General features: G+C 42.1%; 1 protein-coding gene across 1 annotated transcript; it reads left to right on the forward strand.

Moving 5' to 3' along the window:
* Positions 1 to 453: 453 nt before the first annotated feature.
* Positions 454 to 42,010, forward strand: NPR3 (natriuretic peptide receptor 3). Its single transcript, XM_086480161.1, has 8 exons — positions 454 to 1,168; positions 5,846 to 5,968; positions 13,081 to 13,247; positions 30,793 to 30,928; positions 34,771 to 34,865; positions 37,219 to 37,354; positions 38,914 to 39,001; positions 41,899 to 42,010. Exons 1-8 carry the CDS (start codon positions 454 to 456, stop codon positions 42,008 to 42,010), a joined length of 1,572 nt encoding a protein of 523 aa, XP_086336287.1.
* Positions 42,011 to 72,089: the final 30,079 nt, after the last annotated feature.

Here is a 72,089-nt window from a genome sequence, read left to right on the forward strand (position 1 = left end):
CGCTCGCAGCTCGCCCGCCCGCCCCGGCCGGCGGCAGAGGTGTGCGGGCGGGGGGAGCCGCCGGAGCCGGAGGGGGCGGGCGGGGCGGGCGGGAGCGACCGGGCCGGCTCCTCCCTGCGCACAAACCCGGCCGCGCCGCGCAGGGCGTGCGGAGAGCTGCCGCCGCTCCCGCGCTACTTAAGCGGGGAGGGCGCAGCCCGGCAGCCCCGCGGGGGGATCCGGCGGGGGGGGGGGCGGGGGCTAATAATAATAATAATCATCATCTATCTATAAGAAAACAAGAAAAGCAGAGCCGAGATGCTCCGTCCGTAACCCGCAGGCGGGGGGCAGGTTGTGAATTCGCCAAACACCTGAGAAATAAAGCACGACCGAACAATTTCGAGGCGGGCGGGGAAGGGGGGTGGGGGCGAAAAGTTTTGCCGGAGCTCGGGCGTCTCGGGGGGGGCGGGCGCGATGCCGCCCTGGCTGCTCGGCAGCCTCTGCTGCGTGCTGGCGGCGCGGGCGGCGCTGGGCGGCAGCCCCGCGGGCGCGGAGGCGGCGGAGCAGGAGGAGGAGGAGAAGCTGATCCGTGTGCTGGTGCTGCTGCCGCAGGACGACGCCTACCTCTTCTCGCTGGGGCGGGTGCGGCCGGCCATCGAGTACGCGGTGCGGAGCCTGCGGGAGAGCGGCGCCGGCCTGCCGCCCGGCTACGCCTTCCAGCTCACCTACGAGGACTCGGCGTGCGGCAACCGCGCCCTCTTCAGCCTGGTGGACATGGTGGCCCTGCAGCGCCGCCGCCCCGACCTGCTGCTGGGGCCCGTCTGCGAGTACGCGGCGGCGCCGGTGGCGCGGCTGGCGGCCCACTGGGACGTCCCCATGCTGTCGGCGGGGGCGCTGGCCGCCGGCTTCGGCGCCAAGGGCGGCGAGTACTCGCACCTCACCCGCGTCGCCCCCGCCTATGCCAAGATGGGCGAGATGCTGCTGGCCCTCTTCCGCCACCACCAGTGGAGCCGGGCCACGCTGCTCTACAGCGACAGCAACCCCGAGCGCAGCTGCTACTTCGCCATGGAGGGCGTCCATGTGGTCTTCCAGGAGGAGGCCTTCCACATGGCCGTGCACAGCTTCGACGAGAGCAGCCGACACCTCGACCTCGACGACGTCGTCCGCACCCTCCAGACCGGCGAGAGGGGTGAGTGGCGGCGGGGCGCACGGCTGGGCTCCTCGGCGGCGTTCGGTGGCGGCTGGGGTCAGGGACGGGGCGCTGGGAGCACCGGGGAGGGAAAGGAAGGTCCTGCGGGAGAGGGGAGGCACGTCCCCTCCCCACTCATGGGGAGATTGGCTGCCGTGCTGTGCCAGTATCCCCGGGCCAGGTGACCCCCGACGGATGGGGACCAGCTGCCCCATAGCGGGAGCTGTGCCCGCAGAATTTCGTTAGAGGTTTGCCTGCGGCAGGCAGGGAGGGAGGCTTGCCCTCGGGGACCGCGCTAGGAGGGTTTTGTGGCATAGTGAGAAATGGGCTTTCTGGCAGCAGTCCGGGTTACCCAAAATCACCGCATCTGCAGAGCAGCCAGTCTGTTACTTATTCTCTGGGATTTTTGCAATGACTCTCTGAAAGTTCAAAGACTAAGCAAAGATGTTTCCCTCTCGTGCTTCTGTGTCTTGCCGCGGGGATCCTTTTCCCGGCTCCTGCCGTTGGAAGCTCCGTCGAGTACCTCGTAAATAACAAATGCATTTAGAGGAAGTGGTCGTTTAAGGGAGTGTGTGGATGCAAAACCCATGAGTGTGTGCAGTAGTATCGCCACCAACTGTTAGCAAAACACCGTGGAGATAAATGGCTTGTAAAACATCTTGGAAGTCACCTCCGGGATGGGTGAACTGGCTTTGCATCATGAAGTAGTAAAATGCTCCAAGTGCTTTGGGATGTGCAAATTTGTAGTTAGATGTGTCTTAAATTGAGATCTCACCGAGTAATGCATGGATACATGGGCTTATCTAAAAGACGTTTTTTGTTAGATGCGTTTACCAGCCATAGGCTTCCCCAGTAAGTTATTGGAAAAAAAGAAAAGGTGTATTCTAGGAGCAGACCACAGGTTCAAGGTAAAGAAAGTCCTTAGCTTTTTTCCAAAAGAGGCATAAATGTACAGGATGCTTTGCACAATTTTTACATCTCCATTTGTAGAATGTTAAAATAGCATTAAAACTGGACCGATAAAGATCATGCCATGTGTGACTGGCACAACTGGTGTTATGGTGCCGTGAGCTGTGGATGGAGCAGCCTTTCATGGCTGATGTCGTTATGCTTCTGTGAAATCCTTAATGTGCACAGGATCATGTGTGAGATAACTGAGGTGTACTAGCATATGGCTCTTTAATTCTCTGTTCACCAAAGCAGGTGCTTAAAATAGAGCTTTCCTAGTAAGTACCATTTGGGGAAATATACTGAATGGAGAGAAAGAAATGTGTGCTAGAGGAAACCACTATGTGGGGAAAGATGCTTTTCTTTTTTTAGTCAGCTTTCCTGATGCTAAGAGCATAACAGCGTGCTTACGGCAGGAAGAGTGTTTGCCCTTAGCCTTAAGGAGCTGTGGGAATATGACGGATGGCTAAAGACAGCCCTGCTCTTCAGACCATGCTGACAGTCAGGGAAGAGAGGCTTGCTTTCAGCCTAGGCTTAAATGGTTTGCTGAGACTTCTGGTCTTGCATCATTCTGTCTTCTTTCCGCCTGCCTTGTGCCATGTGGGGTCCCTCCTGCCACCGCACCTCTTCATTTGTTCTCTGCCTCATGCTGCCATGGCGAAAGACAGCAAGTGGGGCCATTCAGCTTCTGCTTGTGCCTTTCTGACTTCAAAGACTGGCCGCAGGACTCACCTGGCACGTTCCTCTGGGCCTGAGGCGTGGTCCTGCTGCTCACAGCATCTTTCAGGTTGTCACAATGATTTAAAAATTGTCATGTGAAGGATGCACCATGTGCTTCAGCTGACCAGATGAGGTCTTCATTTCTCCTGGGGACTTCTTGGAGGTCCCCGCAATGGGGCAGCAGGGCTTGTGGGTGACAGGGCACTGTCCAAAGCACTTTCTAGAAACTTTTTTCATTGGCTCGTTTTCTCAGGAGTTTTTAAGGGCTCCTGTGTTGCACCTACCCTGGCACTGTCCTGGCCTTTGACCCTGTACCTTCTCTGTTTCCAGAGATTGTGGCAGGTGGTGGTCCCACCTGAGTGGTTGGGCTTCCTTGAGTCGACAGAGTGGGAGTGGTCTTTCAAGCAGACAGAGGAAACCTGCTTGAAACTCTCCCAGGGCTGAGAAAAAAAGCTGCGCCACCAGCAGGCCCGTGGGGATGCGGGGCAGAGTCTGGCCCCACAGGTTAGGTTACTGCTGGCTGGGGGTTTGCACAGAGCTCACAGGGGTCCGGGACGCAGAGGCACTAGTCAGCCGTGGCCTGGGCACCCGTCTACTTCAAAAGGCTCAAGTCGTGGAGTCACAACAAAATCGTGATGAAAAATACGATGATAAAAGTTAACCGCTTGTCTTCAGTGGATTTCAGCAGTAGTTCAAGCTCACTTGTAGGCTCAGTTAGCCTCACTGCAGACTTGACACTGTAGGTTCAGGTTTACTATTATGCTCACAAACCCAGGACTATGCTTAAATGTGTTCTGCGTGAACACGTAGTCCAAGGGATGTGTGCAGAAAAGGGAACACTTACTCCTTAAACTGAACTTAAACTCTGAATAATTGCAGGATGAGTCAATGATCCTAGTCAATAAATTCAGGATATTAGTGTTAGAATTACTGTGGTCTGCATGTATTATACTGGAGGGAGAACATTTTGTATGTGTTTGCACGTACACTTTTGTATGTACATAATAGTAAGGTACAGATGCAGGTTAAATACGCGTAATTTACATTTTTGGAAGACTGAGATAGACATGCCCATAGCTTATTTGCTTCAAATTCTTGAAATATGTAATCTTTGCTCTCCTGCTGGGTTAAAAACCACATCCAAATAGTTGATATTACTTCCCTTACATTCCTTTAGAGGCTTACAAAATATGAGTTAATGTATTTTAAAGTAGGGTTTTTCCCCCACACTCTTTGTTTTATTCCTTTTCCTCAATGTCTTTTACTAGTGGTGTGGGAATCTCTTTGATTCCAGCTACAGATTATGATTTTATGATAGATGTGAATTATAAAGGCGAATTCAAGAGAGAATTGGGAGGGCAGCAAAGAAACGTTTCAAAAGGAAATCTCTCACCTATACTGAAATTAGGAACAGACAAATTCATTCCTGATGTGCATCTGGAAAAGATCTGATCCAAATTTTATTGTAAGAAAATTTTTTTTCTTCTTTTCCTTCATGCTAATATACTTCACAATGGTCATGAAATATGTCCTGCTCTGTTGCTCTGGAAATTATTATATTACTCTGCTATAATCAGTAGGACAGAGCTATGCATGGTATAACTCTCCTGAAGCATGGGGATGTACTGAACGTGACTCGCCCCAGCAGCGCATCTGGAGCTTTATGCCTGTGATGGCATCCAACCAGAAAGTGATGGGAGAAGATTCATTGTGTGCGAAAAGATTTGGCCTGTTTGGCCTTCTCATTTCTTGTAATAGCAAGCACTTCTACCCAGAAAAGCTGAATGTGGTTTTGATTCAGTTTTATTGTTGGGGTGAAAATATTTGCGTACATTATTGTAGCTTTTGAGCCCTGCCATGCGTGACAGCGTTCTTGGAAACATGCGTGCAGTTGGTTTCGAATCATCGTCACAACAGGATCTCTTACAAGTTTGCTGTACAATACAGCCCCAAGGCATGCACTGGTACAATACTTAGCTGCTCCCTCTGATGTCAGTAGCTTCATACATACCCATAGTCTTGTGAACCTACATAAAAGTTTATAGTATGATGTGCTCAGTGTGGGAGGTGTCTCCCCATTGCTGAAGACCTCAACTGGCTTTCTGCTTTCCCTTTGCAGAGGTAAGGGGTGGCAAGGGAAGTAGTCCCTCCTGCCCAGCAGTTTGGGGAAGCGACCTCTCAACCACAGCTGTCACAGTGTGGATTGTGGTGCCCACATGGAACATGCTTCTGGGCTGGCAGGTCCCACTGTAGCAGCAGAGCCCCTGCTTAGCTCTTGGTCTGCAATAAATGAGGCCTTGTGGTGTTTAATCTTGTAACCACCATTAATCTTCATGCTCAAAAAGTGTCACTTGCTTTCCTCATTTCTCAATATTAAGTGTCCCATTAAAGGTCATTGCCTCAGCTTATTGAATAGTCTCTGGAGGGAGACTCGTGTTCTGGAGAGATTCATACCACTTTCCCTAGACAGCCGCAGACATGCTGCTCTCCATTAACAGTAGCGAGGCAACAAATTCTAGACCAGATACCTAAATGTTAGATAGCTGAGGTGTAGGCAAGATCAGTTTACACCAGACTGTTCAATGGAATGGAAATTAAAATGGTAATGTCATTGCATCACCTTAATTCTTACATCTTCAGGTTGTCTTATGTCCACTTCAAAGTAACAACAGAGGCTTATGGTTGCAGTTGACTCTATGAATATATACAGCTGAAGAAATTTGAAGCCAGAACTTACCACATGTTGCAGGGGTAAAAAACCAGATCACATACAGGCTCTGTTTAATTATTTTTAGAGGAGACGGGAGGAGGAAGCCTCTCTTTGTTTGGTACCTGTCTTCCGTCAGCTGTTTGGGAAATCAGCTTTGTTTGCCATCTGCGTTGTCATGTTTGTTGCAACACTGGGAGGACAGCTGAGGTCACTGCCTCTGGCAGCGTTCATGCTTAACAGGCTGTTCTCTGAAGTTCTTGAACTGCTTCTTATCTGTGTTTTTCATTTTCTTCCACCAGTTGTAATCATGTGTGCCAGTGGCGACACAATCAGAAACATCATGTTAGCTGCTCATCGTCAAGGAATGACCAATGGGGACTATGCTTTCTTCAATATTGAACTCTTCAACAGCTCATCATATGGTAATGTTTTTCCTGCCCAAGTATGTTGCAAAGCCTTCTTTAAGCCTGGTAATATTTTTAGATTTGTTAGCCTCGAAATATGCAGCACCAAGTCCCAGAATACACCACTGTGTCTCCAAGTTGTTGCAGTTATCTTCCACTTGGGCTGTGGTATTGCAGGAAATAAAATGGACCTTGTGGCTATAGTTGCCAGTGGGTGGATCACAAGATGCCAAATACACTGTAGGCAATACTTATTTAGTTACTTGTGGGGGAAGCAGCACCAGACAGAAGCATTGGTTATAGCAGCCAGATGTGGGTACTCTATGTTGCAGTGTGTGTGCTCAGCTTTACGTGGCTTGCACTGTCCCCAGCCTTGTGACTGCCAGATCTCAGGGCAGGAGTATTCCTGGCTGCCCGGTGGCCTGGAGGCTGGAAGGAGGCACTAGCAATGGCCAGGAATATGGGCAGCTGCAGGGCCTGGGTCTCCTGAAGTCATCTCTGTGCTGGGGGATCCACACGTGTAATTTTTTTCAGCTTTTGATCAGAAACTGCATCTGCAAAAATATTCAGCAGTGTTGTTGTGTTGAAGGGAAATCACTTCATGGGACATGAATAGTCCAAATTTACTAGAGTAGGGTGAATAAAAGTGGCTGATTCCACCCCTAAATAAAAAGGATTAGATTTGTCAAATTAAAACATTGCTTTAAAATATAAATTAAATACATTTGCTTTTTGAAATACACTTACGTTTGATATTATGGCAGTGCATGGCAGGGACTGAACCTGCGCTCAGCTGCTACAGCCATCTCAGTTAAATGAAAGTAATACTGAAGCAACACGTTTGCTGAGTTTTAAACCACATCAGGTGGCTGAAGCTTGGACAAATTCATGTCTGGGAACTAGGTTTTGCTGCAGTGTCAATGTGGCTTTTGAAAGGAGCAGCCTCTTTTGCAGGTGCAGAGAAAATTGTTTCCCCCCTGTAGGCTGCCTGAACTAATCCGCTACAATAACAAACTCATTTCAAATTGAAAACCAAGTGGGAATTGAGAAAGAAGGAAAACTTGGGTATTTTTTTCTTTGTTCCAAGCCTCAAAAAGCTAACCGACAGGAATAACTGAACTCACAAAAGAGTGATGTATTTTGTTTAATGAATGTTAATTGTAAGTTAAATTCTTTTGCATAAATTTTTTGTTACCCATCTACCACTTCTGAGATTATTTCACAGTTAACAGTGCTGTTTGTTGAAAAGCTCTATGATGAATGTACGTAGCTGTTTAAATTCAGAGATGTAGGTACGTACAGAAGTGCATGTGTCATCTAGGTTAGCTAAAGAAGTGCCAAGTTTTGTCAGGTGGTAAGGAAATCACGTAAATAACTAAAAGATGAAGTTGCAGAACAACATCAAAGCCAATAGTTTGAATCAAGGTTTTCTTTTTGTTGAGCTGAATTTGGAGTGACTTCATCCTTTTTGTCATAAGCAAAACCATTTGACGTTGCAGCCTTAATCAGGACCACAGCAAAAAGCTGAAGGTGTAGCCATACAGTCCTAGAATCATTAGGTTGGAATAGACCTCTGAGATCATCAAGTCCAACCGTTGACCTAACACCACCATGCCCACTAAACCGTGTCCCAAAGTGCCACAGCTACACGTTTTTTGAATACCTCCAGGGATGGTGACTCCACTACTTCCCTGGGCAGCCTTTTCCAGTGTTTGACCGCTTTTTCAGTAAAGAAATTTTTCCTGATGTCCAATCTAAACCTCCCCTGGTGCAACTTGAGGCCATTTCCTCTTGTCCTGTTGCTAGTTTCTTGGGCCCCGCCTCACTACAACCTCCTTTCAGGCAGTTGTAGAGAGCAATAAGGTCTCCCCTCAGGCTCCTTTTCTCCAGGCTAAACAACCCCAGTTCCCTCAGCTGCTCCTCATAAGACCTGTTCTCCAGACCCTTCACCAGCTTCATTGCCCTTCTCTGGACACGCTCCAGCACCTCAATGTCTTTTCTTGCAGTGAGGGGCCCAAAACTGCACACAGCATTCGAGGTGCGGCCTCACTAGTGCTGAGTACAGGGGCACGATCACCTCCCTACTCCTGCTGGCCACACCACTTCTGACACAGGCCAGGATGCTGTTGGCCTCCTTGGCCACCTGGGCACACTGCTGGCTCATGTCAGCCGGCTGTCGACCAGCACCCCCAGGTCCTTTTCCGCCGGGCAGCTTTCCAGCCACTCATCCCCAAGCCGGTAGCGCTGCCTGGGGCTGTTGTGACCCAAGGGCAGGACCCGGCCCTTGGCCTTGTTGAACCTCATAGCATTGGCCTCAGCCCATCGATCCCACCTGCCCAGGTCCCTCTGCAGAGCCTTCCTGCCCTTGAGCAGATCAACACTCCCACCCAATTTAGTGTCATCTGCAAACTTACTGAGGGAGCACTCGATCCCCTCATCGAGATCATCGATAAAGATGTTAAACAAGACTGACCCCAATACTGAGCCCTGGGGGACACCACTTGTGACCAGTCACCTGCTGGGTTCAACTCCATTCACCACCACTCTCTGTGCTTGGCCGTCCAGCCAGCTTTTAACCCAGCTTAGAGTGCACCTGTCTAGGCCATGAGCCACCAGCTTTCTTAGGAGAATGTTGTGGGAGACGGTGTCAAAGGCTTTACTGAAGTCCAGGTAGGTGACATCCTCAGCCTTGCCCTCGTCGACTAGGTGGGTCACCTGGTTATAGAAGGAGATCAGGTTGGTTAAGCTGGACCTGCCCTTCATGAACCCATGCTGGCTGGGCCTGAGTCCCTGGTTGTCCTGCACATGCCATGTGAGCACTCTCAAGATGAACTGCTCCATAACATTCCCTGGCACCAAGGTCAGACTGACGGGCCTGTAGTTCCCCCCATCCTCCTTCCAGCCCTTCTTGTAGATGGGTGTCACATTGGCAAGTCTCCAGTCATCTGGGACCTCCCCTGTTGACCAGGACTTCTGATAAATGACGAAGAGTGGATTGGTCAGTTCCTCTGCCAACTCCCTCAGTATTCATGGGTGGATCCCATCCGGCCCCATAGACTTGTGGATGTCCAGGTGACAGAGCAGGTCATTAACTGATTCCTCCTGAATTACAGGGGGTTTATTCTGCTCTCTGTCCCCATCTTCCAGCTCAAGGGGCTAATTACCTTGCGGATTGCTTGTCTGCCTATTAAAGACTGAGGCAAAGAAGGCATTAAGTACCTCAGCCTTTTCCTCATCCTTGGTGACAATGCTCCCCTCAGTATCCATATCAGCAGTCACAAAACCCTGAAGTCTGGTCTTTCTGTAGACCCTGGGAGGTTTGGAGGCTTGACTTTACTGGAAACCACTGATCAAGTAACCCCTCTGGCTGCCAGTGGTGGCTCGTTACTGCTGTGCTACTGCGGTGTTTTATCTTACAGAGTAGAAGTGCATCAGAAGTGATTCATCTGGCCATGGGTACAAGTCTGTGTGTGAGCTGGGCTCCCCTTTGGAATCACAGGAGAGAAGTAGGCAGTCCTGGACAGCAATTCACCTCATCTTTAGGTGTCCACAGTGGCTCAGATGAATCGTTCACTACAACTGATGGTTTCCTTGCCTTGGCTGAAACGAGCACAGGGTGACAACCTGGGAAGTGCTGAAGCTGGCTGGGACAAATGATACCCAAAATTCTACTTGAACAGGGGATGCTCATGTAAGAGTAGCAGCTGCAGGAGGTGGGCTGCTGCATTTTGGAATGGTTTTACTCTCCAGGATGGTACTTGCTAGGAGGTAGCGGCAGTTGCAGGAGGCAGCATTGCAATCCCCAGGCTCAGCACCCTACCCCAGGAGGGACCCTGACATCACAGCTGATGTGGGGTGGGTGTCCCCCGTAGACAGGACTTTGTTCAGCTGTGTAGGGGGGCAGTGCTATGCCATCCTTGTGTGGGACCTTTTTGCGGCATGGTGGTGGGGGCAATACCCGTTTGCCCCATGGTCGTGTGGGAGCCTCAGCACCATCCTGCTCTGCATCACAGGTAGTCCAGTCTTGTAGCTTTTCCAAGGGATTAATGAAAACGGTCTGTCTTCTGATGTAGTGCAGTTAGAATGTGGCATTTCCTGACATTTCTAAGTAATTATTTTAAACCAATTTTTCTGTTTCTTTGTGGATGTGGTTCCCATGAAGATTGAAATGACTGTGCACTAGAAGTTTACTTTTGTGCAGATGGTCATCACATGTTGAAAGCAAACATAAAAGGGAAATGTAGAGAAATTCCCCCAAATTCCCTGTTGCCAGTGCTTGGAGATACTAGATTTTGTACCTTATAAAAGCTACAAAATCTAAGAGTGGGTGTGTTTGGCAAGTTGGCATTTTGCCTTTAAGTTCAAATGACCGTATTGCAGTTTGTTGTTGCCCTCTGTTCTGAATAGTTTTGATTTTTTCAGAAGAGCAGGCGTATTAAATGCCAAGGCTGCAATAATTGCACATAAGTACTGTGGCAAGACAACCTCCTGCAAAATAATCCATGAAGGAATTTGAATATGTAAATTATTCTAGGAATGCTGTTATGCAAGTGTACCTTCCTTGCTCCCAGTGCCGTATTTTAAAAAATAAATATGTATAGTGTCCAGGACAGAAACTTACTTACATTCTACCAGCGCTACCATTTCCTTTGGTCTATAATCTCACCCTTTTTAGCCATCCTCATTTGTAAATGGAAAGCTATAGCAAAGACCTCTGTGCTGTAATCTCTGCCATACTTCTTGAATACTGCACCTCTGAAATGCAGGTACCCAGCTGGGACAGAAGCTTTTCAGCTTCGAGGCTCTGGCAGGACTTGTAACCCCTTGTGGGGAAGCTGGCAAGACATGCTAGCTTACAATTGCCAGACACGCATTTCTTTCTTTTGGAAAGCAGTAACAAGGACAAAGTGCAGTCACTGAAGGGACGAGTGCTACCTCTGAGGGCAAAACCAGACAGTGGGACGTTAGTTGCTCTCCAGTGTTTCCGTCAGGTCTGATGAATAGCATCCTGGTGTAAGTAATTTTGATTGGTTAAACTTTGTCAAAGAAATCCCTGAACTAAGGTAAGTGTATCTAGAGCTTCTTTCTAAGACAAGGAAAAGAGTTAAAAAAAAAAAAAAAAGAAATCAAGAATTTGCAAGGTTCGTGGTATATACAAAGATTACAGTCCTAGCTGATGCTGAACTGTGGTAAATAAGGCTTTCCTGGGGTGGAAAAGAGAGGAAAAAAGGGCTCAGGTGGTCCTGTGCCTACCACCCTATGCTGGGAGTGAAGGAAGCTGCCCCGGGGCCAGAAGGAGCAGGAGGAAAGACTTGTCCTCTGGAGAAGTGCAGATCATTTGTTCCTTCCCCTGTGATCTCTGAGGAAGCAGAGCATTTCCTTTACCAAGCTAGTAAAGGATTTGGAGCATGTGAGGAACGGCTGAGGGATCTGGGGCTGTTTAGCCTGGAGAAGAGAAGGCTGAGGGGAGACCTTATTGCTCTCTATGACTACCTGAAAGAAAGATGTAACGAGGCGGGGGTCGGTCTGTTCTCCCTAGTAACAAGTGATAGAACAAGGGGAAATGGCCTTAAGCTGCACCAGGGGAGGGTCAGTCTGGCTAATAGGAAGAATCTCTTTACTGAAAGGGTTGTCAGGCATTGGAACAGGCTGCCTGGGGAGGTGGTGGAGTCACCATCCCTGGAGGTGTTTAAGAGACGGGTAGATGCTGTACTTAGGGACATGGTTTAGTGGTGTTGATAGGGCTATGACAAAGGTTGGACTCAATGATCTTGAAGGTCTCTTCCGACTGAAACTGTTATATGATTCTAATTCCCCAATTACATTTATTCTCAAAAAAAAAAAAAGGGGGGAGGGGGGGGAAGTCCCAGCAGCAGTGCTGGGATTCTGGGAGGACAAAACGCAGGCTCTGTGCTCACTTGCATCGCGAGGACCTTGGTGCTCTGTCCTTTAATTTGCTCTTGCAGGCATGTGGTGCAGCTGGTAGCGCTGTGCAAAGAGCACCATGGGTTTGATGCCTCCTCGACTGCATCTCCTTTAGCATCTCCACTCCCAAACCGCTTGCTTCTCTTCATCCAAATGACACCATGGTCCTTGATGCAAGCAGATGAGCCACATCTTCTCTCATCTCAGGGTCCTATGTGCCTCTAGGTCGCCCTTAGGAGTTTATCTTCCTCTTAGCTCGTTTAGCTGTAATGGAGTTCGTTGCTGTTGTTCGAAAAATGAAATGACTGTCTAGCTTTTAATTATTTGTAAGCATTGAAAGGCACACTGCTTAGGGCTGCCACTGTTCCCTCTAGGCCTCTTTTATTTATCATTTACATAGCATAGCACAAAACCTGCTCCAGAGCAATGTGAACCTTTCCACTGATAATTGTGAAGCTTTGAATCACGGTCTCAGGACCTGCTAAGGTCAGGCCCTGTTAGGCAGAAGGACTCCTCTGCTAATTAACAATCAGCCAGCTACCCTGTTTCTTAAAAATCTGATTACTTTACTGGTGGTCTGAGTTAAATTGTACGCGTGCTATGACACAAAACGTGTAAATACAGCATAGGCGCAGGATCCCATTTTATTTCTAAGTGTTTCTCTTCCACTAAGAGCAGGGCTGGTCTGGCAGCCACTGCACACATGGTTTTCTCCTTAACCGCGGTGGGAGAGCTGTGGGAGAAGTAGCTGCACCATCTGCCTCCCATTTGGGGTAATGATTGTACTATTGACTTTACTGGTGCCTTTCTGACTGCCCAAGAGTGTCGCCGGTGGAGTGATGTGTAACAAAAACTTTGTGGTTGAATCCTCCCTCACTTGTTTTAACTTAAATATCTCTGTGTTTAAGATCTGGCACACTTTTTTTTTTCTCTCCAAGGTGTCTTCTCGTGCTTAGGCTTTATCCCACCCTTTAAAAATAAGCAAGCACAGCATGGGAGTAAATTTGTCCTTCTGTTTGCACATTTACTTCCCACCATCCATTCCTCCCTGCCTGGTTTCCTGAACATCATGAATGGGTTCAGTTCTCCCTAGTACTCTGCCGTCTCCCCAAGGTGCAGGAGAGGGTACTTCTGGGTGAAAAAAGGAAGGCAGTCCTGTAATGGTACCCAATTTGGAGTTGGAAATATGCTTGTTTTCCCATTAGGAAATGGCTCGTGGAGAAGAGGAGACAAACATGACCTTGAAGCCAAGAAGGCATACTTGTACCTTCAAACTGTCACTCTGCTGAGGACTGTGAAGCCTGAATTTGAGAAATTTTCCCTGGAGGTGAAAAGTTCTGTTCAGAAGCAAGGTCTGCATGAGGATGACTATGTAAGTACTTGATCAAAAGCTTCAGGTCTTAGCATCTTCAAAAATATGCTTCTGATTAAAGCAAAAGTAGTAGTGAGACCTTATCAGGACAGAATCACCTGGGTTCAGATGTAAAATCCCACAGTTGCGTGTATTATCTCTTTTCTTTTTTTTTTTTCTTTTTTTCTTTTTTTTTTTTTTGTCAATAATGTAAATAGCGAGAATAGACTTGGTCTGGGTGCACTAGGTCTGTGCATCACCATCCGTGACCAATTGTCCTGTGCTTGTCCCCTTCGTCATCAGCAGGAAGGTTGGGGAAAGACGGATTGCCAGATCTCCCTCCTGCTTACATTTTTTTGACAGGCAAAGAGGTATATTTTTCTTTTTTGTTTTCTCCCAATAATTTTTTTTTGATAGAATCAGATCTCGGAAGGTTACACTCTTTGTATTGCATCTGATGAAGTTTTTCTTGATGTGAATGTGAAAAGTGGTCTTATTTCCCAACTAAGCATATTCAGATTGTTGCTGTTGTTTATTCTAAACTGTCTAAAATATCGGTAGTCGTTGCGAGTTGTTTTAAGCCTAGGGGAGTACCATTGTCCTCCAGAGATGGATGTGGGAAGGTATGTCTTTTTTTAATCTCTCCAAATGTAGGAGGAAGATGCTTCTGAAGATTGCTTTTGAGCTACTACTAAGCTAATTTGTTAGGTGTTTTCATAGAAAAGTCTGTGAAAGCAAGAATGTATAACATGCACCTATAGGGATTTCTGCATGCTGATACAAGTAATTCCCAGACGGTTAGCCTTCCCCGTGATGGAGAGTAAACTTTCCAAATATACTTATAAAGAAAAGAGGCTTGAAGAGAGTTTGGTCAGTCTTTAGATGTAGGAAATGAGAGCTAGGAATTTAAGCCTGAAACTCAGGAAAGCAACTCAAGCTCCTGCTTAAGCATCCCCTTGCTTTAAGCGTTGTGTCCCTGACAGGCAGAGGCATGATCTTTAGTTCGAAGCATAAACTGATGAATTTGAATGTTGTGTTAATAAATTACCATTCCTGCAGTTTGTTGCATAACTTCAGCTGTTTTTAGAAAACCTGTGCTTCTTAGAACTTTATTTTACTTAAATATTTTACTTAAACTGTGAAGTTTGAATCATATCAGTGGCTTGATTTTTCCTGTGAAACTTTCAGAGTCTAGGCAGACAGAAATAGTCTTTTGTTGGCATTCTTTGCCTTGGGTTAGTTGAGAAACCCCAATGGCCGAGTTCAAGATGCTGCTCTCTGAAGAATCTGCTGAATGAGTTTTGAAGAAGTCATGAGACTGTGATTTGTGCTGTTCCTCCCTTTTTTCTTTATGTGCCCTTTTGAAAGTGGCACTTAGCAAGCTATGCACCTTCAAAATCTGCCATGTGCTCTTGGTTGTGGTTGGTGAGAAATGTCATTTTGAATATTAAAGATCCAGTCATCAACAGTTTTATGGCTTTTCTAGTCTGGTCCAGTGTGACAGTTCCTCAGATGAGAAAAGCGTTAAACTGCAGAGAGCTCAGGATGCTGTCTGTGGGCAGTTTGGAGGCAGGCAAGGGGATGCTCTGCAGTTCTGTAGGATGGAGACCCAACTGCAAGCCCTTTTCAAGTTCAGCGTTGATAGACGCTGGGTAGATGCAAGCCCTGTTATGGTCAATGAGCAGAAGTGGATCCGTGAGAGAGCAAATTCTCCCGTGCCAGAGCAGGGCGAGATTTTGCTGGCTAATGTGTTTGTTGGGGAGACTCCTTGCGCAGCTGCATAACCACTGCCAGAAGTCCCCTTCTCTCTTTCCTCACTCCATGGTTGCTTGTGCAATCAGTCATTCATGCTGGCAGTGCTCCTGGCTGCTCTAGGGCAGTTGCACTGGTGCCTGGCTCCCTCGTGCCTTGTCCTTGACCTTCTTCTGCCTGGTTCTGTGGGCTGCCTGTCCCTGTATCCTGTTCCCACCTGTTATCCAAAGCTTTTAGTCTTGCACCAAGCACTCCTTTATCCAAAACCGTCAGCCTTTGCTAGGACAAGGCAGTGGCGTGGGTCTCTGCTGCTGCCTCTCCTACTCCTTTTCCTGCTCTTCCTTTCTGACCTGGCTTTCTGCACCCTTCCCAGTCTCTTCTTGTCAGGAAAGAGGGAGGACTTGTGATCTATGTACGCCTGCCACGGCTTCCTGCCATCTGAAACATCAATCCTTGACTCGCGGGAAGCTCGTGGTGGAGTCCATAGAGATCTGGGGCTCTCTGTGGAGGAGCTACAGATCATGGCTATCAGGGAAGGAGGTTTGGTTTCAGATGCAGAGTGTCCTGGTATTACAGGGATGCTTAAGTTACATAGATCTCAGCAGAGCCTCCCCTACCTGTTTTCTCACAGCCTCCTAACCCAATGGGAAAACAAGCCTTCTTTAAGAGGGGTAGCCTTCGGCTGAGCACAGAAAAAAAACCCACCAAAAACATTAGCTGTGTTATTTCATTAATAGTGTGTGAATTTTAACTATTTGGTTTGCTTTTCATCATTGATGTTGAATTTTACATTTTCCCCACTTTGGACAGTGGGAAAGAGATGCTTCATATTCTCTTAACTGATTGTCTTGCTGCTGTGTTCAGAGGAGAAACATTTCGAGGCAGCCTTTGGGATTAAGAAAAAGATCAGTTTTAAAAACTAATGGGGAAAAATAAAAAGTCAAACTGAGGGCCAGTTCCTTCCTCTCTGAGAGATATGTGGGTAGTGGGCATCTCATTAACAGTGCTTCTTTTTGCAGCATGGGAAGAAAGTGGCAGTTTTAGCCTGGACACATGCTATGCAAGGTTGTCTCCACCAAGGGAAGCCTGGGAGGGAGAGGTCCTTCAGCTGAATGGGTGGGAAGGGACAGAGATGGATTTTTATCTGCTGGATTCTGTTCCTGAAAACAAAAACTTTGGGGAATGATAGTCGGTAGTACAGTCTATCTCAAGTTCTATCCACGAGTGTTGAAATATAATCCTCATCCTTTTCTGCAAGCCGTGTCCCAAGAGGGTGAACTCAGGGAGGTCTGGATTTGAAGCATTCAGTGTTTCTGCTTCTCTGTGTGGATTTTTCCAGTGCCATGGGAAAATGGGGCCCTGGATACGTGGTCTAAATTATCTTGCAGTGACCCTAACTCCAACAAAAGTTGTTAGTGCTGCCATTTTGTCCTGGCCTCTTGCCAGCACTAGTCCTAAAGGCATTATTATCTACCAAAAAAAATATAATAAAAATGGAAAATAAGCAGATGACAGAAGGAAAGATAAGGGAGACAGAAAGGACAAAGTCCTAAAGCAGCAGCTATCCAATTGCCAGATGGAGAACACATATGGCCTCTGGAGGAGTAACAGGTCAAAGAGTGTTGGCCATATTCATCTCCAGCTGTGAAATCACACAGAAAAGAGAAAAATGTGTTCTGGGTATGTCTTTCCCAGGTCAGAAATTGCTGTTGTTTCTGCATGGGTGTTATGCTGTGGAAATGGGGAAGATGGAAGAACCTGTGCCTTGTGAGTGAGCAGGGAAGTGTGGAAAGGGCAATTTCTCTGACTCCTCCAGGAATCTCTCCTGTGAAGGAAAAAGCTTCCTTAAGCACCTTTTAACTAGACAGCATCAAAGATAAGTGGCAGAAAGGTTCTGAGAAAGCATCTAAGAAGTATTTGAATAGATAGTAGTTGCACAGGGTGGGGCTAAAAATTAAAAATTATAGTGTTCTCTGTCTGCAATGTCTCATTGCAACAGCTACCTGAGTCCGTTAGCAAGTATTATTAGTTTGCTTCGTCACCGCTCTCAGAGACTGAAAGCACTTACTGTCATGTTAACGTAACCCAAAGAACTGTGAGCTTAAGCATCAGCTCTGCCCAGCCCTCATCTCAACATTCAATAGTGTCATGATATTTTTTTCAAAAAACATCCTGTAGTTCTGTAGAAAGCCTCACCATTTTGTTTCGTGCCTACTTGGAGACTGACTTCTCTTATAAAATAGCCAAAAAGAGAATTTTTTCAAAAATCTGTTGAAATATGGGGTTCAGGCATAAGAACAGTAGAATCACTTTAATGCTATTACACAATTTATAGCAGTTTTCTCAATTCTGTAATGTTAATGCGTTATGAAATTGAAACTATCTCTGAATTGGTATGTGAATAACTGCCAATAGATACTCTAGTTAAAAATGTTTATGAATAAATAGCATTTCAGTTACAGTATATGCATAAGCATTTTTATTAAATAATGCTGTACACTTAATGAATTGGCGGAAGGCTGCAGTTTGGAAGCGCTTAATGCACCTTCTGTTCCTGACTCAGGCCTCGGACTCAATAAATGCTTTTTTTATGTCCAACCCAGTATTCTGAGCTGGGATGATTTTACAGCCTGGGTTATTTGCTCTTCTGAGGTTACAGACCACCCATGGCTTGTTTTTTCTTCTCATTTAAAAGCTGAAAATGTAACTAATTAAACAAATATTTCTGCTGTGTTGACTACATTGTTCACAAGGTGGACGCATAGTTTTTATGCTATCCACAGCCCTTTTCACACTGAAAATGAGCAGCAGGAGAAGAGAAGGAGGAAGGAATTGGAGCTTGGTTTGCCTGTAAAGTTATCTCAGTGAAAGAATGAGCTATGTAGATTAATTAGATCAGCGAGATGCTACTACCTATTAAAAAGGGCAAGTCCATTTTCTTTAATGTTTTTAGCTCTCTGAAATGAGAAATGGTCTGCATGAGAGCAACTGTTTGAGCTCCAACAGTTAACTACAACAGCTATGTGGGAGGTAGCTGTGCTCATAAAGTTTATCGTCTCATCCATAACATCCGTGCCAGACTCTTCCCCCTGTGTATTCCTTACGTCAGCCTTTTAATTAGGATTGTACACCAGCTAAGATAAGGGTTGGGAGAAGTGAGCAACTCAGTCATGTCACTGAGAGAGACGCTGAAAATGTAATGTATTCAGCAGTGTACGTCCCACTTGCCTTTTTTCAGGCACAGGCAGGCAAGATTAATGACAGGCAGGCTTTGTGTCTCTTCTGACTGCACCAGGATGGGAGAGAGTTTGGGGGAGATTTAAAAAAAAAAAAATTCCTGCCAGGGAATAATTTGTTCAAATGAATAGGTCTATTGAGCTGCTGAAGTGCTTTGCTAATTGTGTTCGAAAGAATAAAAGCAAACCACAAGCTGCTTTCAGCAGCCAGAAAAAATGGGTTCACATGCCAGCTTATTAACGAGATGAAGTCTATTAGTAAAACATATTTAGGATTTTTGCGACCAGCGCTTAACCCGTTGGAATTAATGAGAGTTTCTTCAGTGTCTGTAAGAGCGGTGTTGAACTCTGGACTGCTAAATTTGGTGAATACAGCAGATGCTTTTTTTTTTTTTTTTTTTTTGCTGAAGTTAATGCTTTCTCAGTGATGTGAAAGACTACTGTCTTCCACCTTGGGTTCTTAGGCAAAGCTACAGCATAATAGTATGTTATTTGCTGTTAACAGATGTCATAAAAGACAGTAAAAGAAATAAATTATTCTTCCAGCCTGTCTAACCATATTTTTGAAGCTGCCTTAAACCATGGAGGAGATAGTATAAAAGTGTAGGTATATCTGAAAATAGTAACATCTGAACTCCTTGGGAATGTAAAAGCTTAGAGTTGATCTTTGTATATATGTTGTATGTTTTCCATAGCCCCATGTTTTTACTTGGGTTTCACAGATATTCACATTCCACTTTACCAAACAGACACTCAGACATCTATGGGCAAGGCACTCTCTCTTTGAAGCACTTGCTAGAAGTACACCTTACTTTCTGCTAATAAAGTGTGAAAAATATGTCTTCCAGCAAAGTTCGTAACCTGTTTTCGTTTTTAATGCTTCTCCATGCCATTTGCATTGCTAATGATCCAAAAACTAGTTTGTCCCATGGAGGTCTTGTTTTTATGTAAATTCATAGGATTTTTGATGCTAGTATTAAATGGTCCTCAGGTTTGTCTCTGAGATGTTTGAACGAAGGCAAGGAAAGGCCATGCATCTCATTTTGAGCAAAGTGACACTTAAAAAACTGACTTTGTAGCAGCTAGTATCTTGTTACAAGCCTTGTTCCCTGAGTAGCTTATGAAAGTAACACTCAGTTGAAAGTTTGCTTTTTAACTAGGAAAACACCTCAGCTCAACAAGGCATGAAGCAGAAGGTTTGAGTGAGCCTGTCCCGGGTCACAGTGCCTTTGCAGCCAGCAGCAGGGTCCTGGCTGGGCAGGTGGTAGCTGTTTTCTTGTGGGAGCAGTGTGCTGGCTGGATGGCTGATGGGGTGCTCCAGCTTCAACACTGTGGGTGCTGCGAAGGATTCACCTGTGGTGGTAGCCACATGCTGTGGTAGCATAGACTGGGCTAAGAGTTCAGTTTTTGAAATCTGGCTGATCCAAACAGTCCAATCAGAGAGTTTTATTAGGAGAGTGGCAGGGGTTGGGGCGAAGGAGACACGTTTTCTTTTCTTCAGGGGCATAAAGAAAGGGCAGTTCTTCAAGATCTTCCTTGTTTGAGGGCTCCAGGGCAGAAGGGATGTTGCCTCCACAGGGGCAGATTCCACACTGAGGTGGTTCAGGGAAGCTTTCCTGTTCTCGTTTGAGCTATTGATATGGTGGAAGCGATCGTGAATGACAGCAGGGCAAGGTCTAACTTTATGACGTTCAGGTAACAAGTCTTACTGAAAGAACAGTGTAGGTGACACAATCAGTGACACCTGAAGTCTGTGATCCCTTGCTATGTCGGCATATTCATGCCTTATGGCTGAGTGCTGGGAGGCTGAGCAACCTGAATGTAGCTCTGAGAAAGACTTACTCTCCAGAGGGAGATATCTTTTAACAGGAGGGCACACCAGCCCCGTGGGTGAGTCAAGTCACTCAAGTGTATGAGCACTGGCAGAGCAAAGGCAGGCAGAAGGGCTCAGGTGTATTTCACCTGGGCTATGAGAGAAGATCAGTGTACCGTGCTGCCAGCTCTGATTTTTTTTTAAGTGGCTGTTTAGCAGTTCCTCTAATGCAGAGGGGTTAATGTAGTTGGCCTGTGAGGATGGGCTGTGTGAATAAAGGCGGCAGGGTTCTTGTGCACGCGCGAAGCCATAGGAACCCACACGAGGATACTCACAACTTTCCTTCTCTCTTTAGTAGATTTTTTTTTTCATTAGAAAGAGAAGCCTAAGACAAAAATCAAAAGGTTTAGTCCATTCTAAGAGGAACTAATATATCAAGGTACATTGAAAAGACAAGAACTGTCTATGTCTCAGAGCAAATGAATAAGAGGGGCATGAGAAAGGGGCGTGGGATGATGGGAGAAGGGTAGGTGAGGAGCTCTGGGTGCCCTTTGCTCAGCGGCTGGGAACAAGGCGACATTCAGTAAGCAGGAGGACATTTACATTTGATGGGACACACGTTTATGCAATGCATCCAGTTAGCCCACCAGACCGCAGACTGCTTAGAACGCACAAATCAAGCAGGATCTCAGAGACTGGCCAGTCAATAAGGAAGCAAGAAGCTAAAGGAGTGAGGTTTTAGCATTTTGGAGGGGCTATAAATCCTCAAATTTGAGGCGTTAACTACCATGCTGCTGCTGGAGGGTGGGAGGACATTTTCCAGGTGTGTAGCTGGAACTTCACTGCCTGCTGACAGGTACACATAAATATCTTCCAAGATAGCTGCTGTACCACTTGCTTTCCCGTGCTAGTGGGATCCTCGCAGGTATGCCAGTGAAGGGACCGTTAATAGTCCAGCTGAATGCCTTTCATCAGACACCCAGTATCTGAAAGACAATAACAAACCCAAGTCATTAATTTTTAAATTACTTGGAATGGAAGCATGATTAATAGCAGCCTGAGGGTTTGCATTAGTTCCATGCCATTAAGGTTTACAAGTTTGTATGCTGATTTACCCTGGTATTTAATAAAAGGATCATTTGTCATGGCAACATCAGCCTCAGGTGGGCTCTTCTAGCAAATTATTACTCTGAGCCCAGAGGTATTCCGGGTTCTGGCAGGTCATCCCTCTCCCCTGGCACCTGGATTTCAGCTCTGGGGTGCACCCCAGGATGCCTCACAGGCAGGGCAGGGGAAGGGTGGAGTTCAGATGCCCTGAAAGCAGGGATTTGATCCGAATTTCTCTCATGCTAGCACAGCAGTCATAGCCCCGAGGCTTTTAGATGAAAGGGGTAGGGGATTTGAAAGGACTGGCTCCCTGTGGGGGTTTTGTAAAGACTTAACTGCATCTCTGTGCAGCGGGGAGTTCATTACCTGCCTGTGTGAGAGTAATGGGGTCGCAGCCATCCCTTATTCTCCACCTCCTCTGCTGACAAGGGTGAGGTGGGGTGCTGGGGCTTATGAATCCTAGTTTTGTTTGCCTAATTTTTGCCTGGTAGTGAATAAGGAGCTTAGATGACTAATCCCAGCTCCAAGCATACTTTTGAGCTAAGCACCACTTTTGGCTGTGCCAAAATCATCCGTGTTTATTCAGCCCTTAAGACTGTATTTAAAGCAAACGTTCTGTTGGGTAGCCTTTGCTAACCTACTGCAAAGCAGAAATCAGATGGTCCTTTCACCAGGTGGCTTTTTACCCTATTGAAGATTTCACCAGGCCACCCTCATACTATCTATTCATCAGCTGATGTAGCGCAGGTAAATTCAGTTTGAATGTGTAAGTTTTCCCAACAGTGATACAGTGATTTTTCTCTGAGTTTTGCATGAGAACTGATGTGATCTTGAGAGTTTTTAGTACAGAAAATAAAATATTTCAGTGATTTTTGCGGTTTGGTAATAATGTTAGAAGAGAACCAAAACAATTGCACATTCTGCAAAGATAAACATTTAACAAAAAATGTCCTTCCTGTTTGTCCTGCATTTATTTAAACCAGTTAGCTTATTTTAGCAAGTGGAACTGATTTTTTCAGTTGAGTGACTCTGTCATCCTGAAAACTGAAATGTGTTCTTGCTTGAAAAACAAACTTGCTTGCTGACATTTAAAACTTAGTATCTAATGAAAGGAGTGGGGATTTTTTTTGGTTACTAGGTGTTTATCTGCAATTAAAATGTCCCAACGGTTGCATAATGCTAACTTAAAATGTAAGCATTTATTACAACTGTATAACACGTTATCATCAGACTATCCTTAGAAAAATCTGTTTTAAAAAAGCATGTTTTAATTTCTGCTTGTGTTCAGCTGAAAAGAGTAACTTCTTTAATATCTGTTGCGTTTCACCACTGTGACTACAAGTATGATTTCTGAACATAGTTTTGTAACTCATCACATGAATGACCTTGTAGTTTGTTAGAAGGCAGGAAATCCTAAAAAAGTAGAATGGTTAATTTTTAAATGACAGCTGTACCTTTTACAGTTAAGAACCCTTCAGTATCCAAGCAATGATAATCTAGTGCTGTGTGCTAGAGATCCTTTGCATTGGTCATTTGTGTGGCGTTAGAGATGTGTTATGAACATGGGGAGGTGGTTTTCACCTTAACTGCAGGAGCGCATTAATGTGCTCTCTGATTCTGTCCTTTTCCTTGATAGGTGGCCTGCAGCCCTTTAGGGCTAGATTACATAGGTGAATAGTATGTATGCAAAGTATACATAAAGGAAAAACTCCCCTAAATGACTATTTTGTAGCTAGTTCACTTCTGGTACAAAACAGTGCTGCTCCTTATCTACACTGATTGCACTCCTTTCAGACCAATATTAAAAGGTAATACACAAATACATAAACCAGAGAGGGGTGAAATAGCTAGTTCCAACTTGCAGAGGGAATCAGTGAGCACGTTGGATAGAGCCAGGAATAAATCCCACACAGGTTTGAGGGGGGAAAATCTGGTTGCAGAGGTGCTCCCCGTTCCTGGAGCAGGGCAGTTTTCAGCTCATCTCCCTCCTGCTTTGGCCTCACCGTTGTAGTACTTGGGAGGGGTCTGAGACCCAGTGATGTCAGGCTGTGGGTTTGGTCCAAAGTTCATGCAAATCAGCGACAGTAGGAGCCCCTTAATGTGAGCTGACTGTGGGTAAGGCTCTAAATCTGCTGAGGTGGCAATTCATGTCTGTGTGTTTAATGGAAGGAGCAAGTTTTGGCTGTATCTTGAAAGTTTTCTGCTTGGCCTGTTGGCAGCAGGCACTAGGGGTTTAAAGCTGTTTTCTAGATAATCATAGGAGAGTGTTGCAAGCAATAAACAACAAAGAATGAGCGGCTCTCACAGGCAGTGGGGTGGAACGGCTCCATGCCCTTGCATCTCTGTTGTCGCTGTGCACTGTCGTTTCAAGCGCAGCTCCCCTGCAGCCTGGGACTGAATAGGTTTCTGCTTCAATTCACGTTGAAACAAAAGATCAACTTGTGGCTGCCCGAGCTGGATGACAGTGAGTAAGTCTACCAGTTTTTCAAGAATGAGGTATTAAGAAAAACAAGGAGGAAAGCATGAACAATGAAGAAAAGATACAAGAGCAAAGGAGCTGGCTTTGTGATTAGTTTTCTTTCCCCAGCAAGAAAATAACCTTCCCCTAACTCCCTGAAACTGGCAGCCTTTTTAAAGTAAATCCCAAACATTGGCTGTTAATTTACTTTTCTCTTTGTTAATTTCTTTTATTTCAGCAGACCTTTTTGTGGAAGAAAGGGCTAGCTTTTGGTCCACAGCTGGCTTTAAAGTGGATGGGAGTGTGTCGCTGGTGGTATTTCAGTCCCATTGTGCTAAGCATCCTGTTGTCTAGGTGGAGCAAGAGTAGCAATGGTTTGGCATGCCCAGGGTGTACATCAGCTAGTGTACCAGCTGATCAGAGGCATGACTGAACAGTGCTGGCAGGCAAAGGCATGGCCTCACCCTGAAGGAAAAGGGCTTAGCTGCAGCGGAGCATCCTTGTGTCCAAATCAAACAGAAAGTGTACAAAAGTAAAAACAGGGATCTTTCTATACATGTTGACTCTCAAATGGTGCTTGCAGGCTCTTTCATGATGGACATGACTGCTGCTTGCTCCCCAGGTGTAATCACTGCCCTGGTTTTAATACCTATACCTTCTCTCTCAACTTGCACTTCAATTGCAAAGTCCTCATGGTGGAGCCACTCTGGCTGGTGTGCAGAGCACTTGGGCAGAGGCACACATCTCCATCTCCTCTGTGGTCGACATTACTGCTGTACTGGTAAATACCAATGAGGAGATGGAGATGCAGGCGGCCTTGTTGGAAAAAGCTTCCTTGAAGTCACAGGGAAGTGATGTCTTATTCGATTGCAGTGCTGAATTTTTAAGCTATAATTTTAAAGCAAAGTATAAGCCTCGGTTTGCAGAATTGACATTATTCACAATAAAGTCAGATGCTCCCCTGTAAGAAAAGTCTTGTATGGGTATCCACATACACGCTGTCTCCCTGTGAAAGATGAAATTGATGCAACAGTATTTGAATAACTCTCTCTTAAATAGTGCACAAGGTTTTACTGTTATGTGTCATCTCCTTATACTGGGGAATGCTCATCCTTCTTTTCTAGGGAGATGTGGTTTCCAGCCCTAAATAACAAATGAGAGTTGGGACAATTATCTGTCATTTAAAAACCAAGTCTTGAGCTCTGGCCTCATGTGTTCTTGAGCAGGTAACAGCTTATGTATTTCTGTATTTATAGGGAGTTGATATCAGTGAACACAGTGAGAGGCTGTCCTTGGCTGCGTTGCCCAGAGTTTGGCATAGTGCCGTATGTTCTTTTTCAGTTATGAATTAAATATTGAGGAAATGGCCTTCTTTGGAGAAGGCATGTGTTTCTATTATTTTTCTCTTTCCCTTCCTGTTTCTTTGAACCAGTAAGGTCCAACTCCGTTAGGGAAGCAGTCTGGTCGCCCAAGTGAACAGGCTGTATTTTTAGTATTAGGCATCTAAACATACAGATTTGATTAACTGTTTTACAGCTTTATCTTCCTTTCCGGTTGCTGGGCTGGTTTCACAGTGATGTGATCTCTGTGGAAACAGGCTGACTCATATATCCGTGTCTGTAGGCACCCTAAGACATGCTGTTTATGACAGTTGGCTATGGGTGAGTCCTGTGGCTTTGCATTTGTCACACTTGGGAGTCCTTAAAATCCCAATCCTGATGTATGAGACTAGCTCTTATCCATAGGTGAGATTTAGGAACTCTGTGAATCTGTATTGCATAGTGGCATTAAGAAATGATGTGAGAATCTGAGGAGCTGGATGATGAGTTAATGAAAGTTGTGATAATCCTGTTATGGTGGTAACGTGCAAGATGATATGCAGTAATGTAATGGCAGGAGGACTAATAAATTACTCCAAAGCTGAAACTGAACTTGGCATTACTGGTTTGAAATGCATTTCACCTATTTGCAGGTAATGCTCAGATATAAGGCTATTCTTCCCTTGGCTTTACATTCTCAATCTACATCTCACTTCCGTCCAGAATTTCTCATTGAGTTCATGCAAACTAAAAGTTTAACAGAAAATTGGTTTGTAACAATTATATTTTATGTTTTAAAAAAATAGTATTTTGAAACCAAATCAGTTGTATCTGCCTATCATATACTGTATGGGGTCATGAGTACCTTATTCTGGTTTTGTGCAGCTCAGACCAAGGGCATAGCAACTCATCAAGGAACTGCTGAGGGCCCCTGGGCATCCAAGGAACGTAAAGCAGTACTTGTAACAATGGCATCAGCAGTGGCAGTGTCCTGAATGGGAGCGTGTAACATCAGCAAATGGTATCAAAGAGAAAAGTCCCTGCTCCAAAATTAAGGGAAGAATGTGTTGCTGGACAGTGAGTCAATCAACAGAAGACAACCAAAGATATGTGTCAAGAACTGCATATAAAAAAGTTAGCTATGTCAGGGTTTCTTGGAGAAGCTCATACGGGAAGGACCATAATTATAATTGGCTTAGTGAAGAAGGGTTCAAAAGAGAGAACCAAAAGTGAAATTACAACTGCTTAGAAACAGACTGTTTTATTGAGATACATTGAAACAGCATGACATAGTAGGACAACGTCTACCTAAATGTAGGTAGGTATGTGTTGGTGTGCTGGAGGAGTCCATATCCCTGAAGCAGGTGAACCAGCTTGCCATGAGATTGAAGTACATCCTAATATATATTTGAAATATAGTTGCTATAGTTGAACTTCGTTGACATATTGTTACTGTGTCATGCTATAATTTTACAGTATAACACAGTATTGCTAAAATTCATGAGGGTTCATTTACAGTGTTCATAGACTTGAGGTTAGATGAGCTTCGTGTGTTTATAGGATCAAGTTTCCGTAGTTGATTGCTTGAAGATTCATCTCTGTGGACTAATCTCAAGGAGGGTGAGATATCAGTGGACTTTCAGTGGGCATTAGCTCACTTGAGCATCATGTCAAGTGTGTAAATTGGTAAGATTCTTGCAAAAAGTCTGGGTGCATGCTATGCAATCCCCTAGGGTCCTCACTGATTTTTGACAACTTGAAAATCACTGCAGATATGCTGGGAAGTAGATGCCAAGACTGAGTTTGGGGAATGTTAGCTGTTTGCTTTTGCAGTAGAGAAAAAGTGATGATGATTCTCCCCACCTAGCACGGAAGTGGTATGGATTGCTGTCATTGCTGTGATTCAGAGTTGGGCAGTTCCAAATGGAAGAGAATAAGCTTACTTAACAGTCAGTGGGCAGGATAAGGAAAATTATGGGTCCTGCATAGCTGTAGCTTGGCTGTCTTCCACGTTGGTAGTATTTTGCATTGCTGTGTGTGCTGTTAACACCTTGGTATATACGAATAGTGTGGTCACACTATAGCTGCTTGGGGAACTATAATTTTGAACTGTGTAAAATTTATTCATGTGATTTCCATGGAGAGGTTTTTTTTTTTTTTTCCTGTTGGAAGATGGGTAACTAGAGTAGAAAGGTGGGAAAATAAAAGGCACAAAGGTATGCTTATCTCATCCAGCTATGCAGTCAGCTTACCTGCTTTTTAGTCATAAGGTACTTTGAAAAGGATGTGAAAGTATTACAGAAGATATCTCAGCAGGGGGGTTTCCATGTATTTGTATTGTGGCCTCCAAAGATATTCAGCAAACCTGGCAGCTTCTCTGCTGCCACTTGCATTGCTGATGACAGATGTTGAGGGGTGGCTCTGCAGTGCAGTATGGGTCAGGGACAGCAACGTTTTAGTAGACCTGATGTGCAGATTACAATTGCAGCATTTTAATTACAGCTCGCCCTTGTAATTGAAAAACCAGCATAAATCAAAATGGAAAATACTATAATCCAAATATTTCTGCTTTTTATTAGAGCCCAACTAAAAGAACTGTTAATTACCTACAAGATTAGTGTATCTTTAATAGTTTTTATGATCTGTTTAGTTTTGTCCTAATGCCTGAGGGCTGTCTAGTGTTGAACCACACGTTATTAATTACCACAGAGACCTTCAAGCAACCTGTGAAGACATTTTCACATTTACTCTCATCCCTGTTTGAAGTGTTCATTGAACATTTTCTATCCCTTTTTAACTCTTTTCCTGCAGCAAAGGAGGGATGAGGTTTTTTGTAAGTATTGTTCATTCTTGCTGTCAGGTATTCTAAAATTCAAATAAACACAGGCCAGCCAAAAACTGTAAAAATTGTCAAGCAAGATTTGTTGTCAATCTGTTTCATAATTTCTGAATGTAGAACAGAAGCTATGTTAAAATACTAAAAAGAGAAGATGAAGAATGAAAATCCTTCATACCCATGAGGTACATGAGGTATCATTAACAGAGTTAATATTGTCCAGAAAGGAAGTCCTGGGACTATATGGCTTGGGAGACTGTTCTAAAATACCAGGAGTGGTACCAGGTGGAAGAAATTTTGTGCTCTTTTTACTCAAAGGATCTGTTGTAGATGGTCACAGGCAACAGGGCTGCAAAATGAACCTGAGTGAGCTCTGGAATGAAGAAAGAGTAATCCCTTCAAAATTATCTGTAGCCGTTACTTTGCATTGTAAGGTTCCTCCTGTCTCTAGTGTTTTCTCCTTTCTAGGTTAAAGCAGTCCTACGCATTGTGCAACCCATTATCTGTGTAGGGTTGTGGCAACTTCTAAATGATCGAGCAGTATCATATTCAAGAAAACTTTATGCCCTTCATGGCATTCTGTGTCCCCTTTCCGAAAACTGGTGCTTGAACATGTTCCTGTAATAATATGAAAAGTAGCCAGTGTGCCCTATGTACGGCTTGGCTGGGGAGTGTAGGTGTGGTCTCACCTGCAAACAGTAAATATGACTGTTTTAGAAGAGTTTTGAAATCGCATAAATTACCAGCAGTTTCACCTTCCTTGACAATGTAAGATAAAATTCTGGGATTTGTGTGTGAGAAGCTGAGAGATGACGCAGGTGATCTTCTGATGCTTTTCTAATGTGATTTTTCATATGTAATGTCAGGGCTTTTGGCCAAGAGTCAAGGCAAGGGGCTGTGGCTGTAACCTCCCAAACTGCCAAGTGAGTTTTGACAGGGCTTATCTGGCAAATCTGCAGTGTCTATAGGAGGGTTTTCAGGCTGGTGGCATGGGTAGATTTCAAATTGAGCAAATTAGCTGACAAAAGGGTTTTTGAAGGTTGCTGTATTACACTGAGAGGTCTTTGCCATGGACAAAGGAAGTGACAAATAGCTTTCCTTGAAACGAATGCCAGCCACAAGCTGTAAATCAGCCAGCAGGGAGGTAAAGCAACTAGAGTGATTCATTTCTCTCCTGAGAGAATGAGTGTCACATCAAGAAAGCCCATGTTTGATCATCCACAGACCACTTGGACTCTAATGCTGGCACATAAAGCAGTTGTCAAGATTTGTGGTTTCTTGGTTTGCAGTTTTTTTCAATTCTGAAAAATTAAACCCCCTGCTGGCAAAGCCTGTCCTAGTGTGCACTCTGACCATCAGCTCTTGTTATTCCACCAAAAGCCTGACTTTCACCTCTTCTTTCATGCTTTCTCCTTAGATTGAAATAACAGCAGCTGCCTTTTAGTCTTTGGCTGTCAGACTGAGCTGAGCTGTTCTGTGCCTTCAGTAGCATTGTGGGCTCTTCCTCTGAAATGGTGGTGCATTTTCTTAATGAAACATAGGTTGGAGTTATCCAAAAGTCCAATTTTAAATGTCAGAGCAATGTAAACTTTTGTATTATCAGCAAAGAATTCCAAAATTCTCCTTACTGTTTGCAACTGCTTTAGGAGTGAAGGAATGTCTTGCATTTAATTACATTACCAGGGGCTTGGTTAGTTCAGCTTAGCCAACCAATTATGTAATACTTTTTATCTATGGAGCAGTTATTTACTTAACTGACTACATGTTTTTATCTTTTAACATTTTTAATGTCCAGCTAAAACTGTGAGCAGTTTATTTACCAATATTTTAAGTTGTTCATATACACTGAAGTGGAAGACAAGCTGAATGTGGTTTCTATCCGGGGGAATATTTGTAGAGGTGGGTTGTTCATTGGAAGTGGAAATGAGACCCCATAATGGTGTAATTGTTGATTACAACTTTGCTAGGGTGTCAGGAGCTTTTCCATTGTAATGAAACTGTGAATGAATGTCAACATCTTTCTTGCAGCTGAAAAGATAATTCATTCTGAATTACTATGCATCGAGCCAGGATGCATTGCACTACTGAGATGTGAGTTGCTACTAACAGAAGAGGAATACCTGGGGTTCTCAAGCCACATGTGTCTGCTTCTGCTAATGGGTCTCTGTCTGAACTCAGCTCCTAAAATAATTAGTGCTTCATCACTGAAGCACATTAGGGTTCTGTGAACAAACTTGTAATGTTTCTGCAGCACTCTGCCCTTAACTGTCATTGTTACTCAGAGTGTTCTAGATCAAAAGCCATAGGTTGCCTACATAGACTCATGGGAGGCAGAGCTGGTTTGCAGCAGTCTTCTTTTATATTAGTGTTAGAAAGCAACATTTCATTAATTTTATGTCACTTACTGGAAAAACTGTAAAGGACAGGAAACTGTTCTCGTGGCAGTTCCAGAGAACACATTACTGTAGAGGGTAAGTAGTTTCCTCCATTGCTGATTTGTTAGTGGAGAGATGCTCAGCTGAACAAGGGCCAGAAATGGAAGTGATAATCATTAAACAAGCAAATCCACCAGTTGCGCTTTCCAGAAAAAATCATGGCAGAACATACCTCCCAGTACTGAGAGGTGCTCAGTCCTCTGCGCAGAGGGAGGAGGACCTACTCAGTGCTGTGGCATGAGGGTGCTCAGCACCTTACAGAATCTCGTGTGGTCAGCTGCAGAATTTGTGCATCTGGCATGGGAACTGTGATCTGCAGATTTCCTCCCTATCTGCAGAGCTGTTCAGACACAACATTAAAGTGTGATTTGAATGTTCAGAATAGCAGATAGCGGTTAACCGTTTCTAAAAATGGGTCAAAAGTTGCTATTTTTCCCCTGTTTTTTTTTGAGGCACATCACTCTGTGTTCCAGCAGTTGAGAAAATAACCCTCCAAATTAGTCATTCTGGCTAATTTGGAGATTCCCTCTAATAATAAATTCCACGGGGAAGAAGCGTTTCTCATGTGTCAATTGCCATTGCTTTTTTTTCTTTTTTTTTTTTTTTTTAGGTGAACATGTTTGTGGAAGGATTCCATGATGCTATTCTTCTTTATGCTCTAGCTTTACAGGAAGTCCTGAAGTTTGGTTTCAGTAAGAAAGATGGGGAAAAAATTGTTCAGCAAACACGGAACAGAACATACGAAGGTAAGAGTTAATATGGAATTTCAGCTTTCAGAGTCAAAAAAATTCAGGTCTTTGGTGTGTGCAGAGTAAGGACCCGTGCCTATTCCACTCTTAAATTAGAGGAAAATAACCACGTGAAATCATATACATCTTTAAGGCTGTCTCACATACCTCACCAGTCTGACTTTTTTTTGCACCAACCCTTGAAGTCTTACTCAGCTCAAAAAACTTCGAACAATTTAATGACCCTCACTGATGTTGTAAAGAAATACCAATAATTTTCCCAGGCTCCTTCTTTGTTTTTGAAAAGATTACAGCTGCTTGCTTTACTCATGTGCATCTATTAGCTCTGAGATTGCCTCATTTTTTCCATTTGACTTTTTTATCTTAAAAGCCTGGAAATGGATAGAAGCAGGTGCCAGCTTTTTTTCTGTTTCTTGACAGGGCTCCTTTGGGCCCTGGAAGGTTTTCGACCCAGCCTCCTTTCAGAAGCTGCCCATGTTCTCTCAGAGGCAGCAGCTGAACAGCACTGTGCCTAATCCTGTAGGCTGCCATTCCGCAGTGCAACTGGCTCTTCTATGCCACCGTGCTGATGCAAAGTGATGCAAGTGCTTTTGCCAGGGAGGGATCATAATAAAGAAACAGAGAGTTATCGGATTCCTTTGTCATCTACTAGAATATTCCCATCCATCTTTTTATAATGTTGCCATCCATCTCTTAAAATACTCCAATCTTTTGGTGTAGGATTGGCAAGATTTCGTATGGAAATGCCTAAGAGAAGGAAACGTTTCCCGTAGATAAGAAGCGAATGATTAATTTGAATGTATAGGAAAAACCTCAATGGCCAGGTTCACTGCTCTGAGAACACACTGGACATAGCGGAGGAAGGCAAGAAGGACAGCAGCTCCAAACCTCTTTTCTGTTCTCAAATTGTGGCCTGAACGCAAGGCAAAAGGGTCCCCAGGGCAGCTTAAGGCAACACAGGGATTGCTTTAAATTATGCTGGTTGCAGTTGTCCCATAAGGAGCCCTGCACCAGCTGGAGGTTGTGCTTGATGTCCCACTACGTCCCTTTGCATCCATGACTTCCCAAAGCACACTGTTTTAACAGAAAGAATCTGCTGTCCAAGGATTGGCCTCACTGTTTGGTTATCCTGTGTATGAACAGATGCCCCAAGACAGCCTGTCTGTGTTTTCTCTACTGCTGCTTCTCTGCTCCAGGAAGCCACCAGCTGGTGTGCCCATGCAAGTCTGTTACAGTACCACGTGCTCCATGTGGATTAGATGGATGATTCTCACACCTTTCTTGTAAAACCAGCCAGGAGGAAAAAAAATGTTCTCTTTCCCCACTTGTGAAAACCAGTTTATTGTTGCTGGCTGACCTGTCACAGCTATTCTGAAAATGTAGCTGTCAAGTTGAGCTGTGAGGCTGCAGTTGAAAAGGTCAAAATGCTGTAAGTCACATGTCAAAAGGCTGTCTCCTCCCTGTGGCAGTACTTTGCTGGACTTAATTTACAAGAATAAAACTGGTTTTGAAAGAGGCCTTTAATGTCTTGCAAGGCAGTCCTTTTAGGAAAGTCGCGTCCCTTTATTCTTTCTGTAAGCCCGTCTCTGCAGTGGGTGCAGCATCACAGGGTACAGTCCATGCTTACATCCACCAGGCTTTACTGCTGGACTGAAGCTTTACAATTCACTTAAACTTTTGCAGGCCTCAGTGATGAGAACTCCGGTTTCATTAATGACATTAATTTGACTGCTGACGCCTAGATAACTCATTGCCCGGGCACCTCATTTTATAGCCTGCTCCAGCTATGATATGGATGCTGTTTCCTGCAGCATTCACAGTCCGCCAGCTGCAACTGTGCGGGCAACATCGTATGCTTAGGAAAGGATAAAGCTGAGGTGATCAAAGGATTTCTTGTTGCTTGGGTTGTTAGAGACACCATGGTATGACTGCAGGGCACATTTTGTGGAGAATTATTTTCTATTCATTGGCATTTTCTCTGAAACAGTAGCAAAATTTTCTGTGTGTAGGTATCTAACATAATAGCACAAAAAGAGTCTGTATGAAATCCTTCCACCTTCATCCAAATGCAGTTTTTCATTAAGGTTGTTTCAAAATTTTCTAGATATGTTTCTAAAGGCAGAACATTGCAGGAAATTTTGACGTTTCAAACTCTTCATTTTGATTCAGATGGAAAAGTTAAAAATGAGTCTTCCCCATTAAAAAAAAAATCCCATAGGAATTCAGAGTTTCAGCGAATTTTAGTACCTACTTCCAAAATAGTTTGGAGTTTTTTTGAGTTTTGCCTTTCTTAGGCCAGGAAGGTATCTGTTCTGATTAATGCTTCTTGTCAGACCCAGAATCCAAATTGCCGTGTAGGCAAGGATGTTGCAGCTCTTTGTAGTGGTCTCTTCCAGTGCTTTGACAGCCAAGTGGTTGCTATAGCGTTGTTTTCCTGCAGTAATCATCTTGGCAATTTTTTGATTACTGTATTATTATAATGAAACAGATGCTTGACAATAATCTGTTGATGACCACTGCATGTTTTGAATGTCACAGTAAGTTTAAACATGCCTGACATCACTAAATGGGAACAGAGACAAGATAAATGGAGGTGTGTAAATCTGTTACATGTTTACTATCATTAGGTATGTTGAGGGGAATTTATACTCTGGCTGAATATCTGTTCAGTCTCTTCTGATTTACAGTCACTGAGAACCCGATTCTCTACTGCTTTGTGCCTGGTCTAGTCATGTAGTTGGTGTAACATGGATATATAATGATGCCTGTTTGACTTGCACTGGTATAAATGGCTGTGTTTGGTGTCAGGCACTGTAGGATCACATTTTAAAATATCTGAGGTGGTAAAGTGTACAAGCAAAGTCTTACAATGTCTTCATCATAGTTAATTGGTACTGTTTGATGGATTTTAAGAACCTGTTTGAGTTACACCACAGCAAGCTGGAGCCATGCTCTTTGTACACAAGGGCATACATTGAAAGAAGAGGTTCAGACAGAATACAAGGAAGTATTTATTCACCGTGACAGCTGGAACAAGTTGTCCCAGAGAGGTTGTGCAGTTTCCATCCTTGGAGGTTGTGAAGACCAGATAAAACCATGAGAATCCTATTCTGACCTCCTGGCTGACAGTGCTTCGAGTGGGAGTTTGGAGTTGAGACCTCCTAAAGCCTCTTCAAACTTTAGTTATACTACGAGTGTATGATTCCCAGGTTCCCTAAAGTTTCCTAGAACTTGTAAAGGAAGGAAGTGAACCGTGAGTCTAAAAATATAAAACAAACAGCACCATATTATACAGTTAATCCTATGTAAATGAATGCAGGACTTAATGCGTATGTAGTGCACATGGTGCCCCTTGTCCATGACCCCTCCAGTATCCCATCAGATGGAAGCAACACTGGACTGGCTGTATAGGTGCACCAACCCTGTCAGTCCGTGGGGTGTAGGGCTGTGACCCTGCATCCTTTGCAGCACATGAGCTGGACTCTGCTTCTGGAGGCGTCATTAGATATTTCAGGGTTAGGCTTTCTGTAAATAATTCACGTTAAATATATTTGTGTTTTATCTTGCATGCTGGCTTTTGGATTGGAGTTTTCTCACGTATTCTGCAAACAGTCTTACACATTTCATATTTAAAAAGGAGAAATGTTAAGAATTCAGGAAAGCAGACACCAAGATGAAATTACAGTTTCTTTTAGAATGCCAACAAAAAGGCTGGTAGACTGACGAGATTTCCTGTTGTATCAGTGTGTAAAAACCTGTCCACTGTTTTCTTGTTTTCCTTGGAAAGGCTCAGTATTTTAACTGACTAATTTTCTAATTCCTTGCATGCCATTCTTTAGGCATTGCAGGGCAGGTGTCCATTGACGCCAACGGAGACAGATATGGGGATTTCTCTGTAATTGGAATGACGGATCCAGAGGCAGGCACACAGGAGGTAAGGAAACAATTGCCATTGCAATTGGCCACTGATGAACTAGCCAGTTTATTACCGTCTGTTTACTTGGTGGGCATCTGTTTATTTAATAGACACATTAAAATGGTATTTGTTTTATTTGTTTTTCTTATGTCCGTACGAGAATTTTTCTCAGCTGAACTGAGCCAGATGAATGGGTGTTTGGGCAGAGCTGTTTTCCCAGGTGCATTCACAGAGTTTAAATCTAGAAGAAAACACCAGACTACCTAGTTTGACCTCTGCCGTATTATAGGCAAGCAAGTTACTTACCCTTGTATGGAGCTCTGTAGTTTACATGTGACTAAAGCTCACACTGTAACAAGCATTTGTTTTTCGTTTGGAGACACTGAAGAACAGGGACTGCCTCACTTGCTCTCTCAATGTTTGTTCCACTGTTTAACCACTCTTGGTTTTTAAAAAGTTATATCATAGATTCATAGAATCATTAGGTTGGAATAGACCTCTGAGATCATCAAGTCCAGCTGTTGACCTAACACCACTGTGCCCACTAAACCATGTCCTGAAGTGCCACATCTACATGTTTTTTGAACACCTCCAGGGATGGTGACTCCACTACTTCCCTGGGCAGCCTGTTCCAATGTTCTACTACTCTTTCAGTAAAGAAATTTTTCCTAATATCCAGCCTAAACCTAGCTCTCCTGGTGCAGCTTGAGGCCATTTCCTCCTGTCCTATCCCCTGTTACTTGGGAGAAGAGACCAACCCCCACCTCACTACAACCTCCTCTCAGGTAGTTGTAGAGAGCAATAAGGTCTCCCCTCAGCTTCCTCTTCTCCAGGCTAAACAGCCCCAGATCCCTCAGCCACTCCTCATAAGACCTGCTCTCCAGACCTTTCACCAGCTTCGTTGCCTTACTTTTGCTTATAGCTACTTGTTCTTTTTAAGCCTTTCTGCATGCTTTCATATTTAGTAGGCATTGCTGGTGGAGGACTCTCCCACCCTTGTTTGATAAATTAAACAGTCTTTTAGTGAGTAGTCTGCTGCCTGCAAATGGTTTCTGAGGTTTTTTCCCTCTATTTCTTCTAGTTTACTGAATTTGAATTTACTTTTGAACAAATGTTTAAAAAAGTCTTTCTTTTAAGGATTTATCACCCAGTTTTGCAACTGGGAGAGAAATTAAATCCTTTATTTAGTGTGAAATCTACCTTTGAGTATCTAAACGGGGCAAATATTATCTTCTAGCTCTTTCCGTTCAAAATGAAATTTAAGTGGAAGATTTGAACAGTCTATCAGTGGCTTGAATTCTAAATCCAGTGTATTAATATATGGTTTTTATCCATGGTAGGACAAAGACATCTTTTGATGTGCTTCTGCAATCACTTCTGACTACTTCAGTGTCATGATATTTGGCCTTTATTACTAAATAAATTACTATTATTCAGATGAGTGACCTGTTAGCACAATGTAGTCCTGCAACTTTGCAGTAGATCCAAGATATGTTATCTTGAGTAAAGCCTGGATTTGCTGTTGAGGACAGCACTGAAATTCTAAAGTATCTTGATGAATTGGTCTGAAATAATAGTCTATGCTACCAGTATAATAAGCATGAGAGGCCCTTGCGTAAATACCAACAACTGCAGAAATACAAGCTGGAGAATGACAGTCGCTGTTGTAGTTCTTCAGAAGATTTGAAGATTTTAGCTGAGCATGATCAAGTACCTCCAGATCCTTGCAAAACAGAAGAATCCAGCCTGGAGTGAGTAGTCAGGAGCCTCAGCGCACAAGGTGTGCTGTACTTGAAATGGTACTTTAACTTTCTGGGTTGACAGTCCTGAGAACTCAACCTGCTGCGGAGCAATTGAAAAAAGCCAGGGAGAGCAGGAGGAATATTCATCAGGTAGAAAAAAACTTGTGTGAACTGGGTTTATATGGAAGGGAATCCTGAGGGCAGACCAGATAAGAGCCTGTGAATATGTAGAGCAATATTTCAGAAAGGAAGAGTCTCTGTGTCCACTGGCACCTCGATAAGTAGTGATGGATCATTACAACAAGGGAGATGTAGGTTACATGTTAGGGAAAACCACTGACAGTAAGATAGCTAAGTTCCAGAATAATTGACTGCAGGACTTGTCAAGTCTCCATCTTTGGAGGCTTTTAAGTACAGGTTAGATAAACATCTGTCAGGAATGCTTTTGTTCAGCTGATCCTGCCCTGAGGCAGGGCATGCACTGCATAACCTCCCACAGACCCCTTCAACCCTATTCTCTGTGATTCAGCATCCTGCCACAGGAGTCCAAGTGAGGGATGCGGCTCTCCTGTTTGTTTTAATTCCCTAAATTGATGGAAATTCTTATAATTCCTTTCTTTTTCGCATAGGTGATTGGGGACTACTATGGAAAGCAGGGGCGTTTTGAAATTCGATCAAATGTGAAATATCCTTGGAATTATGGCAGGCTGCGACTAGATGAAAGCCGAGTTTCAGAGCACACAAACAATACACCGTGTAAATCATGTAAGTTTAGTGACTTAATGCTTCTGCTTATGCTGTCAGAGACAGGAATCCATGCGGTGATGCAACATAACAGGCCATATTAAATTGCTCAGCACAGTTGTCCAACTGAGACATTTTGACTGTGTCTCTCTGCTGAGTGTTTGGGAAGTTAAGGTCTGGCAGCTATGGGTAGTACGTGGTCTGAATCACTTTCCTGAACTTAAACATGACAGTAATTGTGATGCACAGCCCAGAGCCCTGGAGACGTTAGGACTTTCCAGGGGCTAAAAGGTCAAATTTCTTACAGCCAGAAAGAAGGATATAACTGAAACCCCAAACAGAGAATCATCATATTGAGAATTAGCAGCTGGGGAGGCCAGTGCTGATGGGAGAAGTGTTCTCCCAGTGCAGAATGGTTTCCAGTGCTATGAGAAGGCGCTGTGAGGGGCCCAGTAGCCTGAGAAGTGAAGTCAGTTGAATGGGGCAACAGCTGTGAATTCAGAAGGCTGGGACTACCCTCCACAGAGAAAGCGTGCTTGTTTTGCAGCGCACTGACTTCGCAGACCATGTTGTAGTAGGACATTGCAAGGAGATAAGGGTAGGAAGATACCAGTGCCTCAGTGGCAAAAGGTGGTCTTAGGGTCTTAGCTTTTCACAGGAAACAAATTGCTAGTCCTGCAGTTAAAAGGTATCAGCAGCCTGATAATTCTTCGCTCCCTGAAAAACCTGTGTCTACACATCTGTTGTAGAGACTATTTCCAGACCATACCCTCTATGGTCAACGTGGTGCAGCTATGCACCTTCTTCCTTCCACATGTTCTGATGTACAGACAAAATCCCCTCAAAGGGAGAAGGATAAAAGAGCAAGGAGGGAGCAGTTTAATTTCCTTAATATTTCTCTATTCCTTTCCACAAGCCCAGATAGGCATGGAAAAGGGAGCAGACTGCACCCACATGAAAATGCCATTGTTTTTCAGCTGCCCTGCACTCTGCAGCATGATAGTCCCTACTTGGGCTTCCCTTCAGCCGCTCTGTCCCTGCTCTGCCTCTGTTGGCATTTGGAGCAAGGGAAAGCTCATATGGCTTTAACTTGAAACAGCGTAGGCTCATAAAAAAAAATAAAACTAGGGAGTTGTTGGATAATCGTACAGTCTTTTTAATAAACCTGGGTGAAGGTGAAATGAGTTTGTTTCTCTTATAATGACTCAGGGTCATATTCACTCATATTCAGTGCTGATTCCTATGATGTGTGTCATTCTAATCCCACTGTGTGTTATGATTCAGAGCAAGCTGTCCAGACTAGTTTCCTAACAACATTCCTGTGTATCATGTCTCTAGAACTGTGTCTCCATCTGACACTGATCCTGGGGGCTTGTTTAACACCAAGGAAAGCAAGGACAAAAAATAAACATGCAGAAACTGGAACCAAGGGAGAGGTACCCATGGGCTTCTGAGCCCTGAAAGGCTTTGGTTATTATCTGATGTTGGTCACTCATTTCCTAGTTGTGTATATTTGCCAATGTGTGAATGCAAACAGTTCTCAATATGAACCCTTACTGTTTATTTTTCCCCTTTTCAAGCAGGTGGTCTAGGAGAATCAGCAGTTACAGGAATAGTTGTGGGCGCCTTGCTTGGAGCAGGATTGCTAATGGCTTTTTACTTTTTCAGGTTAGTCCAATTAATTGAAAGTTCTGTAACTCTTTACTCATCATCCAAACTTCTCAGCTCCTGGCAGCACATCCTTGATGGGACACAGAGAGGCACCAGAATCGTCTGTGGTAACTTTCCCACCAAAGACAGTGAACACACTTCAGTTGTCCTTATATATATATCCAAATAATTTTATTGAGTCAATGCCTCATCCTGTAACGACTTATGTCTCTGAGTAACTTTACTCATGCAAATAATTGCAGTGAGTTCCAGTTATTCACAGTTGCTTTAGTAAAGTGCCCTGGCATTGAAAGCCTGCTTTGTTTTGTACTCCTTGCCAGCACAATTGTGCAGACTGTGATTGTGCAAGAGATTTGTATCAGTTGCGTGGTACCATGCTTAGTTTTTGAGTATTGAGTGGGATTGTACTGGAAGCTAGAAAGAGATTTCTGTCTTAGCGTAAGAGAGCATTTGGATTTCAAAGCTGTGCGTTTAATTTAATAAGCCTAGGTCAATGCAGGGTGATCAGTGTTTTATTCCTGTTTTAAGTAAAATAATTCTTACACTGCTAGTCAGCAAATCTTAAGTTTTGAGAGTTGATCCTACACTGACAGAATAAATCAGTTATACATGTTCAGCATCTTATATACACTATAATTTATCCTCTTATGCCATAGATAGGAGAACAGAATTAAGCTCTGCATATAAGAATCAAATAATTCTATCCAATAAAAATACTTGTTTATAATAATATGGTAACAAAATGAAACAAGCGAAAACTACTTCAATTCACCAGCACGCTTCCAGGGTTTCAAAAGATCCCAGAATCAGGGTTATTCCTCAGATGTTTACAACTGAAATTCTGCAGGGTGATTTTATTCTTGCATGTGTTTGATGCTTATATAATAGTTGTTTGGGTTTGAGACAACATAAGTTAGCTGAGACTGATTAGAGACTGTCTTTAGAAGAAAAAGAAAATACAAGTCTGTCTTTATATTGTATGTCATCAGAGGTTCTTGCATCTTCTGTACATTCTCAACCTGAGTTAATTTTTAGGTGTGTTTTTTAGCATTGCTGATATTGGGAGGGGATTGGTATTGAGGACAAGAATAAGGCAAAAGACATATCCTGAGCTGGTACAAAACTATGCAAAGAATCGTTGTAGGAACAGGACTTAAACTCTTAGTCATCTGACACAAAGACTTGGATTGGAAATCCAGAGGTGCGTGCATGTAAAAGTAGATGTACACACCTGAGCTCAAAACCATTTGTCTTTATGGACAGAGGGGAGAAATGAGCACTTTTTTGCAGTTCATGTCATCCACATGTAAAAGCTGAACCAGGTCAGAAGAATGCCTCTTAGAAGTGCCTGTTTCTCTCCGTGTACTGCAGGAAGCCAGGAGTACTCTGTCAGATAGATCTGCATGTTGGAGACATCTAAAGACTTACGGGTGAATTTCAACCTGGAGATCTGATTGCACTCACTGAAAGCAGGAACAGGGACAAACCTCCAATTCCACTGTTAGAATAAACTTAAGAAACATAACGTACCAAATGAATGGGTTAGATTTTCAGAAAATGTAGGTCTAGCAATTGTGTGCCTGGAAGTAATTTATACCTGCAGCTTCTGTACCTTTCAAACTGCATACGTACCTTCTGATTACATCTCATTTGCATTTGTAATTAGCGCAACTGAGGATGCAAACACAGTTTTGAGTGTGCATGCAAACAGTTAAATCTGAGTAGTAGTTCTGGTACGTAGCTTTGAAAGGATTTAAACTTAAAGAGCTACATTTCTAAAATATGGACCTGTCCTTGTGCTTGAGCTACTACCGTGCACACTCTGACCTGTGGAAGGATCTGACTTAAAAATACATAAATAAAATAAAGAACGTAGGTTTTTCAAGTTATTTTGGAGCCTGCTAATACAGGCACAAATGCCTAGGAAATCTTTTCAGAACTTGTAGGTTCCCACTTTCTACTGAGCCGTGTTACCTGAATTAAAACCTTGGTATTTTGAAAATCAATCTTCCACTGCTACTTATCTAGCTCTGACTCCTGCCGCATAGGCAAGTGGAGCAGAGCTTTCCTTGGCATACAAGCTTTTTGTTATGTATCTGCACAAGCAGTACTGTACGTGCATGGGGCTGGACTAAGGCCTTTCTGAAAAATTGGTCCTGAAACTGAGTAGAAGCATAAAGGCATAAAACAAAAATGTGAATCTTCTTATGATTTTGGGGGGAGATTTGGGTGCTAAAGGGGAAACTGAAAGGCAGTCAAAGGGCTCGTTTGACGTATAAAGTAACATAACAGAATTCTTCAAAAGGCCCTAGAGGAAGACACACAGGAAAAACTGTGTCTGATGCATGAGCAATTGTATTTATGTCTTATCTGTCCTCTACATCCCTCTTCTTAATTCATCATACTACCTCCTCAGACATTACGTAGTAGCTTTCTCAGAGGGAGATGGGAGGATTACTTAGTTAATATGTAGTTTCAGGGAGAAACACAGCTGAGTAATGAGTCAGATCTGTTGTTTGAACTCTGCAGAAAGTGCCCCCTCCCAAATACTGGAAAGAAATTTGGCTTTGATCAATATAAAGCAGTGATGTGACAGGGTTCACATGACACTTCACAGAAACTTCCTAATCAATTAGATCAGAAGTTTTCAAAGAAGCAAATGTCTGTGTCTTGGTGCTTTGAGACTGCTGTGTAGAAATTAACAGGCATTCTTGAGCCTGGGTAGAATGTTTTGAGGCAAACTACTTTAATCTTTGACCAGGGTTTCACATTCTGCCACATTTCATTTTTCAACTGGCACCCAGCTGTCCCCTACAGGCATTCTTTATAAGGGAAGTCCTGTTATCCTATAGCTAGAGAAGGATTTCTCACTCTGTTCCTCTCCTTTCATGCAGAAAGAAATACAGAATAACTATTGAGAGACGAACTCGACAGGAGGACTGTAACATGGGGAAACATCGGCAGTTACGTGAAGACTCCATTAGATCTCATTTTTCTGCCACATAAAGAAGAAGAAGAAAAAGAATCCCATTCTTCCTAGGGGAAAAAAAGAATTAGGGAAAAGGACACAACCAAAGACTTCAGTGTAAAAAGAAGATGCTCTTGAAGAACTCACTCTTTTAAGCAGTAATTTTGTCTTAATTTGTTTCAGAAGCTCAGGAATGATTTACTAATCACATTATGCCACATGGCCTTTCATCTCATGAAAAAAGAAAATTATGCAGTTTGATGTTGTAGGATGTACTTAATATGTAAAGACAGTGTTTCTTAAGGCATATATTAAGGGCAGCAAATTTTGGTTTAGTTGATGGGGAGTGCCTCATTCTGTTCCCTTTTTTTTTAGCTTCTGCCACCACCTTCCTTAATTGCATCTCACCAGTGGGTATCAAATAAGCTTTCACAGGTACAGGTGCTGGTTGCTGTCAAAAGGATAAAGGGATTCGTTTGGGGTATGAGCCTGCATCACTGAATCATTGCCTTTGATTATAGGGGATACAAGATGGAGCATATAGAGTTTAGTTCTGGGAGGGAACTGACACTTGGGTGCAATTAACTCCACTGGGGTGTAATTAACTCCACTGAGAAAGTCAGGCAGATGGAAACACACACGAACCATTCTTTCCTTGTTTGTGTGGTATCACAGGTAAAAGCACTGATTCTCCCTCTTGGGTGCTGGGAGTTAGGAAAGACTGCAGTGAAGTACAAGGAGTTTCACTGGTGTGGAACAGTGAGAGAGAAGACAATCACGTCTCCAGAAAGGACTGCCTGATTCCTCAGTCTTATATTTGTTTTTCCATGCTCTTTTCTCTCCACTGCCATGACTTTTCAGAGAGGCAGATATAGTCCATGTGGAGCCTGCTCCTGTTCGCAGTGAAGTCCATGGCAAAATCCAGTTAACTTCAGTGAGCACAGGACTGCATCCAAAATTGTAAATATGGAAGTGTTTGTATAGCTGAGGCGATTCAAAAGGGGATCTTTTTTGTGTAAAAATGACATTACATGCTACCATTTTATTTTTAGGGTATTTTTTATCTTGTATTTTTCTATTAAAGTATCTATTTTTGCTTTGGTAGGATTAAAAATTAAGGGAGAGGATGTTTCGAAGACGTATTTTTTATGATAGGAGTAACATGCAGGGAAAGTCAACAACTGTAAATACATTTTAGAACAAGTATTTAGAGGAGGAGAAGTGACCTTATAGATCGTAACAGACTTTTTGCGCCACTTTCTTCTCCAGGCATGTACAACATTCAAATAGTTAATTAAACAATATAAATGCAGTTACTGAATTGTCTGTGTGATGGTGGCCCTGATCCTGAAAATAATTAACTTTTCACATGTTAAATAGTCCCACATTAGTTGGTGAGACTAACTATTCATGTGTGTATAACTAAACACACAAGGCCTGACCTTAATCCTGCTGCCATCAGTATCCCTGGGACTTTTGCCATTGACTTTACCAGGAGTGAAACTGAATCTGTGATGAACTAGCTACTGACAGGTTATTGTATACTAGACGAAGGAGAGCTCTCTGCTTTCTAGTCAACAAATGGAAATGAACAGTGTGTGCTATAAATGTGGTGAAGAAGACCCATAAAAATATTGTCTGTGGGAAAACCCAGCTATGACTGATTCTAGTGTGTGAAATCTTTTGGTTTATCCTATTCTGATTTCATTTCTGGTCTCAGCAGGCATAGTCAGACTTAAAAGTTAATCTCAAAACTGTCAGTGAAGCCTGTGTTCTACAAAACTTCTAGGTCCTTAGAAGCCAGAGTGCCAATTTGGAGAAACTGGGGTAGCTGGAAGTGAATGAAGAGTGAAAGCTGGCTCTCTCTTCTTTCTGCTGCCTCTTATTTGTTGATGGGGAAATAGTCCATGGAGTATTTCCTTGGAGTTTTTTTTTTATTATGTTTGGCTTGTCGCTTAGCATATGCAGGGTTCATCACCTGCCGTTGTGAAATATGTCCAATGTCTCAGGCAGCCAAAGGGCAGGGCTTCCTGACTGTCAGGGCAGCTCCAGTATACGTGGTGGATGTAGACCAGGTAGGTTTGGTGTCTTTAGGACCCACTGTAACAGCTGTTGTTCACACAGTAGATTTCCATCATCCTGTTTCCCAGTCCGGGCCCATATGACTTCTGCAAATGTGCCTTAGCTAAAGTAATACTGTGTTCGATGGACAATTTTCTGAAGTAGCCTCCTTATCTCATGGGCACCAGAGAAGAATGTAGGCTAGAGCAGCATTCATACTACATTCATTCTACATTCAACCACTTCTTGATCAGTTTTTGGAATTTTTTTCAAGCATTTGAGTTTGTCTAGCCCCTCGGCATGCTTCAGGTTTGGGGCTTTTTTAAACTATTTCCTAGGGAGTTTTGAGCTACTTCTTGTTCTGCAAATATGCCTTGCAATATTTTTACTTTCTTTTATCCGTTTGACTACTTTGCCACAGAAAAAGGGAAGGAAAATTTTAAAATATGTAGAGAAAAGAGGGTAAACTTTTTTCAAAATGATGGGAGTTTTTTGGAAATTACATTTTTTATGACTTGCCTTGTAGTGTGAACTAGTACTCAAACAGTCACTAGTAGTGTTAGATCTGCACTTTTCCTGTGCCTTGCACAGTCAGGTTAGACCAGAAGTTCTGAGCCAGGAGATCTGGGTGGGACAATAAATTGTTAAAGTAGCTTTTTTATTGTATCATCTTACTATATCTAAACATATTAAAAAAAAAAAAAAAAAAAAGTGTAGCGAATGGTCACTTTTTCATTAAAAAGATAGTAATTCTGATCCCCAGTTTTATGTAGGGCTTTTAATCATGACCTCAAGATGTTTTTATGAGACGTCTGTTGATGGGATGCTGATAGAGGCTTCTCCACAACTGTACCTCACAGCACCTCCCAAGAGAGTTGAACCTTTCTTGCAGTTTAGAGCACTTTAGGTCAATGGATTTTAATCCTTCTAAATTGGTGCATGCCTCCCCGTGCAATTTTTCTGTGGAAGTGTGGAGATCACTTAAGACATTTTACATAAGTAGATTCCTGTATAGCATAAATAAACTTGCTGCCTTTCACAGGCCTCTTGCTAATAGTTCCCAGGTCTTCTGTGGACTGTAGATCAAAAACTGCCTTGAGTTTAGGTTATTCAGCAGAGATATTCTTTACCAGCTAGTGCACTTTTCCTTTCTGGTTCATCTGCATTAGCTCAATGCCACAATGTTTAGGCTTCAAAATCTGTAAGGGAATGTCTAATCAAAATAATAATAATTGATTCTCAAAAGAGTTTTCAAAACCTACATTTTTGGCTTCAACAAGTTGCCCATATTACAAACACACGTCTGTATTACAGAGCAGCACAAGGAGGGCCTTGACTCAGATCAGCGCTTTAGAACACACTTAAAAATGCTCAACTTCAGCTTCTAAGTGCTTTGCTTACTTGGGACCAAAGAGTATAATCCTGGCCGTGGCTGAACCAAAGGGAATCTTGCCATGTGCTTGAATCGGAGAAAGGTTGGCCCCCTTGACCATATGTTTATTGCTAAATCTTACAGTTGTGCCAGTTAAATTGGAATTTAAGTAGCGGCTTCATACTTTCTGTTTGTCAAAGTTTGACAAATTCTGATAATTTAGCATTTCTTAAAATAAGAAATTTTTGTCAGCTTAATAGCTGATTCACCTCAGAATCCTCTTCTTGAGGATTCTGTGGACAGATTACCTGACTTCCACCCTCTTATCTTCAATGTGTAGACTTCCACTGCAAGTTGACAAAGATGAAGCAAAACTTTCAATAGTACCTGTGATTTGGTATGCTGAGACCCACAACTTAGTCAGATGTCTATATACTTTTTCCTCAGCCGTTGGTAGTTCTAGAAGTTTTGTTTATGGACAGTTTGTGTGTCCTGAGTTGTCTGTTACTACCACCATCACCATTAATTAGCAGTTCCTTCTGTGATGTGCTTCACTGAAGAACCAACCCAGCTAAGTTCTGGGAACATTCGGTCATTGCTAAAACTTTTGATTGAGAGTGCTGTGCACCTTGCAAGATTGTGGCCAGAATTCAGTTTATGAAAAAGTTACATTCATTCACTTCTGAAAATAAATTTTATTGATCTATTTTCAGTTTGTTTTTAAGAAATGCTTTGTTGTGTTATTGAAAGTATTTTTGGGTTTTCATGGAGAATTATTAAGGTGTAGCTAATGCTTTGAAAACTGTGCTGGACAAAATAAGAGTGTGCTCCCTGACAGCATATTTTACTGGGAGATTGATCTCTGATTCATTTTTTGGCTTGGAGATGCAGTCACACTCTCATTACACTGACCAAAAAAAACCTGTCGTTGATTCAGTGGAAGTAAACTCAGGCCCTCGGTGAAGTGTCTTCAGGCTTTAAACTTGCGTCTTGAAGCAGTTCAGAGTGAATTTCTCAGCTTTGCAGTAGAACAGGATGCATCAGCCTTAGCTGACCTTGGCTCCAGCGTAATTTTCACCTCATGAATGCCATGATGCTCCTGGAAAGCCAAAAATAGACATCAAAGACAGGAAGCTAATAGTCTTGGTCATAAATTTCTTTGGCAATTCAGTCCACCTTTTCCAGAGCTCAAGACAGTTCCACATCCTTCACTACCCTCCTCTGAGCTTTAGAGTAGCCCTGTAGCTGTCCTGTTTCTTTAAATAAAGCAGTTTAGGTTATTTTTCCCCATTTTCTCCCAGGGTAGAGTGAACACTCTTGAATTCCCCGTTTTTTCGTGTTCTTTTCTCTAACCTCAGAAGTACTTTGTAAAGAGACAGCCATTTTCCATCGTGTAGTCAGAAGTGCTCCCTCCTCACAGCTTTTACATAATTTCAGCCATTGTTCATTGCCGCTGTGCTGCTCAGCTGCCAGCACACCTTGTGTTGGCATATGGCTACACCAGACATTATCGGAGATCTAGACCCAGAACTGTGTGATATTCATGTCTTTTAACCAAAAAAGTTGAAAAATCATATTGACCAAAAACTTTCTGAAGTTTAATCTGAATTTTGCAGCTGGCATCCTTTCATTTTAAAAGCACCCAGGGCTGGCACTGTAAATTGTGGTTCTAGAAGCAGTCCCATTAAAGCCAAAATCATTACTGGGTGCCACTGGGCTCACACAAAGAACACTAGCCCAAGTATGGTGAGATGATGTCAGGTGATGTCAGCCAATCTTTTTGGTTTTTTACCCTAGTTGTTGTTGCTGTAAAATGACATCAAATCTAGTGGCCACCTCCCTGAAGCACGGCATATGGGAACAGAAATACAAGTTTCTGATGGTACGTTACCTGTTCTGTTGGTCAGCAACATGACCTAGTGACTTGTCTCACAACAGTGAGCGACAAAGGGACAAATTTCAACAGAGTGCATGTTTTGCAGGAGGCATTGTTAGCCCTTTTTAGAAACAAGGAAACAACAAAAGTTACTTTTTGGAAAATAGTTTTCAGGACATGCTGGAAAAAGTTCCACCTTCAGATGTGTTGTGTATGTCTCCTCTCCTACCCCCCTACTTTCTTGCTCTTGAAAGCACAAAAAGATTTGTGTGTGTATGAAACCTTTCAAGTGGAAGAATGGAAGTGTTTGCACTGTACATATCCCTGCTTAGAGACAGAAATGGCTTAAGGCTTGTATTTTTTCCATTCCCAGATACCTTTTAACATCTGAGCTGTGAGACTGATGGAAAATGATTGTTGAAACTGAAACAAATAGCTATTTGTGAGAGATTCAGACTTGGCGTCTACAGGGGTCAGCAAGCTGTGTGACAGCCTTTGATAGTGTCTTTTCTCTTCTAGAGAATGACTAGGAAGCCTAAGCGCTGTGGTTTGCCTCAGTGAAGCCTCAAGTCTGGCATAAATGCAGCTCTCCCTTTATCTCACCCTCAGAGGAAGAAAGGATAGAGGTTAGTGTTGGCGTTTTTGTGAGGTTACTGCTGGTTTTGATCAAGAAGATAGTGCTGCCATGGCTTGGAGGCTTTCTTGGGCTAATGTTTAATTAGTCCAGTGTATCATTACATAGACTGTTTTATTATGCTGTTACTTCTTCCAGAATTTGTCTGTCATAATGACTTTTGACTGACATACAGCAAATGTACGGCATACAAAACTAGCTTTCAAAAGAAGAGGCTTCAAGTTCATTCAAAGTCTCTCACTAACCACTAAGCTAATATTCTGCATCAAAGGCAAAATATTCTAAATAACCTGACACTGTTAAAATTTGTACGTTAAGCTATAGTACTTCAAAAATCTTATGTGGATTCATTAGGTGTTAAGTCTTCGAAAAGTTAAAATCCACTCTGTATGAACTGTTGCTTTGTGTTTCTGTCATGTGAATGTTTCTAGAGGACACTAGAGCAAACAAAGAAAATGTACCAAAAAGGGTATTTAAAAAAATAATCGTTTTAATGGTTTCTTTTGTAATCTCAACTGGTATGCACAGGGAACATACAATTCTCCCCCCCCCAAACAATAAGCAGAGGTTTTGTTAATGTCATACTAAACTGTCAGCAGACATAATGAGCACAGCTATGTTGGTTCATACTTGGTGATGATCTGGACTTCTCTTTCTCTGTGAACTGCATAGTCAGTGTGACAGAGGAACGAGCCACCACTGAAAAGCCAGTATCACAGTTAGTAATCAGTGGTCGTTTATCTTGGTGCCATGTGAGATGATAAATGTTTCCTCTCATATTTAGTATCTCCCCGGTGTAGCTTTGTGGCAGATGTCATGATGGCATCTGCAGTATAGGATGCAAGAGATGAAAAGATCTGTTGAGAAAATAGGGAAAATATCTGAGTTAGGGAGAGGGAAGAGGGAAAATGCTCAGGGATTCATTATGCTCCCATGATGATACTATTGACTGTACGGAGGATGGGATCAAGCTCTTTCTGCACAGTACACTGTCTTTATTGTTCAGTATCTACTTTCTTAGAAACTCAGCAGAAAGCTTATTCACTTTTTAAATCTCATGTAGCCTCCTTACCTGAAGTTTAATAGAATTTAAGTGGTGCATAGGACCTGCTCAAGACTGTACCATACCCTTAGGTTGGGTATTTACCTAGCAACAGTGTTGTCTTTACTGTGTAGGTCTAAAAGGGCTGAGAAGAATTGGGTAGAGTGGCAGGATGAAGGCAATGGGTAGGATTTGCTGTGTTTCTTGTGTATAGGGTGTAATTATCACAAAACTAAGAGGTCTCAGGATAGGCACTGTGGACGTTAACTTTGTCCCCTTTTTTCAGTGATACCGTTCATTGTTAATGTAAAAATACTGGACAACAGAGAAACCTAGTACCAGTCTAGTAGAAAACAAATGGAAAGCTGCACAGTATATTGTACTGATGTAAGTAGAACTGTCTGCATATAATGTGATTTTATTTATTGTTGTTTTTGTGTAGAGGAGAGTGCGTATTCATGACTGTGGATATAACCTTTGTTTATTTGTGTAATGTATTTCTTTTACTACTTGGTCATTTAAAATATCTACATTCATTGGTGTCCTTTGACTTTTTATTCTGTGCATTTTCTTTCACACATTTTAAAAATGCAAGAATATCACATAACCTAAATTGTAACAAAATGTTTCCATTAAAGATGTAGGAATATGTTACCACCTGTTTCTGTGGTGCCTTTTTTCACCTGTTTACTACGTTCTTGGTCTGTTCCCTATAGATGGTACTATCAGATGGTACAGTGTTAACAGGAGGGTTATTCTGGGTCTAAGACAGCATATAAACCCCTGTTTTTAATAACGATTAGTAACTGATTAAATCACGAATAAATCTAACCTTTCTTTGGTGTCATGGTTTAGGTCCAAACGGCACTAAGCACCACGTGGCCTCTTGCTCACTCCTCCCCCCTGGTGGGATGGGGAGGAGAATCAGAAGAAAAAGGTAAAACCTTGTGAGTTGAGATAAAGATGGTTTAATAGGAGAACACAAGGAGAGAATGAATTATAATAACAATAATGCTAATAAAAGGATATAGGAAGCGAGTGATGGACAATGCAATTGCCCACCACCAGAACCAATGCCCAGCCTATTCCCCAGCTGTGACTGCCCCGACCCCTGGCCAGCTCCCCTAGTTTATATACTCAGCATGACAACATATGGTATCTGGTATCCCCTTGACTAGTTCAGGTTAGCTGTCCTGGCTGTGTCCCCTCTCAGCTTCTTGTGAAAATTAACTCTATCCCAGCCAAACCCAGGACACTTTGGGACGAAAATTCCCCCTGGTATTTTAAGGTCTGGGAAAGGTTTTAGTAAGTATAAACAACTTTGGACATTTTTCTATTTATTCTCAGTCCTCCAGAAATGCATTAAATAATAGAAACGAATTTATTTAAATATATTGGAACCTTAGCATTAATTTTTATAGCCTGCAGAGAGGCAAGACTTATACATTTTACTAAGCTACACATTCATTTCTTTGCAGCAGTCTTATCAAATTGTGGGAATTTAATTCTGTTTCTTTCCTGTGCCATTAAATACAGTCTTCAAATTATCCTGTTTTGTCTAGCCTTTTGCTTTCCGTATGCATGTGTCTGCTGTAGCAATGTTGCCAAATTTTAAGATTTGTGCTTGAGAGTATGCCAGGCCTTTATAATCTAAAATGACTTGAAAATCAGTGTGAGGAAGAAGTATCTCATCACAGTTGTATCAAAACTTTTGTAGCAAGTAGCAAGAATTCACTGGAGAGTTGACAGAGAGATGGAAGCATCCTCTGGGTTAACTAAGGACCTAAAATCTTCCTGCAGCCCATGAAAGAAAAAAGCAAAGAGTAAAAGCACAGGCTTGGAGAGGCCTGTTTGGTTAGGGGAGAGTTGAACTTCCCTAGCTGCAACGCCTTTCACTGGTAAATCTCTAAAATATGTGACTAAATTCAATTAACTCAATACTGCCAACAAGGAAATTAGTATTATCAGTTTGTACACCTGATTAAAAGTGCAAAGAGATTAGCTTTCCAAAATTGTAGAAGACATTCCCAATCTTATATCTCTCAATCTCTGTATTTTAGAATTGAGGTGATTTTAAATCTGCCTCCTCAGACATACACTTCAAGTTGTATGAATGTTGTACAGATAGAAATTACTATTTCTCCTGCTTTTGCTTGATGGTTATGCTTTTATTTCTTCATCCCATTGCAAACAGGAGTTCTCTGGAAGTACCTAGCGATTTTCCAGTATTTCTGTATAAAACATTGCAGAAAAAATTGTACAAATAGTGTTTTGTGTTCCTGATAATTCAGAAGTGCACATTTTACATAACTCATCCTCAGTCTCTTCTAGCAATTTATGATTCTAGTCAGGATAAACTAAAGATTAGTTTACTAATGTTTACTGATATTCTAAGTTTGCTAGAACTGAGATCAGTAATGATACGTGCTTTGCCACTGCTATGTTGTAAGGACACATCGTCAGGGAAGACAGCAGGAGAAACTTTTGACATCTTGCCTTCATTTGCAGCAATGGAAAAAGTCTCATCAGCTCCAACAAAGTAAAGTTTTCAGTCAGGCTTGGGAATACAGCAAGAGAGATTATTGACTGAATTTATGTTCATGCATACATGTATGCATACATCAATATTTATGAAACAGTTAATCCGAATGTGTTGAGTGTCTTTTTGTCAGAGAGTATCAGACAGTCTGACAGGTAAAAATTTGGTGAATTTACATACAGCAATTGATATTCAGTGGGAGCAATTTTGGGATATCATTCTAAATACCCTGTCACCTGGCTGGACACGTTTTTGTGGCTTTCTTAGGAAACTGTTTCTTGAGAAACATTCATACATTTCTCAAAAGTGATTGTGGCATTTGAGCCAAATCTTGGTCTTCTACCTCAGCCAATGTTTTCTTGAGTTGAAAGAGCACTGCCAATAAAAAGTAATTGTACGACTGACAGAACTTCTGTTGCCTCCTAGGAATAACTATAATTCACAGCCTTTAATACCAAAAAGGGTCTCCCTGTGTACATATGCTACTCTTGGTAAATTTTCCTGAGTCATCTTAGGGTTGGTTTGATGGTTTTCAGTCCTCTGCCTCAGAAAAAAAAACAGACAACTTTATTTCCCTTTCTTTAAGTAATTACTCTGTCCAGCTATTTGTTCTGACAGTCCAGTGGTTTATTATCAGTGTCTATTACTTCTTGACACTACTATTCAAGTTACACAGTAAACCCCTGCTTTCAAATTCTAGGTACATATGTGTATAGTTCAGAAACTAGCTGATGGCAACAATTAATTGTAACCATGGAGTTATGTTTATCCAGGACGGGGGACATAGGAAGCTCGTATCTATGGAAGCCCTATTCTTCTCCCACCTATATTTCTACAGTACCAAAGCAGACAATTACCCCAGCCTACTCTATTCCTAGTACTCACTATGTGAACAACCACCAAAGACCAACTACTACTGGGCTGTCTGTGAGCCAGCATGCTTCACAACTTATTTCTCCTTCGGTCTCCCTGTTGGGATCTAGCAGGCTGCTATCATGCTTCAACCATACAAAACAAGCACCTCTTGCCTAGTGTTAGAGTAGTAGTGAGGCAGCTGGGGGAAAACCAGTGTCCTGGATTTACATCAGAGATAGAACTGCGTTTTTTCTGCCTCCAAAGAGAATAATCTAAACAAGAATGCTATTTGTGAACCAGTGGCTTGCTGAACTCATTTACTGTTGTATAAAAATTAAAATGGCTCAAGTAAAGGCATTTTAAAATAATTTTCCCGTAGTCTAAATGCCTGGACAACTGGACTACAGCAGGCATTTCTCACTTTTTATTTCTCTTGCTGCAGCAGAACAATTTTTTAATTGTTATTTAGCCATGAAAGGAAAAGAGTGAGAAGACAGACTATACACTATAGCACAGGGGCCATTCTGACAGCAACATGGATTTGTGGATTTAAATCCCACTTCAAACTGAACTGAAGAAAGATATAATCTGGGGCTTGTTACAGCCCTGGTAACTAGTATTTATTAAAAGGACAGTAGTAGGAACAGTCCCCCCTGAGTGTGACTTACGTGTCCTGGCCAAATTAGATGCCTGAATCAAGGACTGGACTAATGTCTCTGACATCTCAAGAAGAAGAAAGATGCTCTCATGATGAAGAATTTCGGATAGTGAGAAAGTCCTGACAGCACTGTCTGTCATTGAACTTGCACACATGTATAATATGCCCCTGCTGAAAACGATGGCTAGTGATGATTATGTTGAACTATTGCTTGGGGAGCCTTAAAGTGTGGAGTATGCTTAGGCTCCTCTGCAGTACCTGTCTCCATATGGAGGATGGAGTGTCTAGAGGAAGAATCCACAGCCCCTGACTGAATCCTTTCGTCCAAGATTTCTTCAAAACAAAGGGATCCCACTTACTCCCATTTGATTACTTCAGTGGTTCATGGGATATCAACTGGAATAACAGCTTAAGAAATACTTTTCTTCCTTAAGGAGCACCTTTCATGCTCAGGCATCAAAGGAACAGGTCCAATGAAAAGGAATTGATAAACCCCCTCATAGTCCAGGGAGAACAAAATGCACGGCAACTGCCTGATGAGTACAGGAAATTAAGCTGGAGGAATTAGGCTACTGGGTAATGACTAGAAAGAGGCATTTCATAGATCTAGGAGATCGGAGGTTTAGTCTCTGTTCTCAGAAGAGATTTACCAGAGCAGAGGACTGGCCAGTATCCAACCTCCTACCCTCCTGGGACAGAAAGAGTTGAGGCTTTCTACTGGGTCCTGGGCAGTTTTAGGGAAGAAATAATGGAGCTTGTCAAGAAGGCACCAACAGATTTTAAGAATGTGGACTAGCCTCTGCCTTTTTTACATGCCTTCTTAAACAGAAATAAACCTCAGAACCACCTGGGATTCACCCAGCACCACTTATAAATAGGAATAATGGACTAAAGACATCAAACAAAGGAAAATGTAGGCTATGTATCAGGAAAAATTGCGTTAAGAGTGTGATCTATTAGCCCTCAGGCACCCCTCCCAAAGGGAGTGGAGGTGGAATTTCTGTTGCTCAAAGCATTAAAACCCCAAGCTCTTGGGAGTGTGCTAAGGAACAATCCTGCAGTGACTGGAGGGAGGATGAGGTGATTTAACTGGTGGTCATTTCCACCTCCAAAACCCTTTTATGCACATGCCAGGATGCCTTTAGTGACAAGCTGCAGTTTAATGCCAGAGCTGAAAGCATCCTGGACAGAGCTCGAGCGAGTGATTCAGAAGTAGTAGACAGGAAAGGAGGTATAGAAAGAGGGGTGGGGGGGTTACTTTAAATGAGACAAGCCAAAGTCCATAAAAAATTTTCCAGTTCAGTTTGGGATGGGAACTGAGGCTGAAACAAAGAAAGCATGGTTAAGTGATCCCATCATTCCTTGAATATTTATAGATACATGTCACATGTCAGTGGCAAGTATGTTAAAGCCTCATTAACATTGCTTTCCTTAGTAAAGGCCTAACAAATTAATATAGATATTTAGGGCTTCTGCCTCCGACATAGATACCACTGCTCTGTAAGCCCTCACCTGGGTCTGACCAGTGGAAATTCTTCCCCTGCCTGAGCTGCAGCTGAAACAAAAGTTTCCATCGGCACCAGCACCAAACACTTAATTTCCTCCTCCCCACAGCTCCTCCTTCTCTGCCAAGGAAATAAAAATGAAAGAGAAATTAGCTTTCCTAATCGTGAATGTCTGCATAAGAGATCATGTTTTATTTCACCCCTTTATATTGTCAGTCCTTTCTATAGTCCCTCCTTTCATCACTTGTTTTCACTTTGTCATTTTTTCCCTTTATTTGCTCCATCGTCCTCTCTAGTCCCTCTGCTCCATACCTAACCTCCTTACTTCCCTCGGCCTGCCAGTTTTCCTAAGTGCTTGCTTTCCCTTTCTTTACGGCTACTTTTAAAATTGTTGTTGTTTTGTTTTAAAGAGTCCACCTGGATTGTCCATGACTGGAGGAAAAGCCTCAGCCAAACTGGCAGCCTCAGGCAACCAATCTCTGGCCCACTGGCCTTTCCTTTGGACCCACCAGGCTGAGCTGAGGAGTGCTGCATTCTGTTCCTTTGTACTGACCTGCTTTTAGTGTCAGGGACTTAGAGCTTACTGTTGCAGGGACCACTACGGAGGGAGAAAATACCTTTCTCTAATGCTATGGGGCTCTGATTTTGTTTCTGGATCACAGCAGAAATGTAAATAACCACAAACGACTGCATTCCTTCAGAGGACATTGCTTATATCACCTGTCTGTTAACAAATACCACACAATGTCATGATTATTTTTTTCATAAAAGATAACACAACTTTCCTTAGGACCTTTTGAAGATACTTTTTTTTTTGGTAGAAATAACTGGCTTCTCTCTGATTCCTCAGAGACTAACCTCCCAGACTTGAAGAGTGATCAAAATCCAATTGCAGTATTGTAGCCTTCAATCCCATACAGGCCACCTGTTGAAAATAAAGTTTGTTCTCTGTCAAACAAACATTATTAGGAGGCTGTGTTCTGCTAGAACATAACGTACCTAACTTGGCAGACTAATGTTAACAGGATAGTACCATTGTAGAGGGAGGAGGCAAAGACACACCCATATGTATCCCATGGTGCCAGCACAATTCTTCCTGTTCCTACAGGCCTGTAAAATTTGAAGCTAACTGTGTTATCTATAGACCTATAGCCTTGTGTTTAGGCAGCAAAGAGAGCTACATCACAGGAGAAGACCTTGAACACCAGTAGTAACTACATCTTAAACAAGGCTTCACGAGGGTAAGAAAGTCCTGTGGAAACATTAACCAACACACAATGCACAGCGTTGACAATGAGCAGTGCTGCCTCCCAAAGAATGTTTCAGTGTTCTGGCTGAAAGCCAGCTCACTTTTCCTTGTAGAATAATTCTTCAACAGAAACTCTGCGTAAGTTGATATGTCCCGTGACAGATCAGGCATTTGATGCAGCCCTTGCATTTCTGTTGTTACTTTGGTTAAATATTGAACCTGATTATGGGGCAAATGCCATAACTTACTTGCATCAGAATAGGCTGATTGAGTAAAAATTCTTCCAGATGCAGCAGTCATGGCTTTGAGAAAGGACTGGTGGTTTTAAATATCTCATTTCAGAGGATGCCTAATTTGAGATACTTTGGTGCAATTTGACTTTTCCAGAGGCAAAGCCTTACTCTGAGAAAAATCAGGTCTACTTTAGATTGCCTCAAGCAGGCCCACATATAAACAATGCATCCAAAATCCCTAATAATTTGGAAAACAGAAGTATTAAAAAAAAAAAATTAAAATCTCCAAATTATCTTCAACCCCTGAAACCTTAGTTACAGCACTAAAATCCTGATTATTGTGTCCTTTTTTTGGTAACTGATTTCTTCCCACTAGTAGTTTTGCAAATGCACATATGGGGAAAACAGTGAAAACAACAAGGAATGTATAGGAAAGTTTGAATCACTGAAAAAAGAAAAAAACCTGAGAAATTATTTTTAACAAAGATCAATACTAGTGTAGAAGCATATGTGCTCTTTGCATTAGAAATTCAAGAACGGCCCTAATTCTTTTCCTTTTTGCTGTTGAGAATTAACCCAATCTCCTGGAATTCCAGAAGCCCCACCAGTCCTGTGGATGTAACAAACCTGAAGTCATGCTTGACTAACACCTAAATTCAAAATGCAATCTGAAGCTGGGCTTTCAATCAAAAAATCACCTCTCAGGCCTACAGCTCTGGTAATTTTAAATGCCAACATATTTACATTACATTTACACTGTTCCAGTGCTCCGTGTTTCGTATGTTGCTTAGGCTCCCTTGTGGTTGCAGAGCTAACTGGGTTAATTTACGATTCCCAAGAAGGTTACTGTCCTAGGTGGGAGGCAGGAAGGTGGGTAGTTTTGCAAACTTGCCATCTTGTTCTGCTAATGGAGCAAATGGTTTCCTATTGTGGATACAGTCTAAAAATCAAGGAGGTAATGTTATACTAGCTAAATACTGCATGAACTGCAACTTAATACATCTAGCCAAGTTGTATCAGTACATTCTTGCGAACAACACATTGCCTTCTGTTAGATCGTATATAGATATAGGTATATAGATACATGGGAAATGCTAACAGCATGTGTTAACTACATAGCAGAAACAGAGCTAGATTGTGTGTCTGTGTGTTGTTTTAAAAGAGTCAGGGCTAAATGTTTTGTGTGCTATAAAAATCATGCCTCCTCTGCAGATATACACATTTCTCTCCAGTGTTTGGAGGGAAAATTAATAGTTGAGAAGCAATAGTTTTTAAGTTAAATGAGGGCTTTTTTCTCTTCCCAGACAATCCTTCTTTACACAACCCCCTTTAGAGTTTGTAGTATTCAGAAAAGGAAAATACAGCTCTCAGAATAAAGGGTAAGATTTACAAGTTGTTCATGATGTGATCTACCAAAAGAAATTTGGTAGAAGTATTTCCACTGTCCCACCACTGAGACACATGTGTGCAAGATTTTTCATGAACATTTGTACGTAGTACTGTCAAAGCAAAATACATTCAAGGGTGAAAGACTTGTCAATGCCTGTTCCAAATTATGAAACTTCTTGGTGTATTTTCTATTTGTGACGTTCTTACTCCAAATTTGATCACATGTGAAAAGCTTTATACGTGAGGTTGACTGAAAAATATTCATCCCCACTGTTAAAAAGACGGTTGAGCCCTGCTTATAATACTCTTTTTATCAAAACCGTTGAAAGACTGCTCTATCTTCTTGAACTAAAAAGACAAACCAAACCAACCAACCAACCAACCAAAACCCTAAACCATATTCTGCCAGTCTTTTTTTTTTTTTTTTTTAATAAAAATCAGTATTTTCTGCAAGGAAAATAATCATTTTTCTTTTTGAACAGCTCTGTTTTCAAGCATGTAACACAAAGAAAGTATTTTAAGCAAGGTAAATATATTAGGTAATGTTACCTTCACCACTTTTTACTAAAAAACACTCAAAGGTTCAAGCAAACATTTTGTAGCAAGGTAAAACTTAAAGGAAGAGTTTCTGTAATTAACGGAATCATCATGCCTTCCCTTGTGCTTGCCTGGCTTACTAAAGTAATGGGATTATGCACTCCAATAGTTTGTCCATTGGTGACAAGTTTTGAAACAGCTGGGTAATTGCAACTACAGTTGACAGAGGGGTCTGAAAGATATTTGGGTTCAGAGATTTCATGCGAACTGATGACTAAATACAGGGAGGGTCTAACAGTGAGCAGGAGAGAGCAGCAGCTGAAGGTCTCTACTGATGGAAGGAAACAAAACTGGGTTCAGCATTTATCATCTCTGTAGACCTAATGCTAGCCAGTATAAACCCATGCACTGAGCAGGCAGTCGAGTGTGCTGTCCCAGGCCCATTTCATAATAACACTTTTGAATGGTGATATAAGTTGGAGTCATTATTTTTCATTTGGCATTGAAATAAACAGAGGAAAAGGACAAGGAAAAGGAAGGATAAATATTTTGGCAAAACACATCTAAAACACTAATGAACATTAAATCATTTCTACAGGAGTTTGCAAATCAAAGAAAATAAGGAAGAAACCCTCCTAATTTTGTTAAATTGAGAACAACGACACATTTTTCTGGGTTTGGGGTTTTTTTTCCTACTATTATCTGGAATTTTCCTTCTTCCTAACACTATCATTATTACCTTGCATGTAAGCCTATGCTAAGTGTGATTTAACACAGGAGACAGAAAACCAGAGAGGTCTGGTTTTCAGTATCAGAGGTGTCTTTGTTGTGGAAAGTTGTCAGCTCCCAAATGTTGTCTACACTGCATAGATCTGTGTACTTTGGCAGGTTTATAGCTCAGAATCTAACTCCCCAGAGACTTACTGCAACTTGTAAACCCATAAGGAATTTTTCAGGCCAGTTCTATATCCTAATTCATTCACTTATGAGAACAGTTCCATTGCAAGTTTTTTTAAAGGCATTTTCAAATACTTGCTTTTCTTTTGTCACTCTTGCAGTAACAGTGATTTGAAACACTGAAAAAGATGTCGGGTTAGCTCCCTGGACCAGATAGCTTTCTCTCTGAATTTCCAGGTAGAATTCGCAAAGTTTTGGTTTTATTATCTGAGATGCAGAAAAATAGACAGAACAGAAAATATTTCAGCATTTGTTCCTGGCGTTTTACTTGGATTTATTTCTAAATGTTGCTCTCTAGGTCAAATGCCTGTATCAGCTGTGCAGCTGGACAAAATACTTCCAGCTGAAAAGAGCAAAAAATACCGAACCAAATAATCATCAAATGAAAAACTTTATTTTGTGTTAAGCACTAGAGTTCAGATAACCTGAAACATGTTGGTGGATTTTATTTGATCTTTTGCTGGGAAAAAACCCTGTTTTCATTTCATTTTGGTCTGAATCTGTTGCTCTCTCTGCAGATGTTTTCAGCTCATTTAATTAATCACTAATAAAGCAAAAGCATGAATTGGGCTGTATATTACAATATAATTTAATCCTATTCTTTCATCAAACATCTAAAATGTTCCCATTTTTTCAGGGGAAAAAGAATCAGCTTCTTCCTTTGCTAGAGATTATTAAGGAACTTCCAGTACTATGAAAATGTAGCTTAGTAAATTGCTTTACACTTTGCCCAAGGATTATAGCTTCTTTGGCTACCTCGATTACTTGGCTTGAATCTTTTATCTTTTTTTTTTTCACATCAGTGGCTTCCAGTCTTTTCCTCTTACTCTTTCATGTTCATTTTCTTGTCTCTCCATCCTGTACAACTGTTTCTTTGTACTATTAAGGCCACATATACAAATCAGTTTTTTGAAAGACACACCAGAACTTGACTCATTCCTAAACACAAAGAGAATATTGAAAATTATTTCAGACACCATTCCATCAGGCCCATTCAGCACTGAGATGGGGCTCGCATTCTCAGGGTGAGATGTATGTCAAGACAGAAAGAGGATGGCCAGAGCTTTGCTGTACTCTAACAATCCCTGCCTACAAAATGGCCCAGAGGAGGGCTATTGCAACTAGAAACACATTGAACCTCTGCAAGATCCTCCATGGTGCCTCTGTTGCTGCCCAAGGTGAGAGGAGGTGGAGGTAATATACTGATACAGCTGATCCTTTCACTTCCTCACAGAGCTCTAGCACACCTTCACTGCTGTCTCACTGGGACTATGAGGGACCAGGGGTGACTATGAAATTAGCCTCTGGGTGACTGACCACCAAATGATTCAAACAGCATTGTATAAAAGCACATTTCTGATAAAGTATTTACACACCAGTTTGTGTTTTTGTGTAACCCCTACTTCCTCCTATTCTGTTCTGGTTCATTTACCCTGTCCACAAATGTAGTATGTAAGAGTGTTCAGAAAGGGTGTGATTACATCTGTTTTATCAATATACACCATTCTGTGGAAATGGGACCAGCAATTAAAATTAAATCATGCTGCTTTTCCCCTTTGAAATCATTGATGAAAAAAATAACGTAATAATATTATCTTAACCTTTTGCTAGTATCACTGTGAACCTTTGGTTTAAGGTCTCTTTATTTAACTGTTTAACAGAGGAAGTGATAACAAACATTTCAAGTGACATTGTTCCCAAAGCCGTAGGAACTCTGTCTCCAAGCAAAATACTTAACCACTTCTTGTTTACAAGAGGTATTTTCTGATGTCCTTTTCTGGTCTGAAAAGGTCCAAAACTCACACCAAAGAAAAAGGAGAAGTACCTCTTTTGAACTCACAAATAAAATCCCCCACTTGCATTGTAGCTGGTCTGATTCAGAGATGTCAGGGAAAACATGAGAGGTACCCAACAACGAATTTTCCTGTGGGACTACTCAGTAGTGCACGTAAGCACAAGTGAAGCTACTATCTAGCCACATTAAATTGCAGATAAATTAGAGCCTTCTTTAATTAAGAAATACTTGATTTAGCTGGTGTTTCTAACAGAGACTTCTAAAATTGAATTGACATAAAAAAAAATTAATGCTGCAAAATATTTGGTACATTGTTAACTAAATTAACTTCTTCAATTAAGAAAAAAGCCTATACATATTATTAACTAATTTTTGCACAGTGCTGAATGCTATTTTTATCCACATTCCACCATGAAATGTATGGACCTGACTGGGAGTAAATGTGGTATATGAGAAGAATCATCATGTGTATTTTTATTTACTTACCAATGCACATCTAGGAACCCGCACAGTCAAGAGATTTTGATCCCCAATCTTTAGTTACAGAAACAGTACTGCTGCAATCAGAGGAGAAACAAGGGCCTCATGGGCTTTCCTGGCCTGTGGAGTACATGCTAAAAGTACTCAGCACATAGAGCTTATGAAACCACTAAGTATTACCAGTTGAAACAATTTTTAGGATTTATGTTACTGACATGGAGACCATAACCTGGCCTGCAAAATTCAGTTGCTTCTTCAGTTTTCTGCAGCTGTCCTGGACAGTTGCTGGATCTGGTCTCTGGTGGGAGTTCTCTGTTGAATGCTTTCTGACAAGTGGACAGAAAGACCCTTGTTTAGTTGTTTTCCTCCTTGCAATGGAAAGAACATTCACTCTACCGGCCAGTTTGAGGAAATCCTGAGATTGGGAGGGGGAAAAAAAAAAAAAAAAAGAAAGGAAAACTTTTAAAGAAGGTGATATTTAGCATTTTTAAAGGTGAGGAAAACATGCCAGCCAAACTGTCTGACCACTGGTATTCAGTGTCAAAGACAAAACTAAGGAACGTTAATTTGTCTGGGTTTTCAGTTCTTCCCATGTATAAGGCAGAAAGAGTAATTACAGTGAAGTCAATAATGTCACTCAATTGACTTGAAACAAGGTTTCATTTTTAAGCCTGGATGTGGATGTTGGGTTAATATCAAAGAAGTTAGCTATAGCTAGGAAAAGAAACGAGGGAGGCTGACTCTTCCTGGTGAAGGACAGTATGACTTTTATCATTAGTGAGAAATGTATGTGTTACTCAGGAGAAGAATAATAATAATAATAGTGAGAAAGAAAACAGATTTTCCAAGGGATCTTTTTATTTCATAGCATTTACCCTGCATTCTGCAGTGATCAGGTGGTTTAAAGAAAGTTGAGAAAAATTGCATCAGATAAAACCTTCCTAGAGAAGGAATTTTTCCTAGTCTGTATTAATTAGTGATTACTTTGTGTCCTGAAGGCAAGGATTCATACATAAACATAAATCAGAATGACTATGTTAATGTCAGATTACTATTTGAATTCATGCAGTTGTGTCTTTGTGAAAAAATAGCATTTTCTGTTGTAGGTTTCCAGAATATTTCCGTCAGTTCATCCTGTGCCTTGGGTACTTTTGAAAAGCAAATTAGAACCCACTACATAGTCAATCTGTGAAAATGGGCCATGACACAATTAAAAAATGGTCGCTCTGGACTTTTTTCCTATGCTAAAACACCACAGTGGATCTAGGTGAAGGTTGCACGGTACGTTGCACAACGAACATGAAGAACAACAGAAGGAAAATCGCAGGTTGTACATACCTTTTTCAACTTTCCTGAGAGAGATAATTCAACATTGTAACAATCACAGTATGAACCTGTCAATAACCACAACTGTAACTCTTTCCCAGGGCAGATTACTGTTGGCTCCCTAGTGCTCCTACTCATTTGTAACTCTGCACAGCTCCAAAGAGTTGTATTTGGAGACTGGAATACTGAAGGACTCCTGCTGGCTGCACTGCTGATTTACATTGCTGGAATATGTATATGACCTGCAAAATCTCCTGCAATTTGTTTTTCCTCATGCTACTTTATCTCAGTATGGTGAGAACTCCTTCTGCCATTTCATTAAGAGAGCCAGAGCTGAATACAAAGATGCAAAGTCTGATTGGTAAAGGATGCTTTCCTCACTCAGATAAAAACTATTTGGTTTTAAGCCAAATTCTGAGCTTTCACAAGAGTACATGGACATGAAGCAATGCATCTTGATTTTTGCCAGCACCTTGTGTCATAAGAAATCTGTCTAGCCATTCCAGAAGGAATTTTGGAGGTGATTATTTCTCACATTATTGTACAGTTTTAAAATACTTCTCACTTCAATGTGAGTAGGAGGAAAATGATAGTCAGGACAGAAAGCCATGCAACAGAAAGTTGATCCTGATGGTGCTACCCTTAATCAAGCTGAAGTGCTAACCATTTCTCATAGAAATTATTTCCTGTCTGCTGGATGTATTCCCACAGCACTCATAGAGAGCTGGTATATTGCTCTAATTGAAAAAGCTTAAGTTGTCTGGCAGGCTTGCTTTGTAGAAAGTACAACACAGAACGTTCACTATCAGGTATCAGAAAATACAGAAGTTAATCCAAACATGTCTATATTGCTTTCAGCTTTTAAAAAAAAATTGTTTCATGAACAGAAGAACTAATAAATACAGGCTGCAGTATACAATATGCTATGCTAACCTTTTAATAACCCTGACTCCCTCACCCTTTCACAAAATCACTCTTCTCTCTCATATTTACCTTAAAGCATCTCATTCATTTTCTCCAGTACTTCCTCTCTTTCCCACCTTCTCTAATGCCTATTTATGCAGAAATTAATGCCATCTGTAAAGCATTCAAATCTAAACAGGTATTATCCTGCAAGCTTTTTCTTGGTGGTGGCAGCACGAATCAATTGATTTTTTTCAGGAAATTAAGAGGAATATAATTTCTAGCCATCTTTGTAATGTGCTTGAAATCAGCCAATGGATTCAAAAGTTATTAGTGGAGTGTCAGATAGATCATCAACAGACGTTATGGATGGTTAAGAAACAAGACTAAAACAACGAGGCTGGAGAAATAGTGCACACATTGTACGCTGCTAGTGTTAGAAGTGTGATAAGTACATTGCCTGCACAACATAAATATATACATCCGTTGAGCAAGGAAATGCCTTTTTTTAATGAATGTTTTCACATATAAATGCCTGCATCTAAGTATATATGAGTTACCTTCACATTTACACAAATCATCCAGGCACTATTTATGGTACTCACACTTCAATGTATGGTTATTTGTTGAATGTGTTATGTATTCATTAATGAGTATTTGAAATGCATTCTGTAGCAATTAGGCAGGCCTGTCTATTTGTAGTGGTACTGAGCTAAATCAACCCTAGAGCCAAACTTTATCAAAAAGAGTCAAGCTCCTTCTCCTCACTCAGACGTTTGCTGAGTACCGATCAAAAGACGTTACCCTATTGTGCAACCAGAAACTCCCTATCTCATGTAATGCAAATCTGACAACACATTTACATGTTTGCAAGCATCCTTTTAATTTCAATTAAAAAAAATGATGAAAAAAGTTAAAGGGGCTGATCCTAAGTCAAAACAGGACTTATGCAAATTGTGTGTGCTCAGGAAACTGGTCACGCCACCCCTTTTGGACATTCTTGAAGTTGCTGAGAACAGTGAAATGATCGTTCTATTCCTCTGCCTGATTTTGGTGCCTAATCATCCCTTTCTGAGAGCTGAAAGCCTGTGGTCCCTGAGTTTAGACACTGTGATTAGTACAGCAGCTACAGGCTCTCCAGTGTCTTAGCATAACCCTTCACAGCGTTCCCTTTCATGGGCAGCCTGACTTATAGTTCACGTCTTCGGGGACGCATGATGGTGGAAGAAGACAGACACAGGCCTTGAAAAAGATCCAAATCTATTAATCCTTAGTTCTGGTGGCACAAGTGATATCCAAATCCAGACAAAAAATAAATTATCTGTTTATATTTGCCAGCTTCAGTTTCCTCATACTTAAGCATTCTTTGAGGTTAAGTCACTCTTCTAAGGAGTTCAGCATTTTCTCCTTCCTGCCGTACTTTAACTTTTCCTTCAAAGCACAGAGTTGAAAGAAGCTCTTCTCTAAACTACTCTAAAATGTCCACTAAGGAAAAAAAAAAAAGTTTTCTTTTATAATTTACTTTATCTTGACAGACTGACTAACTGTTTAATTTCTGTGTCTTGGGGAGATCAGACATGAAGAACTAATTTGTCCTGAGCAACAGTTCTCTGTAATGTCGTTTGAATGCACAATCATCAAAAAGTTTAACATATTATCATTATCTTCCATTATTATCCCTATAGTCAGTGCAAGATTTTTTCTTGACATTGCTGCTGAGGTTTAACTTGGTAGGAAGGCAAAAGACAACAGCAAAAGCAATCGAGCTCAGCCTCCAAAATAGATGTTGCAAGCTGACAAAGTCATGTGGGTATGGAAAGCTCATTTCACACGGACGTTTTCAGCAACCTTTTTTGCTACCCTATTGCAGAAGTTATATTCTGCAATAACTGTGTCCACATGGCCAGCTGTTTCCTACTTAATTTCTATAACAATGGCATAAAGACAGCAGGAGCCTATTTCAAAGTAAGCACATATTCTGAGCAGGAATCCTATGGTGCTTTTTCCAGATGGTGAGCCCGCTGTCGATGTTCTGGATCCTCTCTTGTGGTGTGTTGTGATAATATAGGAGAGCCAGCTGCAATCAGCCAGAATTGCAAGACTTGTGGTCAAACTGCACAGTTCCACTTGTTCATGTCCTTTCTGTGCAGCATAGCATTTTCAAGTTGCTGTTAGCCTACATGAAGCCACCTCTTCTGCCTGTCATGCCCCTAGGATTTTCATACAAAGAGACTGAGATGTCCACACTGAATGGATTTATCTATAGATAGCACGCACCATTTTGAGATGTCATTTAGCAGCTCAAATGAGGTGATGGCACCTCATGAAGAAGATGAGAATACTAACCAGGAATGAACTGTTTCTGAAATAATTTCATTTTCTGAGCACAGAAAAAAGGCAGAACATGCTGGGAAAGCACTGTGAAGCAGATCTGTCATGCTTAGTGGGACAATAGAAGTGTAAGTACAGTGATGAATTCTGCTCTTAGGATCTCTGCCATGCCACATATTATGGCTAAAGCAGCAGCACAGCAGTGTGTGCCGTAAAACACAGAAGGCATGGAAGATTCTTGGTGGTTTTACCTGCTTGTTCCATGTGATATTAATGTATTAATGGCATACGAGCACCCATACTTTGCCTGCTGCACCAGAATGAAACATTCTAAAGAAATGTGGTTAAAGACATGTTTCCCATTGGTTATTGATGGGCTGGTTGCTCAGTACAGTAGCTTCTCCAACACCAGAGTCACAACTCATGTATACATAGAGAAAACTGGGACATTTCTCCAAAAACCACAGGGAATGCTCACGGTGTTTAAATTGTTGCTATTGTTCTGGAAAAAAAACAGCTTACCTGCCGTTCCTCTTGCCCCTGGAGCCTTTAAGCAAATGTCTTGCACAGTAAAATGTATTAATTTTTCCTGACAAGCTGCAGGTTGACAGCTGCATTTATGGGACTGAGCAGGAAAAGGGAGTTCTTAAGTGGATAACTTTGAACATTGCCTCCCTTGTGAGTGCTTACTTGCTTGCTGTAATTTCAGTTAATTCTACTTGATGAGAACAAAGGAAAGCATTTCTCACGGAGGCAAAGAACAAGGGATGTTCCCAGATAGCAGTTGGCAAGGACAACAAATTCAGAGAGGATTTGTCTTTGTACATGGAACGTGAAAATAAAGAGACTTTATTCATCATATTTTTAAGCGTGGGAATTACGTTTTTGTGGAAAAGAACATTACTTTGTGTTTGATGTGTTTACTACATGTTAAATATATTGCTTTGACAGGAGAGACCACTGTATTTTGCTGACATGCGTGAAGGCCAATGCTTTTATCAGCCCTTCACTGTGCTTTCAGCCTGGGGTACTTTACCTTACAAGAATCAAATCAGTTGTTAAAAAAATATTCTTATCATACAAACAAAATCCACATACCGTCATCTGATGTGTAAGCTTTATAACCACCGAAATAGAGAAAAGGTCTGGGGAGGGCCAGGCTTTCTATCAGTCTCTCTTGATGAGTTGAGCAGTGTGCTCAAAGCACAAGGTCATGTCCCATCACCAGCAGCTCTGTCTGCCCTGAAGGGTGCTGGAGAAACATAGAGGAAGGTGCTGCATAGAAAATTCCTTCTCTGAGCAGGCGCTGTTCTCAATGAGTGTTGTATATGACTGCATCATTGCACTGCCTAAGGCTACTGTGGCCTCTGAGAAGCCAACAGCAACAACATGCAAAATGATTTGTCTCTCTTCATCAACTCCAAGAGCTATCTCTGGCTGCCTTTGCCCTTTGGGTACTATTGTGGGGCAGGTAAATGCTCTCTCATATCACAACAGTGTTGCCCAATGTGAAAGCAAGTAATCGGATAGATACTTAACTTTCGTTCTTCTGGAAAAAAATGTCATCTGTTCTCACTTTCTTCCAGGAATTTGGAAACATAGAAACATTCAGGTTGGAAAAGACCTTTGAGATCACCAATTTGATAGATTTCTGGCCCATCTTCTCTCCTGTCTCTTTTTCTTATCTCTTCTCCTTAGGCCAGTAGTTAGCAGATAATAACAAACCTCATCTTGAATGTCTTGACACTTTGTTTATATTGGTTAGAGAAAATGGAAAGAAAAAAAAAGCCCCAGCTCTGGGTGTCAACTTTTCCTTACTCAGGCTCCATCAGTTTGCACAAGATGACAAACTCTTCTTTCTCAGTGTCAAAGTACAAATCTTGCTGCAATGAACCACATACAGCTACTGGTTGCATGAAATCATGGTCTGGATGAGTGGACATCAGCACCTGGCTTTACAGTGTGCAGTGGGACTTGTTTAGCACTCAAACAATGAAGCAGCTATAGACCTTGATTTTGAGGCAAGAGGAGAGTGGATTGGATGGGAGCAGATGATTAATTGCACCTGCATGTCTGCAGGTAGTCTTTACAATGTTGGATATTAAATTTTGGGGTTAACATTATTAGAGGCGATTGTTCAAAAGATAATGCAGACTGAAGAGATACGCAATAATGCTGAACCAGGTGAACTCCTTGAAAATCTTGCTGGATGGGAAATGTCTCCTTACATGTGTCATTGCTGCTCAGTTCTGCCATGCTGTCCATCCTCTGCACTGAAACAGGACATCCCCTTTGGCTGTTCAGAAGGCTCAAGGTTCATTCATCCTCCATGAATTTCTACACAGATGTCCCCAACATTTAGGATAGTCACTGTGTCAACAAGAAATTCTGGCTTTCTGGCTCCTAGTCAATAACAAGGGCATATCTCACCGGTCTCTTTATCTCTTTATTGTCGTCCTTCACAATCCTGGATACTGAAACAGCACCCCAGGCACGGAAAAGAAGAAGAATCATTGGGATGCACATAGTTAAATGAGCGGGAAGGTAGGAGAGAATGGGAAAGCACTGCAGGACTGCTGTGGAGAACAGATACGTACATGCAAATGTTAGTCACCAAACACTAGTCAGCAAAACGCAAGAAACCAGAACATTTTTCAGTGCAGACAGGAAAAGTCACATCACTGGCAAGTAAATTCACAGAGAAAGATACCTCAAGTACTGCAGAAAGACTAAATGTGAACAAACAAACAGCCCAATCCAGGCATGCTCACAAATATCGCTGTCGGAAATCCATGAATGATGCAAAAATTTCTCCTAGCATTAAATACGTCTAATTTCTACAAACTGGAGTTCAGGTTAGTAGCCTTTCAAAAATGAACGCAATTAAGCTCACTAATCAAGTGTGAAAATTTTGATTCTAGATATTTGCATACCGCACTGTGTAAATAATTGATTTTCCAGTTCGCTAGGCTGGCGTTTCTGTTTGATGTCACTTCAGTGCACAGAAGAGATACAGGCTCCTCATTAGCATGGAAAGAAGAAACTTGTCTAAGTCTTTTTATACCTCAGAGATTCCTATGAAAAATACAGAGTGGAGCTACATCTTGATACCTTTAGAGTAGGAGGAAAGTTTTAGTTAATCATGTTAAGAGTCTATTCCCCTCTATTTTTAAATTTACAAACATACTTTAAGTTTTGGAACAATATTACATTGTTGATATCCAATGCAAATTAGGGGGGGGGGTTGGTGTGAGTGTGACAAGCAGCGATTTCATGTGGTCTTTGTTTTAGTGTGTCCAAATGAGGTCCATTTTTTAACAGTCAGTTTTTTTCTAAAAGCCCTTCGTTCATGTTTAGGTTAACATGACCACCACACTGCGTTTGAGGGCAAGAACAATTACAGAGATAAGTTGAGCTACACCAACATATACAAAGATTCCACATCACTGATTTCTCTTGCAATGAAAGCCAACAATCCCTGTCATGGATGTTCATTACTGCACAGTGAAAGTGTGACAATATCCAAAAAAAAACACTTAACCTTTTGTTAAAACAGAACTCCCCAGGCTGGCAAACATAAGCATCCAGATGTGCACCAGGAAAGAAGGTGAAAAAGCTCCTGTCCATCATTAGTTATGAGGAAAACACTTTTATGCAGATATGATCTGAATATCAAGGTTAATATGCTGACTTCTGAGAAAAGGATCATGCTCAGCTTTAAATTCAGTAAATCTTGGTGGTTTGGTACAAATCTTCGCATGAACATTTCTTTCCATTTTAGTGTGCATCTATACAAAACAGATCATTTCACAATAAGGTTCTGAAATGAGACATGGGTGGAAATCTGCAGGCTGAAATTTGCTTGGAAGCAATCGTGTTGAGCTGACCTTTGGGATAAGCCCTGGGGGAATCCAGGACTCATGCTGAGTGCAAGGCAGGAGGCATTAAAGTGTTTGCCAGTCTCTGCACTGTGCCTATGACTTCAGCTAAACTGCAGTTTCATATGTATGGGGATGAAGCTCACATGTACATCAAACCTCTATACTATCTAGAAACATTCCCTGAGATTAAGCCAAATACACACCCACATGACATTTGATTATAAAAAATATTCAGTTGAACTGTAGATTAATAGATGTTAAAGCCAGAAAGGGTTGCTGTAAGCCTCAACCCTGGCATCCTGGATAACACAGGATAGTCATATTGTGATGACCTGACTCAGATTCACATAAGCATTAAAATAAAAAGACCACTGAGTTCAGTGAGCTGATACATTTTTAGCGAATACAGTTGGTTACTTTTTATTGTCAAGTTTTCATGCAAAATACCCTCATTGATGAAGAGCTCTTGAATTTCAAGGATTGTTTGCAGAAGTTGGGCCAGGGACAGCCCTAACACAGCCAGGAGTTAAGCAGGGCAGTGGAATGCTGACATGAAAAAATGGCTGTGGCCTCATGGTTTACCTGTCCTGTGCTACAGAAGCTGTTAAGCACCCCTGCTGCCAGACATGAGCACCAGGGCTCGTGGGGCAGCAGCTGCAGCTCGGGGAACAACTGCCACCTCTCAGCAATGACAGCCACTCTGTAGCCTCTCCACTTCATGGCAGGAGCCTCAAGCCCTCAGCCTTCTGCCTTATTCCCTCTCACGACTCCTCTTCCACAATGAGAGCAGCTCGATCCAAGTCAGGAACATGCCCCTCACCTACAATGCAGAGAAAAACAGTATAGCCTCTGCTGCTAAGAAGCCTTCAGTCAGCTCTGAGTCAGGATCTTTGAAATTCATAAAATGTCTTTAGATTGCTGACAGGAGCCCCTGGACTGTGTATTAATCACCATTTATTAATAATCCCAAACTAAAACATACAGGAACAAAAATTCCTTTTTATTCCCCAGGAAGCAGTGCCAGGAGTCAGATTTCCAGTATACTTGGTATTTTGCTTCCTATTGCCCTTAGGTGAAGCATGAAAGGACAAGGATCAGTGAGGTCACCAACCAAAGGATCTAGAGGACCTCTTTATCTCATTTATACTGCATACAGTAAAACAGAGATTTATAATGCTCTATGTATGAGGTCTTTGAATTTACAGTGTGCTGTAAAGCAGATTCAGACATTAATTTAAATACGTGAAGATGCTACCATGTAATTTTGTGAGATATTTCCCATATGGACAGGTATCTGTTGGACAACAGGTGAAACCCTGCACCCGTGGGGATGTTTTGGTTGGCTTCACTCCTTGTTGGGTTTTCTCCAAAGTGGTCTGTTGTTCTTGCTGCATGCTATGTGTGTATATAGCTCTTTTAAATGAACATATGTTCTGATGCATATAGCGTAAAAGTCAACTTTTCACCCGAGGCATATGTTTCTAGGCACAGTCTGGAGTTTGGAAATACTTTGGGCTACATGCTGGAAAGGAGGCCAGTTTCTGTGGCATGCTGCCACATCTCTTTTGATTAGGAAGCTAACGGCTGGATAACTTCTGAAAACAGGAAGGTATGACAGCAAAACTTTATTTCGATTAAATAGCTCCCATATAAACACAGGAATTCCACTGTCATCCCCACTCCTTATCCTCCGCAGGTTTTGCAAGGACAGATTGGCTGGGTGACAGGTCCAGCGGCTCTGTGCTGGCCACAGGTCACTGCGAGCAGGTCTCTTACCTAGTTCAGATGGCAGTTGAAAGAAATTCCCTACTGAAAAGCCACAGCACAGCCGCAGAGACAGTGTTAACAGAATTTTCTATTCCTCTGCGGATTTTTAAAATTTTTTCATGGAGACCTAAGGGAAAGCTTCCAACACGTGAATTGCCTTTTACACAAAATGGCTGCCACCTGACCTTACTGCCAATGGTTTGGAAGCCAGCAAAATGGCTGCCCTGTCCCCTCACATTGTGTAAGAAGAACATGCAGAAGTGAAGAATAGAAAAGTAGAGGGGATGGCGGCAGCCAAAGGGTGAGGGCTGCAAGCAGTTACAGGTGAAGGTGGAATACCCGGGCTGGGCTGGCAGCCCTCCCTGTGAGCAGCGTGGAGGAAGACCATCCTTTCTGGTGCTGTGTGAGTGTTGGAAGTTAGATTTTAAACCTAGGAGTCAGTGAAGAGTTAGGAGATATCATCCACCATAAGCTCAACTACCAGCAGGAAAATGAAAAGCCCTAAAAATAGGTTAATTCAGCATATGAGCGGTGATTTTGAATCTGTTCTTGTGTTTGTTGGATGCCCAGCTGATGCTTTTGGGCTGCTGAGGTCAGCAGTCACAAGCAGTGCCATTTTGAATGCTGGTGGCTGCTGACTAGCAAAGTATGACTTCTCTGAATTATTTTTGGTATACTTCAAACATTATAAAAAAAGGTTAAAAGATGTCTTTGGAACTAAAAAGAA

The sequence above is a fragment of the Leptosomus discolor genome, chromosome Z, assembly GCF_034619465.1.
Source record: "Leptosomus discolor isolate bLepDis1 chromosome Z, bLepDis1.hap2, whole genome shotgun sequence".
In the NCBI taxonomy this organism is placed as follows: domain Eukaryota; kingdom Metazoa; phylum Chordata; class Aves; order Leptosomiformes; family Leptosomidae; genus Leptosomus; species Leptosomus discolor.

Excerpts from the sequence above, each read along its gene's own strand:
- NPR3 (XM_086480161.1), top strand. The coding sequence starts at position 454 with ATGCCGCCCTGGCTGCTCGGCAGCCTCTGCTGCGTGCTGGCGGCGCGG. Across the intron at positions 1,169-5,845 it reads CCTCCAGACCGGCGAGAGGG|TTGTAATCATGTGTGCCAGT; the intron begins GTGAGTGGCGGC and ends TTCTTCCACCAG. Across the intron at positions 30,929-34,770 it reads ACGGAACAGAACATACGAAG|GCATTGCAGGGCAGGTGTCC; the intron begins GTAAGAGTTAAT and ends GCCATTCTTTAG.